The 72,089-nt window shown below is 43.5% G+C and overlaps 1 protein-coding gene across 3 annotated transcripts; it reads right to left on the bottom strand.

The window, feature by feature from the left end:
* Positions 1-16,540: 16,540 nt before the first annotated feature.
* Positions 16,541-67,609, bottom strand: ZCCHC2 (zinc finger CCHC-type containing 2). Of its 3 annotated transcripts, none has more exons than XR_010378197.1 (16): positions 66,638-67,609; positions 51,946-52,057; positions 49,287-49,363; positions 46,936-47,007; positions 42,735-42,847; positions 39,461-39,555; positions 37,809-37,892; positions 36,225-36,282; positions 35,688-35,823; positions 34,532-34,596; positions 34,125-34,219; positions 30,087-30,215; positions 24,924-26,411; positions 23,871-24,014; positions 19,755-19,867; positions 16,541-18,802 (listed from the first exon to the last, which is right to left on the bottom strand). XR_010378197.1 is itself a non-coding variant. In XM_031441797.2 (14 exons), exons 1-14 carry the CDS (start codon positions 67,592-67,594, stop codon positions 23,947-23,949), a joined length of 3,549 nt encoding a protein of 1,182 aa, XP_031297657.2. In that variant the 5' UTR covers positions 67,595-67,609; the 3' UTR covers positions 21,956-23,946. The 3 variants fall into 3 exon arrangements, 1 of the variants encoding a protein (XP_031297657.2); XR_010378198.1 differs by having other exon boundaries at positions 19,780-19,867; XM_031441797.2 differs by lacking the exons at positions 16,541-18,802; positions 19,755-19,867 and having other exon boundaries at positions 21,956-24,014.
* Between the last annotated feature and the right edge of the window lie 4,480 nt (positions 67,610-72,089).

Here is a 72,089-nt window from a genome sequence, read left to right as displayed (position 1 = left end):
AGGCTTTTGCTATGAATAGAGCCTAACTAGAGCAGACAGCATGGGCCCTACTGGACAAGGGAAAGATATATTCTGTGTGGGTAATAGGTGTCTCGTGATATAGCAACTGCCTGGAAATCAGGCTTTGGTATTATCATCAGAACACTGGAGTCCTGGTTTCTCAGCGTATCCAGTCCGAGTGCATTTTAATACCCTAGTGACTAAGACAACTGTTCCACTCCGGTGTTCCTTATTCTTGTCATCGTTACTAAGACGAAGGGCTGCTTTTTACTGTGGTTGCTGTATGAAGAGTTTTTACATTTTTCTCAGGTGAGGAGGAGGGTAGGAGGGGAGAGGGAGAAAGCAAATGGATTGTTTCCTTTCCAGAGAAAGAATCGAGCATGAAACAATGGCTGGATCTCACCAGCATCCAATGAAAAGACACAAAAAGCCGGGGACTCCTGGGGGACCTAGGGAATGAGGCACTTTTGGCCAGCAAGCTAATTCAAGGTTCTGCTAACTCCCCGGGGGTACCTGCTGCAAATCTTTGCAGAGGCCTCACAGCAGGCTCCCTTTGGCTAAAACCTGCTGCCTGGTAGGGGTTACTCACTTCTGCACCCAGTCCATCCCCAAGGAACTTTTCAGGTGTGGTCAGAGAAGATAATGAAACAGGAGAAGCTTCTTTGAGGTGAAGCTGGGGCCGTGGAGAAAAATGGACAGGGGGTGCCTGTCAGAACCTAATCAGGGAGCTTTCCTCTTGTCAGGGCCGGGGACCCTCACAAAACAGTCTCTCAGGAAGGAATCTGTTACTTTTACAGACCAGGGGCTACCGCTCCCTCCCTTTTCTCCGTGGGAATTTTGTTACTCCTGCTTCACCACTGTATGTCTGTGTGGGTGTCGGGTGGGAGGCAGGCAACTCATCTCCCTTAGTTCATGGGTCACCAGAACATAGGATCAGTACCTAGTCCTGAGGGAGGAGAATGTGGGACCCAGAGATCCTGGATGCAACTTTGGGTTGTCTCCCGAGAGAAGGAGACGAGACTATGCGCTGGGAGGAAGAAGAATGAGATGGTTAGGTGACCAAAAGGACGTACTGGGGCAGAAACAACACAATTGTCTTTCCTTCTGGGCGCACAGGAAGAGGATGTTCTCCAGTCTCCTTTGTAGTGGGTGGGGCTGTATTACAAGTTTAGGTTGATGTAATACAGGCAGACTGGTCCATAAAAAGTTACCCTTGTGTACTCCTCCCTTTTATCTCCTCCCTTGGTGACCTTGGAGGCCGCATGTTGAGGATGTCAGTGTCATAGTATGGATGCAGCCTAGGTCCCTGAGTGACATGACGTAGAGTCCCCAAATGACATATGGTCCCTCCATAACTCCTACCCTTCCCCCACTTCCTCCTCAGACCACCATGGACTTGAAGTAAGCGAGCAATGATTTTATTGTATTCAGACACTAGGGTTCTATGCTAGAGTAGTTAGTTTACCCTGACTTATACAGTAAGTGCTCAATAATTACGGTGACTAAATGTTCTAATTTCAGAGCCCAAGCTTTTAACCACTGCACTCTCTTGATTGTCTTTCTGTATGCTCTTTCCCCATTTCTTCATAAAATCAAATTCTTTTCTGATTTTAAAAGTAGTATGTGCTCAGAACTCAATACCAACAACAGAAACAAATAAGCTGATAAAAAATGGGCACAGAACTTGATTAGACATTTCTGCAAAGAAGATAGACAAATAGCCAACAAGCACGTGAAAAGATGCTCTCAACATCATTCATTAGGGAAATGCAAGTCAAAACCACGACGAGATACCATAGAACACCCATTAGGATGGCTACCGTCAAAGAAACAAGCATCAACTGTTGGCGAAGAAGTGGAGAAATTGGAAGACTCGTGCACTGCTGCTGGGAATGTAAAAGGATAGAGACGCTGCGGGAAACAGCATGGCAGTTCCTCAAAAAATTAAATAAAATTATCATATGACCCAGCAATTCTACTTCTGGATATGTACCCCAAAGAACTGAAAGCAGGATATCAAAGATATATCTATATACCCATGTTCACAGCAGCATTATTTATAATAACCAAAGGTTGGAAGCCACCCAAGTGTCCATTGACAGATGAATGGATAAACAAAATGTAGTTTTCCATACAATGGAATATTATTCAGGCAGAAAAAGGAGGGAAATTCTTTTTTCAATTGAAGTATAGTCGATTTGCAATGTTGTGTTAGTCTCTGGTGTACAGTATGGTAGTTTAGTTATACACACACATTTTTTTTTCATTATAGGTTACTGCAAGATATTGAATATTGTTCCCTGTGCTATATAATAGGACCTTGTTGTTTAAGGAAGGAAATTCTAACATGTGCTACAACATGAATTAATCTTGAAGACATTATGCTAAGTGAAGAAAACCCAGTCACTAGGACAAATACTGTATTACAGATTCCACTTACATAAGGTTTCAAGAGCAGTCAAATTCATGGAGACAGAAAGTAGGAATGATGGGTGCCAAGGACTGGAGGGAGAGGGGAATGGGGACTTGTTTACTGGCTACAGACTTTCAGTTTTGCAAGCTGAAAAGAGTTCTGGATACTGGTTGCACAACAATGTGAACTACTGAACTGTATGTATACTTAAAATACGGTTAAGATGGTAAATTTCATGTTATGTGTATTTTACTGCAATTAAGTTTTTTAAGTATTATGTGCTCTTTTAAAAAAATATATAAAGGAAGTTTTAAAAACATCATCCTCTATTACTCCAATAGAGATTATCACTGTTGAGAGAGTCTTTTTACGTAACCAGAGTGGAGTTGTTTTATAAAACATTGATTCAACACCGTAAAGCAAAACTCCAGTCCTGGTAGAGAAAGCCATCCTGTTATAGAGTGAGAATTAGCGCTCTTTTTGCTTCCAGGCAGACTGGAAGAACTCCAGTGTTTCTAAGTCTTCACATTTGAATTTGGTGAATATTGTCTTTGTAACCAGAAGTGCAGAGGCCTCAGGCATAGGCCAGCGTTTGGACAACTATAATTACTTTTGGATTCAGGACCATAAAGTTTGATGCCTGGGGCATTTCTTCCTTTCCTTCACACACAGTTCATTCATTGAATAAATATTTGTTGATTGTCAACACATGCCAGACACTGTGCTGGGGGCTCAGGAGACAGCAGTGAATAGGAGAGGACACTTACCTTCTAGTTGGAGAGACAAACAGTAAACAAGTAAACAAATTACAAACCGTGCAATGCCCGAGGAAAGGCACAGGATAATGCTATGGAAAGGAACGGGACAGGACATGACACCTGAGCTGAGACCTGGAGGCTGGGAAGGAGCTCCCACAGAAAGTGCTGGAGACACAAAAGAACATTAGGTCACTTATAGGAACAGATAAAGGAATCAGTGGTGATGGAGGTCAAAACAGTGCTTAGCTCTGGAGAGGGTGCCAACTGCAGGAGGCACGAGATGCTCCAGTGTGCTGGAAATAGTCTGCCTCTTGATCTGGGTGAATATTTGTGTAAAAGAATTATGTAAAAATTCACTGAGCTGCACATGTTGTTTGTGCACTTTATTATATGAATGTTACATCTCGATAAAAATAAGATAAAAAACCCTGTCCCCCCAAAAAAGGACACAAAAGGGGGGCTTTCCAGGTGGAGGGAATAATAAGCACAGAGGCCTGCAGGTGGACTGTCTCTAGTGACGAACAGCCAGAAACTGGCTGGGGGAGCGGGGCTGGGGGGATGAGGTTGGCCACACTTCAGATTAACAGTGGTTATCCCCAGGGAGACAGTGAAGATTAGGGCTCTGGGTCCAGGGATTTTAACCATTGTTTACACTTGGGGAAAAATAGTTTTTGAAAATATCTTCATGTTTTTACATGTATCATTTAAAAAATAAATAAGGCCATTTACTTTTGCTTTCCAAGTGTGGGTTTTGCCTTTCCTGTCTGCTCGTTCTAAAGAGGTTAATGGCTTTGAACGTCCTTATCTTGTCTCAAGGGGAAAAAAATCCAGGGTGTAAAGCCCTCGTAATTCCTCATCAGGGCTGCCATCTTAGAACGTCCACTCAGGGGCTACACACATCACTTTTCTAATATGTGGAAGAAAAAAGGGAACTGTGGCGGGTGGGGGCACGTTTCCTCACTTCATTCATTCACGTAACATTTACCGAGGGTTTGTTACCCACAGACACTGCTTGTTTTCCAGACTTTCCCAGGTCCAAATCTCTCTCTGCTCAACTTGGGGTGAAACCAAATGCTGTGAATCCAAACCTGAGGCAGATGGGATTAAGGATCAGGGGCCAGGTGGGGTGTGTGTGTATGTGTGTACGCGCAGAAAGGGAGAAGATACACAGGGAAAGTTTCAGGGCCTTATGGCTGAGGACCGGTTCCAGTTGAGGCGCTGGGAACCAGTTGAAGGGAACAGAGAAGCACTTTCTAGACCAACCCTGGGGAAACTGCCTTGAGCCTCTGGGAAAGGCCCCTTTCTCCCCATCTTCCAGACCTGCACGCACTGATGCTCTGAAGGGCAGGTGGTGCAGAGCTACGGCCAACCTCCCCACTCTTCCAGGGTTGGCGCTCAGGACACGGCGCGGGCGGGAGGGGTGGAAGAAACGCGGCCTCCACACTGACCCCTGTGGGTCAGAGGGTACGGCCCGTGGCGCCGAGACTCCCCAAGGCCCCGGGGTCCCGCATCCCCGAGGGACATCCCTGAAGGATGCGGACACGACCCCACCTGGCACCAGCGAGCTGCCCTCTCACCTGTCCCTGCGCCAGTACACGGGGCGGAGCCGGCCGGAGGGAGGGTCCTATCCCAGAGCAGCACTGAGGTCTCGACCCACACAAGTTTTTGTTGGATATTTTCAAAAATATATATTCGGGGAGGGGGCATTGGAGGGTGAACTTTGTCGCAGGACAGGCTGAGAGGACTCTGCAGCCAGAGCTGCGGAGGGTAGGAGACCCCTGGTATTTCTTGCCATCCTCTTGCCACCTCAGTTCCTTTTGTTCATCCTCCAAAGGCCCAGCTTCTAGGGAAGCCAAATTCCTTGCTGGATTGCATTTTGGAATCTGTAATGAGAACTGCCTTATTGTCAAAACAGATTCAGCAAGTGGCCTCATTCCCCTTTGCAGTTAAGTTAGTGGTCCCATTTAGTTACATTCTGAACACAAAACTGTATTTTGACAACTTTGGTTGTCTTTGTAATTCTATGCGTGTGATTTGATGTACTTAAAAACATCATTTTGAGAAAGGGTTGTGGCTTCCCTGGGCCACAAAGGGGTAAAGACCCCTGTTCACACTGAATAGATAGACCACTTGGGGTATGCTGAGTTCTGAGGAGCTGGGCTAGAAAGCAAAATTACCAATGTTCTCAGTTGGTCCAACTGAAGAAACAGGTATGTTCACCATTATTGTAACTGAACAGCACCCTATGGGGCCTTCCTGGGACAGACCCCCTCCCCCATATCCTGCTGTAGCCCCTCTCTGAAGTACCTAGATAATAGTATCTCATGCATATTTGCTGAGCTTTTCAGATGCCTAAAAACCACCACCAAATGGAAGAAATTAACTGCTTGATGATCCTGAGCACATGGCCCCAAGGCCCTCTGGTGCTTAAGGACTGATCACCATCAACCTATCAGAATTGTGCAACCTATCAGAATAGCTGATCACGGCCCTGGGATGCCCCGCCCTTAGCTGACACTTTAAAAAGGCTCAGCTGAAACCCTTCAGGGAGTTCAGGCTTTTTTTTGTTGGGGGTGGAGGGAGGGGCACGAGCTACACGCTCTCCTAGTCCAGCCATGCAATAAAACTTTCTCTGCTCCAGACTCCAAGGTTCAGTTTGGCCTCACAGGATCACGAACTTGCTCTCAAGAAGCCAGCCTACGAGTCTGTTCCTGTGGCAGGTCGACCCGGCCAGGGGCAGCCCCCTCCCTGGGTCCCAGCGGCTGCCCTAGCTGACTTAGCTCCGGAGAACTAGGAGGAACTCCCCCTGGGAGGCAAGGCCACACCAGCCCACGGCTGTTTGGAGCCAAGAAATGTCCGGAGCTGCAGTCCACACTCGGTGCTGCTTGGAGGTGAGTGGCTCCACCTTTTGCGCTGGCTGGGAACTCTCTCCACTCCATCTGGGCCCGTGTCTACTGGAGAAGGGAGCCTCTCTGGACTCACTGCGAGCCACTTTGGGTGCCTTCTCTTTCTAGAGCTGGGCCGGTCTGTTTGGAGGCCTCCGTTTGGGAGTGGAAGTGGAGTTTTTAGGCGACAGCTCCTCTGATTTTCTGTCTGTGTGACCATAACTTATTTGTGTATTTGTGTGTATCATTTTGGGGTGAGTCACTCTGGCTTGAGCAGGATAGAAAATTCTACCTGCTTCATCTGGGCTCACTTCCCTTTCAGGGAGTGAGCCATTGTGGGCTCATTGCGAGCCACTCTGGATCCATTCTTTTTTAGGAGCCAGGCTACTCTGGAGGCCTCCGTCTGGAAGTGGAATTTTGGGGCTACACCTTGTCTGATCTTTTGTTTGTGGGACCATGTTTGTTGCAGGTGTGTGTGTTTCTCAGTACTTGCATTGGCTGGCTGAGACACCTTCAGTGAGTAACGGGGACTCACAGTGACTACGTGAGTGTATACTCTGTTACATTGGCTTCACCTGTGGTGGTGCGTTGGCTGCAATTATCCCCTTTTGTACTGACGGAGTACTGGTTGGGAATCTCCGTTTCTGGGGCTAGGGAACAGATCCTGGGAGACCATTGTTCATTGCATTTATTTGCTTGACAACACTAGCCATGAATAATTATTATGGAGTATTCAGAGCTCTGTTCTACCTTAGAGTCTCCTGGGGTATTTTTGCAAAACTGGGAGACCTTTAGCTATGCTCTCATAAATGAAAAATATGATATTTTTATTGTGTGGCCTCAGTACTCCCTGAGATCTAGAGAACAATGGCCCCTGATGGCTCTGCTAGTATATCAAAGTGGGCCTTTTGCAGTTACCTTGGCTTTTATCTTGGGCGTGTGTGCATCTCAGTACCTGTGTCCAAATTCTGTTCTCACCTGGTTTTGCTGAAAGGGAGGCATGTGAATGTGAATGAAACATATATATATAATTGTTTATTACTGTTATTTCTTTAAACTGAAGTGGATATTTGGAAACTGGGGGAAAAAAATCTCTGAAAATAGCCAAGATGGCTGGGTTTTGTATAAGCAGTGAGAGGAGAAATTTGCATTTCTTTTCCTGTTCCTTTGAGATATAAATGATCTACCTGGGCTATCAAGGGAAAAGAGTTTTCTTTAAACTCATGCAGAAAAGCTGAGATCTCTGGTTCTGTCTTTACATAAAAAAATCAATATTAAATTAATATCTGGTATTAAAGTTAGCTTAATCTTGTTGTTATTATCAATACATTTTTTATTGTACTTGGGTTTACTGAAGGTCAGTACATTTATATTTCCATTGCAGAGTCTGCAGGGAAAAAATGAACTTGGTGTGAAACTCTTACAATTAAATGCAAATGAAGTAAGAGATTTTGGCTGAACTCCTTAGAAATAATTATGTTTTAGGAATGCCTACTTAAAAAATGATCTGCCCTGATACTTGGTAATGTGAAATTTTAGAGTGGTACTATATTAAGTTAAATGATGGAAGTTTATTGAATAGGTGATTCCCAAACAAAATAAGATACTGAAACATTATTTACTGACCATTGGCTTCCCTTTAAAGAGAAACTAAAGGTGTTTTGGACTACTATTAAATATGTTTGGTGCCACATTGAGAGATTTTCTATAAAAAGCACATGTTTTTGGAAATTTGTTATTGGTATTTGTTTGCCAGTCTACAGAATGCTAATGGGAAAGACAGGTCGTTGGGCACACGAACTTGTGTTAGGTAACATTATTAGTCACTCAACTATACCTTCTACTTACTTTTCTAATCATCAAAACCTAGATTCGTGGCATCGGAAGACCTGGATCCCCAGGCTCTGGCTTTTTTCTTTAATCTAGGTGAGACCTGGGCCTCTCCCTTCCCATCTCTGGGCCTCATTTCCCTCTTCCAGTTTGAACCAAAAGTTTGCTAGAGGAGCCTGAACTTCCTATGACTCCACCATTTATCTGCTCTACCTCTTTGCCTGAATACTCCTTTCCCTCTTTTCTTTCCTCCCTCTTCTCCCAAGTCACTGAGTAGGGCCTACCCAGTTTTCCCTCAGGTTTCTCCAGCCACAGAGTTGCAGGAGCCCCCTCCTTTCCCTAACCCTCAGGAGCCGTGAGTGAGTGGCTGCACCTGTCACTCAGCCCCTTCCTGATGGGATGATTGCTTGACAAATATCCTTCCCCTCCATCTGCACTTTTCTATGCAGACAAATAGGGCAGCAGACACTTGGGCCTGAAGAGACATTGTTTTTTATTAGAACTCCCTGCCAGCCTGGAACAAGAGATGCTGTGTTTGGACCAGCACTACTCAACAGAACTTTCTCCTATGATGAAAATGTTCTTATCCAGTATGTTAGCCACCAGCCACTGTAGCTCTTGAGCACTTGATGTATGACTAGTGTAACTGAGGAACTGAATTTTAAATTTTACTTAACCATTTAAAAAAAACCTAAGTTATTTTGAGAGATAAGATATCAGTAAACTGCACATAGAGTATAAAAATTGATGTTTGACATCTATACCCATGAAACGATCACCACAATCAAATGAATATACCTACCATGTCCAGAGCTTCCTCCTGCCCCTGTGTGATTGTCTGTCCTTGCCCCACCCCCACACTCAAGTAACCACTGTTCTGCTTTCTGCCGTGGGAGGTTAGTTTGCATTTCCAAGGGTATTATGTAAATGCAATCACGCAGTCTGTACTCTTCTTTTGGCAGTGGGGGTGGGGGGGTCAGGCTTCTTTCACTCTGCAAATTATTTTGAAATGCATCCATGTTGTGTGTCTCAGTTTCTTTTTATTGCTGAATAATCCATTGTTTGGAGCTACCATAGTTTTACCTGTTGATGGAGATTTGGGCTGTTTCCACTGTTTGGCTATGACCAAATAAATAAAGCTGCTGTGAACATTCTTCCACATATCTTTGTGTAGACATAGGCTTTCATTTCTCTTGGGTAAATTCCTAAAAGTAGAATGGCTAGATCATGGTAGGAGTATGTTTAACTTGGTAAGAAACTGGCAAACTTCTCCAAAGGGGTTGTACCGGTTTAAGTTCCTACCGTTTTACGTTCCTCTGCATCCTGGCCAGCACTTGGTATGTTGGGCATCTTTTCATAGGCTTATTTGATATTTTCTTTGATGAAGTGTTCCTATCTTTTGCTCATTTTTCATTATGTTTTCTTTTTGTTTATTGAAATATAGTTGATTTACAGTATTGTTAGTGTCTGGTGTACAGTATAGTGTGTTAAAAATACATATATTTTTCCATATTCTTTTTCATTATAGATTATTACAAGCTATTGAATACAGTTCCCCGTGCTCTACAGTAGGACCTTGTTATTTATCTATTCTGTATATAATAGTTCATATCTCCTAATCCTGAGCTGTTTTTCCTCCCCCACCCCCACCCTTTTCTTGAGTTCTTCTGTTTTTAGTTTTTGTGCCTATTGTATGGTTTTAATCTGTGGTTACTGTTTTTCAAGTATGTTAACCCATTACTATACTTGCTTTAGACTGGTACTTATGTAGGTTCAAACATATTCGAGAAAGAAAAATCTACATTTTCTTCCTCCCCTCCCCCATGTTTTTTGATGTCCTTTTACAGCTTCATGTTTATTCTGTTGCTGTTCGTTATAGTTATTGCATTTCCAATTGTGATTTTTCTCTTTTCTGTAGATTCTTGCCCCTTTTCTATTTAGAGAAGACCTGTTTATTTAGAGGATAAACCTACCTGTTTATTTTAGAGTAGATTTAGTATTGCTATATTCCTTTAGTTTTTGCTTGTCTGAGAAATTCTTTCTCTCTCCTTCTATTCTAAGTGATAATCTTTCTGAGTAGCTATCCTAGGCTTTAGGTTTTTCTCTTTCAGGACTTTGAATATACCTTGCCACTCCAACTATATGTCTTGGTGTAGGTTTTTTGAAATGCATCTTGTTTGGAACCCTTTTGTGCTTGCTGTACCTGGTTATCTATTTGCTTCTTTAGGTTTGGGAAGTTTTCAGCCATAATTTCTTCAAATATGTTTTCAATACCCTTTTTCTTCTTCTGGGACCCCTATTACGCATAGATTCGCACATCTTATATTAGCCCATGGGCCTGTTACAGTGCTCTCATTTTTTCATGTCTTCCTCTGCCTGCTGTTCTGATTGGGTGATTTCCATTATTCTGTCTTCCAGATCACTTATTCATTCCTCAGCATTATTTATTCTGCTATTTATTGCCTTTCAGCTAGGCTTTCGACTCTGCAATTGGGTTTTCTGATTTTTTAACTCCTCTTTATGGTTTTTAGTTCCTTTTTACAGTAACCTGCATTTCTATCAATAGCCTCTCTTAATTCTGCTTCAGTATTTTTATTATCTCCTTTTTGAACTCAAGTTCTGGTAGAATGGAGAGGTCTAGTTCATTGTTCTTTCAGGGGATTTCTCTTATTCTTTTAATTGGGAGTAGTTCCTCTTCTTCATTTGACTTATTTCTCTGACTCTGTGTATTTAGGAGTTATAGTTATCTACTGTGGTCTTGAAGGGCTGTTTCTGTGTGGGGAGCGATCCTTGTGAAGCCTGTGTGTCTTGTATTCTTTTTACGAGGGCTTTTTATTATGGATGCCTGCCTTATCTTTCCTCTACGTGTGCTGGCTGTTATCCCCTTGACGGGGTGTGATTGGTGTTGTGACAGGTGCCTGCACTGGAGGCTGAGCGGGGCCTCCTCTTTGCTCTGCAGTTGTCACAGCCCTGTCAGGGGCTGGGCCTGCTCCCCAGTTGCTGCAGCACGAACCCCGAGATCGTTCCTGAGCTGCTGTGTGTGGTAGGCGGGGCTGGAGCACTTCTGCTGGGAGAGGAGCTGCTGAGTACCTCTCGGGAGGTGTCCTCCAGGAAGTGCCGTCTGTGGTGTCGCCTGTCACCTGTTGTGTGGCACTGCCCTCTGCCCTGCCTCAGCCACGAGAATGAGCCCTTCGTGCACTGTGCTCACTGGCGCAGATCCACTGAAGTCGGGCACCAGGACCTGCTGGGGTCATGTGTGGTCACGCCCCTGGGTCCACTGTGGGCTTCAGGGTCAGCCTAGACCCCAGCCTTAATTTTTATATACGGTGCGAGGTAGGGATTGATGTTTTCACTTATGGATATCCAGTTGTTTCAGCGCCATTTGTTGAAAAGACTATCCTTTCTACACTGAGTCACCTCTGCACCTTTGTCACATCAGTTACCTGTGGGTCTGTATCTGGACTCTGTGCTCTTCCATAGATGGGCTGATTTAAATCTGAAAAACTGTGGCTACAAGGTTGGACCTCTCGGGCTTAGGCTCAGGAGGGGTACTGCTTGTGTCCTGAGAGAAAATGCTCTGCCTTCGTCTCCACACCAGTCATCACTCGAGCATTCCATTCTGACCATGCGGTTGTGAGGCAGTTAAACCTCCCCTGTTTCTCAGTATGTTGGCTTCACTTCTTCTGTCAGTTTATCATCAGGTCTTTAAGGGCTGGAGGCCCAAGAAGAGAGCTCCAGGCTCCAAGGTCCAGCATCAAATCCCAGCTTGTCAAGCGAGCAGTCAATTTGCTTAACCTGCCCTTGCCTCCGTTTCTTCATCTATAAAATGGGTATCAAAATGGGTATCATAATTAGACTGATTTTATAGGACTGTTTGAGGATTAATAATACACAAAGTGCTTAGAATAATGCCTGATAAATGACAAGGACTCAAAAAAAGCTAGCCATTATCGCTTCACGTGAAACAAAGCGAACACCGCAGCAGAGGAGGGAGACTGGCTACACTTCCTGAAACACACTTCCTTGTCTTCTGAGGACCTCTCGTGTTTCAGTGCATGTTTCAGACCCTTTAGCTTTGTATCTCTACAACCCATTTATTATTCCCATTTTGCAGATAATGAATTCATTTAAATATTCGTCCAAAGTCACATGGCTACTGGGTGACAGTCAAGATCTAAAGCCAGGCTTCTAAAGTTTGTGCTTTTAACATAATGATTTTCAAAATCGATATGCATCTGGATGGAGAGCCTGTGAAGGGCACAGTCTCCCGCCCTCTCCCAGGTGCTCTGTGCGAGGTGCGGCCAGGCTGCGCCCTGACACCTGCATTTCCCAGGCCTCCCCGGGCGGTCCCTGGGTGGCACTGGGAGAAGCACTGTGCTCCACTGATTTCCTTCCATGTGAAGGGCGTTTTCCAACTGTTCTCAATCAAGAATTATGATCATCTTTGCCAGACTAAACACACTTGCACTTCCTATTAGGTGGAAAGTCTGATTTAAGAGGAAACTGGGATTCAGAACCAGCCGGGTACAATTTCTTACTGCAGGGATCACAGGCACTCTAGGGCAGTTCATGTCCTCTTCATCAGGTTTTTCAATGTAGCCAGAAATATGCCTATTTTGATATTGAACTCCAGAGAAGATACTCAGCTATTCGGAAGCCCTGGGACATTGTCTCAATTTATCACGAGGTGGGTGGGATGGGAGGAGTGTTCTGGAGACCGGCAGGCAGAGCCCCTCCGTGGAGCAGCTGGGTCCACTCGGCGTGATGGTTTTCCCTCCCGGGGGAAGCTCTGTTGTCTTTTGTTCTGCCGAGACCCCACCCGGGTCTGTGTGTGTGGTCCAGAAAGGAGGCCCGGCCACCCTGAGGAGCACAGGCAACACCTGCAGCCCCGCTTGAAGCTGAGTGTGAAGCGGCTGACTTCTCTTGCTGTGCGTGTCTCTGTAAACACTCTTTGGAAGACCTCAGTCTTCTGTGTCCCAAATAAGGGTGAAGAAGTTACGTGGGGACATCACTGTAGGCCACAATTCTTGTCCTCTGGGCAAGTAAATAAAAGGGTCAGCAGGGGCCTAGCCCCGTAACAGCCTGCTGTTCCCTACACAGGAGGAGCTTGGAAGCCTCCAGGGTCCCACCCAGCTGCGATGTGAGCCCCAGCTCTGGGTTGAGGGCTTGGCAGCCACTGCACGCTGCTGCTGCTGCACAAGCACGTGCCCCTGAAGGCACCTGCTGCTGCATCTCATGGTAAAGCCGGAGTGGGACCCTCCAGTCTCTGACCCTTCGTGTTCCCACCTTCCCATTTCATTGCAATAAAAAGAACAAAGCATTAAAAGAATGAAAAGACAAGGAGAGGATATTTGCAAAACACCTACTTGACAAAGGACTGGTATATAAAACATACAAAGAAGTCTTAAAACTCAACAATAAGAAAACAACCCAATTTTAAAAATTAGCAAAAGATCTGAACAGACAGCTCACCAAAAAAGGTAACTGAATAGATTAAAAACATGCTCCACATCATATGTCACTAGGGAATTGCAAACTCACACAACCATGGATGCTGCTCCGTACTTACTGTAACGGCGAAAACCCAACACAGTGACAACACCAAATGCTGGTGAGGTGGTAGAGCAACACGAACTGCCCTTGACTGTGGATGAGGATGCAGAGTGGTGCAGCCACAGGAAGACAGGGTGGCAGTTTCTTACAAGGCTAAACATGCCTTACCATGTACTCCAGCAGTTGCACCCCTTGGCATTTACCCAAATGGGGTGAACAACTTATGTCTGCACAAAAACCTGCACACAGGTGTTTAGAGCAGCTGTAATCATAAATACCCAAACCTGTAAGCAACCAAGATGTCCTTCAGGAGGTGAATGAATAAACAAACCGGCACATCTGGACAGTGGATTATTCAGCAAAAAAAAGAAATGAACTGTCGAGCCATGAAAAGAGATGGAAGAAACTTAAATGCGTATCACTAAGTGAAAAGAGCCAATTTGGAAAGGCTACATACTGTGTGATTCCAACTATATGCCAGTCTGGGAAAGGCAAAACTACAGAGACAGTGAAATGATCAGTGGTTGCCAGGGGTGGGCGGGAGGGGTGAACAGGCGGAGCACAGGGGGTTTTTAGGGCAGTGAAGCTATTCTGTGTGATACCACAGTAGTAGATACATGTCATTATACACTTGTCAAAACCCACAGAATGTACAAGACCGAGAGTGGACCCTGATGTAAACCATGGACTTACATAGTAATGATTGATGAGCCAATATTGATACTTCATCAAAAAAAAAAAAAAAGAAAAAAGAAAATGCATGTATAGGATGATGGCAATTATGTAAAATAAAAATAGCAGCTGATACAAAGCACAGTCTAATCCAAAGAAGGGAGGCACTCCTAATTTTGACAAGAGCTAAAATAGGGAGGTGAGTTTTGAATTAGAAAATATTTTTAAAGGAAACATAACGTGTTTAGTGCTCTCGGTGCGCTGGGTGCCACGTTGGAACGTTTAAACCCTCACATAGCTCGAGGGTATCCTCGTAATCCTTGTTTACAGGTAAGGGAGCTTGCTCAGAGGCTCCAGCTCAGGTGACAGCCTCGGGATTCACACCACTGCATTACCCTGCCTTGAAAATAAGTAGCAACCAGAGCGAGGTTAGTCGTCTGCGGACCGCCTGAGAAACAGTACAATTATGCTATCACTTCTTTGTAACCGGTCCTTGGGGAAGTGCTTGTCCTGACGGTTTAAACATGGCCCCAGAAACTGAATTGTTCTCCTGGGTTTAGCAAACTGCCCTCCCTCCCCTCATCCCCGATGTAGCGAAAGGCAAGTTTCAGCGCTCACCTTGTCTCACTGGGTCCGACCCGGGCGGTTGTGCTGCTGGCCTCGGCTGCTGCCTGATGCGCTGTGTGGACCACTCCTCTGGTGGCCCCGGGGCTCTCTTCTGTCCGTGGCTTGCTGGGCGCCTGCAGGTTACCGGAGATCTAGCCGTGACTTGTGGATAAGGTTCAGGTCTCCTGGGACTTAACCTGGGACCCATACCCTGGAAGCTGGGGACAGAACCAAGAGCAGTGAAGCAAAAGCTGAGGAGTGTGGGAGGTGGGGTCCTGGGGACCCGGCCACAGCTGCTGCGGGGCTGCCAGGCTCCTCGTGGGAACTGAAGGCTGCTTGTGGGGAGAGAGATGGGAAAGGAGAAAGGAGAGCCTCAAAGAGGCAGCGACGTCCACACATGACCTCTGCAGCATCCCTCAGATCTCGGTCCCCCGTCGACCTGACCCTTCTCTATGCCCGGCTTCCCACGTCACCAGAGACAATCCCCAACCTGCGGGACTGGCTGCAGGGCCAGCGAATGGTCCCAACCTCAGGCGACCCTCCAGGAGGCTGGGTGTTAGACATTGTGCCCGGTGGCTCCCATTCCAGACCCGGTCACTCTCAAGCCCCAGCCTCTCGCAAACTCATGGAGAAGAGAGGCCAGAAGGTCACTTCTCCTGCCGTTCACAATATGCCAGCGCCATCCTCACATCCTCTATTCACCTGGTGTCTTCCTCTGGTTCTGCTCTCAACCCCTCTCCCCACTCCCCTCCAGTCTGCTATACCTGCCCTCTTAAAGTCACCAGTGACCTGTGATTGCCACACTCCCAGTTGTGACCCCTGATCTCTACTGGATATGGCAGTAAGGACCATTTCATTCTTGACATTTATCTTTGGTCTTCAGGACACACTGTCCAGTGTCTCAGAATTTTTCCCGACCTTCTTTGTTGGATCTGCTTTGACCTCCCCTGCCTTGCCTCTTGAACACCAAAGTCAAATTTGGGAACTTTCATTCTCTAGGTCTGTGTTCTTAGTTAACCCCTTCCTTCCCCTGGTTCTGCTGCAGGCGATCCAACTTGGAGACAAGCACTGGATGACCAGGTGCCACTCAAGCAGCACAAACTCAGCATGAGGGGAAGCACCCACATTTTCCTTTTCAAATCTGCTTCTCCTCCCGGCTCCCTCCCCGGCTCCCTCCCGGACACCTACCTGTCTGTGTCAGGCTGCCCCTCCCCACACGCCCTCCCCCGTCCACACCTCCCTGCTCTTCCTAGCACCTCGACCTGCCACCTTCTCTATCCAGCACAAGCCTCAGCAGTGCTTTTTGTGAAATCCATCTTCCATGATGTTTCCTTTGCCACCTTTCACCTCTTCACTATCTCACTTCTTTAGGGCCCAATGGAAGTGCTGGGGCCTTTGAAAAATCCTTCCTCAAGTCTCAGTAGGCAGTTCACCTCTCCACCCACTAGGATCCCTCGGCCTGTGACCGGCTTGTAGCTGGTTATGCCCCTCACCACATGCTAACCTCCCAGCCGAGAAATATCTGCTAAGTGGCTAGTTGAACATGTGCATGTTGTCCTCCAGCACCAGGTGTGGCTGCAGTGTGCTGAGGGACCCAGCACCAGGCAGGATAGGGCAGAGTCCTACACGCACACACGGGCCCTTAAAGACCCTGTAGAGCGTATCCTTATTTAGATAAAGTTGGTGCATGTCAGGGGTGGCAAGCTTTTTCCATCCAGGGACAGACAGCATTTCAGGCCTCGAGGGCCACATGGTCTCTGTTGTAACTGCTCCACTTGGCCGTTTCTGACGAAAGCAACCGTAACAAGACAGACAAGAGTGGCTGTGTTCTGATCAACTTTATTTATGGACACTGACATGTGAATTTCATATAACTTGTGTGTGTCATGAAAAATTACTTTTCAATCATTTAAAGATGTAAAAACCATTCTCAGCTGTGGGTCCTAGTGTGCTGATCCCTACTTTTTGCCTGCCTGTGAGCTATGGCTGACCACGTGTCTTTCAGCACAGGCCTCGGTATGTGAGCTTTATTTTTTGGCTGAAAGGCCCCCAAATGAAAACTTGATCAGTACAAGTAGAGAAGAGCCTAGAGACCTGATGTGAGAGCCCCTGCTTCTCAGGGGATGGACGGTCAGGACTCGGTGCTGCCACCTAGTGTCCGGCCGGCCCCACAGCCCAACATGCTCCAACAGGTGATAGTGATGTATGTTTAAAACCTGGGATGGGGTGGGGGGTGGGGGTGGGGTGTTCCCTATTCCTAAGGACCTGAAAACAGTTCCCCTCCCATCAGCATATGGTCTGGGTCTCTGTTCCCAACACACCCAAAAAAGACTTCAAATCAGTTAAACCAAATATGTGTTAAAGGTAAAGAAGAATAAAAACCTGATAAATCATTTCAAGTGAGAAAGCAAGCTTCAAGTCACAGGATTTTGAGGTCATTTATCTCTGGTTCTACCAGCTTTTCAGGGCCATTATTCAAGGCGACAGAGTGCAAGGCAGAGCCAGCCCAGGTCCCGCCACCCCGCCCAGCGCAGGGCTTGTGTAACATCCTGGGGCCAGGGGCTAAGAGCAGCGGGGTCCGATCCCAGCCCTGTCGCTCAATTGCTCTGGGTCCTCAGACACGTAGTCAGACTTTGTGCCTCAATTTCCCCAACTGTAAAATGGGGCGGAGTACCCATCTCACACAGTTGAGGCTGAACTGTGTCTGGCCTGTGAGTGGCATTAAGGTGTTTGCTGCCATCATGAATTTACTGAGCACCTACTATGTGTCAGACATAGTGCTTTATGGATTTTGGAAGATTTAATCCTTGTAACTCTTCTAACAAGGTGAATGTTGTCCCCGCTCTGTGAATTAACCTAGAGAGGTCACACGTCCTGTGGGTAGGTGCTGGGAACAAGGCTTTGTTGGTACCACATTGTACACAATTGAGTTACCATGTCACAAATATGACCCAACACTGACATGCTGGCAAGAATGGGCACTAAGTAACTACTAGGTGACCTGGTGGCATTCTGAGCACTCTGAAAGGCTTTTGGGGTGGGTGTGACTGTCACTGTTCCTGCTTGAAGGTGACTGTGCTGCTGTCATTCTTGGCTTTTGAGTGTCTTTGAGTAGCAGAGGCTGGGAGAGGGAGTGCCTGGGACAATCTGTATGCAAATGTCAGAGCTATAAAAATACTGGCAGTTAAGTGTCTTTTCTGCTGGTCCTGCTACTTCATTTCTTAAGTTCTGAAGTCTTAAAATTAATGGAATATTCACTAAATGCTCAATTTACCAAGACATCTGGGGATAATAAAAATCTTTGCAGAGCAAAACTTCGTGTTCTGGAATGTTTAAAACCTTGGGTGTAGGCGGAGTTGAGACAGGCAAATGCTCACAGCCTAGCTCTGGGAGTCCTGACGTTTCCCAGCTCTGCAGACTTTCCCTCACCTCGTGTTTTCAAATCCTTCGACGGATATACAATTCTGATCAACCGGGACCTGGCCCGGTCCTCCCTCAGGAATCCAGAGGCCCCGTGGCTGCTAAGACCATGGGTGCCTATCATTTTCTATAGGCTTTATAGGGTTTAAAAGGTCAGGGCCCTGGGTTCAGCAGAGAAGCACTTGGCGGGGCCGAAGTGCTGCGGGAGGTAAGCACTAACCTGAAGTTGGGGCCTGGCCTTCATCACTGGCACTGAACCCCTCTGAACCGCGAGTTACTAATCTGTAAAACAGGGAGGAGGAAGATCCCACACCCTTCACAGTCGTGCTGAGCAATGAGCACCGAGGAGAGTGCAAAGGAAACTGTAAAGTACCATCCGTTCATTTAAGATGTGTGTAACAAACTGAGATTGCAGTGGCTGAAAGAGGAGACTGCTCAAAGTACTTTTATGGCCAGATGCCTGCACTCTTTAAGGTTCTGGGCACAGGCTTACAATCTCAAATGTTTTCTGTCTTCTGTTCAGTTTTCTCTAAATTAGGTCAGTGGGCAGTAACATCTGCTTGCTTGCATTGCCCTCGTCCCCCACCAGGTGGCGGTGCTGCCCAATTAGCAATTTCTTTTGATGAGACGCTGGCTGAGCCCTTTTACAGTGATTCAAGTTGCAGCTGCAAGAGGGAAAAGAAAAACAATGAAGAACCACCCAGCCCCCCACCTCACCCCACCCCTACCCCCCAGTTTCAAGTAGCAGATCAAGATCTTAAGACTAAGAGAGGGTACATAGCTCAAGTGGCAGAGCATAAGCTTAACATGCACGAGGTCCTGGGTTCAATCCCCAGTACCGCCACTAAACATAATAATAAAATAAACCTAATTACCTACCTCTGCCAAATACAAAAATAAATAAGATCTTGGAATTAAGAGTGCTAAAGACTGGGGCCTGTTGTCACTGAAGACAAGGTGTGACAGCAGGAAGGGTTTTTGAAGCCCCCACCAGTGATGTACCCCACTTCCCAGAGCTAGAATGAGGGAGCCTAAAGCCCTTGTCCTTCCAGGATGGACAGACATTTGCACACATGCAGAGTCCAGGCTACGTGTACCTAGGCTCCAATGTAGGGGGCTCACAATTTTCAAGAGGACAGCACCTAAGAATTAGGTCATCTTCTCTTGAGATATGGCAAAGAAACGTATTTTTGCACATATGGGCACAATAGCTGTGATTCATAAGCAGTGATAAACTAAGAAAACTGATATGAGATGGACCTTAGGAATCCAAACTGTGCTGGCTGATGGGCGTGCTCTGGGAAAGGATGGTGCTGCCCTCTGCTGGCGATCTAGAGGACTGCAGTGAAAACATGCCCTTGCCTGAGGTTACACGTGCCTCTCAGCTTGGGACCCAAGCCCTTTGTTCTCACTATAGGCCCCAACTTCAGATCTTCTCCTACCCCCAGGAAAGGTCCAGAGTCAGTGCTATGTTTAAAGACCCTCTCTTCCTTCACCCCCCGGAACCTTAACTCATTTCTCTGGAAATGGCCCTTTCGGGGGGTGGGGGGGCATTTTTCTTTATTCCTTTGAGGTGATAGGTGGAAGGGTTACGGGTTAACTACTGGCCCAGCTTGCCTCCATTTGGTTTCACTGCCTTAACCTTAGAATGCTTTTGTAATCAGTATGTAGGATTGAAAAAGCTGTCTTCCAGGCTCAGGTGGATGGTGCTCCTAAGTGCTAGATGCTGCCTGTTTAAAAAAAAGAGAGAGAGAGAGATTTTACTTGGGGCTTTAATTTTTTTTGGAGCCCTCTCAGAAAAATTAGATGTTAGCATTAGCACTTACAAGGCAAATCCACATTTAATTTTTTATGTGATACCTCATTCGACTTCGGTACTGAGTCATCAGGACTGCACGGCTCCGACCACAGCTGCCATTAACCGGCAAGCTCTCCAACCAGCTTTGACTTTTGAGGATAAGAACTATTTTATGCCTTTCATCAGTGGATCGAGCTGAACCGAGTTTAACGTAATGAAAAACCACATTTTCTAGGCTCCTCAGCACCCAAAGAACCACTGCCTTCACCTCGACCTAACCCTCTCGCGTTTTCCTCGTCTCTGAAAACACTATCACAGTTCTCCTGTGCAGCCAAACTGAATTCAGCTAACACCTGAGTGGCTTCTCGGTACTGCGGCATGACTCTGGGCCGTGCCCAAGTAGCGTTTAGTCCTCATGGCCATAAACCTTCTCTCCGGGTCAGACGCAGCCCTTCGTGAGGGCCTGGCTTCCTTCCACTGGCCTCTGCCTTCCTGCTGCCTCCCCCTAATCGCTCTCTCAACTTCCAGGCCTTCCTTCAACCATCTGACAGTTTCAAAAGCTATTGTCAACTTCCACTTATTCATTCACTCAACTCCAAATTCTGTCATCTGGCTCGACTTGACGTATCGGCCCACAGATCTCCTCACTTTCGGGATGCTCCCTCAGCTGCAGCTGCCTGTGCGCCGCCCCCCAGCCCTGTCACCTCCAGTCCTGTGCCGGCACCAGCTGCCTCCAGCGCACCCCTTCCCGGCACGGGGACTGTCCAAACCCTGCCCACAGTCAGGCTCCTCCACACCCGCCTCCAGGTTACCCCTGTCCCTCGCCAGGCCTCCCAGGGCCCGGCCCTAGCTCCCGGGAAGGGGCTGGGAGGCGGACAGAGGGCCTGGCCTGCCCCTGCTGGCCTTAGTGTAAGCCGCGTGGGAAACGCCGTCCCACAGCCCAGCCTGGGCGCGTCCTGGAGAACAGAAGCACACACCAGGAGACTGGTATAAAAACGCTGCTGCTGTAACAGCGAGTAAGTAAAACCCACCCAATGTCTGCTGAGAGAACAGGTAAGTTGTGTGTGTTTCCTCCTCCAGCGCAGTGGCGCACTGTAGTTAGCGAACGTGAGTGAACTGCAGGAGTGTAGCATCAGGACCGCAGAGCCAGGGGAGGAGAGACGGTCCGGGAGAACTGGCTACAGGACACCCTTTCCATAAAGCCTCGAGAAGTGAAAACACATCGTATATTTGGGGAAGGAGGATGTGAAACGTGAGGGGAAAATGGAGTAAAAAATTTAGTGGTGACCCTGGGGTAGTCAGGGAAGGAGGGAGAAGGGACCCGGTGGCGAGGACCCTGGAGATGCGAGCTGCCTTGAGGTGGCTCATGCCTGGCGCCGGCGCGCTTGGGGGATGTGCCGTCTGAAGCGTCGGGCTGTGTGCTCATTTCACAGGCGCCGCCCGGCTGGCTACAGAGAAAGCGGTCATTAGGTGGTTCTGAACAATCATTCTGCCCCTCACTGGGACACTGGGGACAACAGGAGGGGCTGCGCTGAGCGACTGGACCTCAGAGGACGTGACTGACTAATCTGCGGCCACTTGGAAAGGGCCTCCGTGAAGTCGCTCACGCCTCACTGACTGGGTGGCAGCTGACCTGAGGCGGGGCTACAGACAGGAGAACCAGTGAGAGACACTGAGAGCCCTGAGGTCAGCTAGGACGAGGGAGGGCCTGAGCAGAGCCACAGCTCTGGGGTGACAAGGACCCTGTCCCAGCCTCCGGTGCACAGCGTGCACTCGGTCCGCACAGAGACGTAGTCCCTTCTGTCCGCAGTCGCCCGGGTGACCCACGTAGTAAAGGCTCCTTGGGGGAAAAGCTGAGGAACACCCGGATGGCAGGTAACTTTGGGATTTCACTGCCCACATTATAAGGAAATAATGGGTTGATTCTCTAAAAAGAGAAAAAAAAACCAAAACCCATCAGGTATGATGTCCTCTTATCTTCCATTTTTACAAAATTTGCAATAAAGCACAATTCTTAAGCTGTTTTTCATTTTTTTATTGCTGTTAATTCAAGGAAAAAAGGTTGCATAAAATCCAATCTGTTCTAGAAATATAAGTGGCCTTTCCAGTACATAACATTTCAAATATCAAAGTATATGGTAAACATACAAATAAGGAGAAGGTAACATACCTCCTATGTACAGTACAGTCTTTTAAATCATAAAATAAGCTCCATAAAGTACAACTGGCAAGTAACTCACAATGCGGCCCATACGTGGCTTATCAAAACCCTCGCTTGAACAACTTAACTGCAGCGTAACAATTAATCTAATAATGTGGTCCAAAAATACCCAGAGCAAATAAAATATATTTAATCAAAATAATTTCCTTTACTCAAGCTTCTTTTTCTTTTTAAATTAAAGCTTTCAATCTACCCCTTCACAGCCTCCCTTCCTTCCCCTCCCACCCCTGAAAGGAGGTTTTGAAATGTACATTGGTGCTATAAATATAAATGCTACCTAGGAAGCATTCCATGAAGCTTCTTTCTTCAAGTGTTTCCTTTCGTCTAGCAATCTGTTAGGCTTCTGAACCAAGACCAAATATTGAAGTTCCTCTGCTGCACACCAACGTTACCCCCGTAACAAACATCGGCCCTTTCTGCTCTTGGGGGGGGGGGAGGGGCATCGCCCCGGCCCCCACCCCCACCCGTAGCCTGTGACTCTGCAGTGCTAGGTGCTCGTGGCTGTCGAGAGCAGCAGTCCAAACACTACACCCCGTCTTCCAGATAACCTCAGTGCACTTTAGGAAATCAAAATTACCTGGAAGCAATTTAGTACATAGATTGGCTTTAAAAAAACTTTTTGTTTTAAACAGCAGCATTAAACTTTGACATGACACTGACATGATTAATACCATCTTCACACACCCAGAATTCAGTCTTTCACATTATAATCAAGCACAGTGGTAAACTGTTATAAAAGTGACTTTGCTACGAGAGGCAGGTCAGGGAACAAGCACCTGACTCGTAGAATCGCAGAGCTTCTGTTCAGAGAGAAATAAACCACACACATTGACACAACGTGACACCGTAACGGTGTAGGAGCAGGAACGACTCAAGTGTCTCTTACACGACACAGTGGTAGACTACAGGTAAAGGTGGCTGTTGACTTTCATTACAAACACAAACACACAGAAGAATCACACTCACACTAGTTTGTTCACTTTATGTCTCTCTGAAGCAACAGGCTAAAAAAGTATGATGGAGTAAAAAGTTTTTTTTTCTAAGAAAAAGCTCTTTGTCCACTTCATACGTCATATTTTCTCAGTTTCATATGGTTTTACTTCTTCCTCTCTCTCCCACTTGTTTTAATTTTTACTTGGACAACAAGCGCTGCACATGTGTATTTATGTGGTGCTGTTTATTACATATATACACACTGTTTTGGGCATCTGGCTTCTCCCTTGTGATTAAGGTGAAACATTTTACCCTCAATTTATATGCAGAGCAGTTTACAAAGTGTGGACAAGGCAGTGCCAACCACACCTGCAGCCGCTGGGAAGAGTGAGGGTGGGGGAGAAAAAGCAGGATTTAGGGAGAAAGTGAGAAAAGCTGGGGAAGAAGCCATTTGTTTTTTCCAAAACCATATGACTGTTACCAGTGTTATATATTAAAAAAAAAAAAAGGTCAAATACAGTTTTAAAGATTCAGTAAACATTGCACACAGCAAGTATTCAGTGTAAAAATAAAAAAGCACGCATGGACATTTTCCTTTTGATAGTTTGCCTGGATGTTTAAATTACACGTATCATACAGGTAAGCCTGTTGTTGAACCAGGAGACCAGAGGCTCAAAAGCAATGCACTCTCTTGTTTTGGACATCGGTACAAGGGAAAGGAAAAATCCCCACTGCATAGAAATCTAGGAAATGTAGATACAAAGAAACACAAACAAAATACCTTTCCTTTCCTCCCCTCCACACCCCACCAGGACTCCCCACACTTCAGTGTATTAAGGAGGCAAGCTTTGCTTGTTTCAGTCTGCAGAATCCAACGTATCACTAGGAGGGGGTAGGGGAGGTGCGTATCTCAGTCTGTAAGTGCCTAAAACGGGAAAGAGAACTGCTAAGTCACTGCGCACAATGCAAACATCACAAACCACTACAAGCTCTCAAACGGGCCGCTCCTCACAGGCGGCTTCTCCCACACTGCTGACCCCAAAGCGGTCGATAAAGTGACTTCTAAAAAAACAGTATGAAGTCTGTGCTTTAAATGTCAACCTGAGGCTACCAAACTCAATCTTTCTTTAAAAGTGCCAAGTACATGCTCTCAATTCAAGACTGTGTGTGAGGTTTGGTGAGATGACAGAAGCCTCAGGCAAGTGAGAGGCAACAGTCTGGGGTCTACACGGAATTTGGTGTCTTACTTGCACTTTTTAGAGAACGATTTCTTTATTCTGGTGGTAATAATATTAATCTTAGTTCAAACTGCCTTCCTCCCAAACCAGTGCATAAATATTTTGTTCCTTAAAATGCCACAGCATTAAAAAAAAAAGTCTGCTGGGAGGGGAAGGTGCTGCCCGGGGAAAGCACACGGGGCCAGCTGGCTGGACGCAGGTGCACCCAGGTAACAAAAAACCTCCCACCTCAGGGGATGGCATCACTTCCTAGTTTCTCAGTGTTTTAAAATTTCACTTACTCTATGAAACAGGATTGTAGCTTTTAAAAAAAAAAGTGCTGCTAGTAAGAGATATGCAAATTCCCATTATATTCCTTAAAAAGTGCCTTTACGGTTTCTTCCTTCATTGGAGACAACCGCTCTGACTTTCTTGTGCTGTGTGACCCGCGTCTACACTAGGTCTTGCCGCCTGCGTCTTACGGCCTGTCACTGAGAGCACAGCATCCATCAGTGAACACACACGGCTCTCTGTGCTACGGCAGGATGCCCATGATCAGTGAGGGAGGGAGGGACGGGCACACTCAAAACCAGTCCTCTGGGAGCTCTCGTGATTACCTTGTTGACTGGCCTCCATGGACGACTGCTTACACTCCTGCGCATAGTGTCCGCTCACACCACAGTTGTAACAGGAGACATTCCCGTTCTTCTTGGGCCCTGAACCGCTCGTGTTGGCAACTACACTGGCTGCTGGATACACAGGGTAGAATCTCCCAAAGCCTCCCATCTGCTGCATGCCGTAGTTGGCTTGGCTCCCCATGACTGGGTCATGCACCAGTCCGTTTGCATACGGAGTCTGAGGCAGAAAAAAAGGAAGTTGGTTTCCGTTGCTCTGATGTGCTTGGTTGAGGTAGCTGCCATTGCAGATGGACGGCAGGGTGAAGAAAGACGGGACCCGGTACATTGGTCCGGGCACCGGGCTGGGATAGTAGTAACTGTTTAGCTGAAGGTTTCCATTGGTCCCACAGCTGCACCTTCGCCCACAGGACCCGCAAGGACCCGAGCCCATCTGCTGTGGCGGCAGCACCGTCCCGCTGGCGCTCGTGTTCCCCACGGCACTGATGTAGGGCGTGCTGTCGCTCTGCGCTGTGCTGTGTGTCAGAGCGGGGCTGGGGCTCGGGGCGGGGCCGGGGGTGTGGGTGGGGACCGCAGGAGGGACGCTGGACTGGGCCTGGCTGATGCCCGCACCCGCCGACTGGGCAGATGTCGCTGCGGGGCTGAGCACGCCAGAGCTCTGGCTGGGGAGCACGCCGGCAGCGAGGGGGGAGCCTGGCAAGGTGTAGGGAGCTGGTGGCTGTGCGGTGGAGAGGCCGGCTGCTGGGAGAACGACCTTCACATTGGTAGGCTGAGGGACGGCCCCTGTGCTTCCCTCAATTTGAGGCACCATTTGATTGAGTCCTACCACTTGGGATGCGGGTTTTGTGATGGGGTCCGTGGTAGCGACAGGAGATCCTGGAAAACTAGCCGGGCTGTGGACGGGAATAAAGGCAGTGTTTGGTGATCCGATGCTCAGGTTCCCGGCTGGTTGCTGTGGGATGTTAACTGTGCAACTCTCGGAAGATCCCTGCTGCGGCGGCAACTTGAGCCTCTGAATTGTGAGGTGCAAAGCAGGAGCGCTGCTGTGTGGGAGGAACGTTGACGGAAGAGGTAACGGGGAAGCCAGCAGCTCAAGGTGTTTTTCTGATTCTCCAGTAGAAGCTGCTGTCCCGAGTATTCCGACAGGGGTTGAATTTGCGGACTCCTTCACTGCAGAGAAAGGGCTGGGAACAAGCATCCCTATAGTTTTGCCGTCAGCAGATTTGGGAGGAGGAACGACCACCTCAGACTTCTGGGCACCGTTTTGCATGACATACTGTAAAGCTGGCAGAAGGGAAATTGGCTGATACTTGGGCGAGTTTAAGGGATCTTCTAAAAGGTTTGCGCTGTCATTTCCTAGCGAAGCAATATGAACAGGTGGCTTGACAGTGACAGCCTGGTTGACAGAACCATAACCTGTAAACCTGGTTGCTGATGGATTCCCAGAGTCCTCAGAATTGCTGTCTGTGTCTGAGGAGAACAAATACACACAGATGTTAACACAAGCATAACCTCCCATCTTTCTGGCTAGAAACAAATTTTAAGCCTATCTAAAATAAACTCTGCAGTTTGCAACTGATGAACACATCCCGCCGCCTCCTGACGACCAGGCTGACCTTCTTTCAATTTTTGGCTCTCTAAGGACTTTATTCTAAAAATATGGAGATTCTGGAATAGGCGAGACTATGGAGACAGTGCAGACAATAAAAGGCTCAGTAGTTGCCAGGGGTGGGGGTTGAGGGGAGAGATGAGCAGGCAGAGCACAGGTGGTTTTCAGGGCAGTGAAAATACTGTGTGTGATGCTATAATAATGGATACGTGTCGTGAGACATCTGTCCAAAGCCACTGAAGGTACAACACCAAGAGTGAACCCTTAGAAAACTATGGACTTTGGGTGGTAATGATGTGTCAGAGTAGGTTCATCCTTGGTAACAAATGTGCCATCCTAGTGAGCGATGCCGACAGTGGGGGAGGCTGTACATGTGGGGTAGCAGGGGGTTTATGGGGACTCTCTGGGCTGTCCTCTCACTTGTGTGCTGTAAACCTAAAACTACTCTAAAAAATTAAATCTTAAAAAAAAAATCCATGGAGAGAGAAGAAACAAAAAGTTAGTATAAAATATAGACCTTTATTTCAAATCACCTTATTATAGAGAAAGGAATTAGATATAGTTAACCTTAATCAATTTTAGGCAATTTGCTTGATTTATACTCTGCGCTGCCAGCCCCAAGGTCTTGACATAAATGATACAATTTAAAGAAGTTTAATCAAAACTATGTTGAACTCAAATATCTAGAGGCAAGGAATGAAAGAGTTTTCTTAGAATGGGGATAAATACTCATATTTTTAAATATTTCACTTGGGGAAAGAAAACTGAAGGTACATTAGTCATAAAACATGTTTTTATGAAGCAGGGCAAACATGAGAGCACCAACATTCCTCCAAAACAAAACAGCAGAGTGGCAGGTAAGAAAGACTAAACAGAACCTATTTAGTGACACAGGATGTCAACAATGTTACTAGTTCAACTATTATAATTTGAATCTCTAATATAAATTATGAGTAAATGGTTCTAGCATAAACTTGCCTTAATAACTGAGGTGTTTCTTACTAAACTTTGCAAAACAAAAGGTATCAAAAAATTAAGAACTTATTTAAGGCATTATTATATCTATGTCTGTATGATCATATGAGTAGAGTTAGAAATAAAAGTTTAGGTTCAAAAGCAGCGGTAATATTTTTTAGATGATCAATTAAATTTCTATATGAATTGGGCTTTGTTTAAATCTTAAGTCACAGCAAATGGCCCCATGATTTTAATGGTCCCAAATGGTTTTCTGAGCATTATAAGGACTCATCTGGCTACTTAAGAGCTAGGTCTCTTCCTTTTTAGCACTGACTTTGAACAGTATAAAGTCTCAAAATGAAACCCCTTTATGGCCAGTAAGAACAGAACTACATGCTTTTTAAAGCAACCTTTTCATGCACACAAAATTCCAAAAATGATCAACACTTTTATCACGGGATTTTTATTTTTTACCCCTGGTTGGTTTCAGAGAGCCCTCAATGATTCTTCATTTGGGGAAGGTTCGTTTAGTCACTTGGTACCTGAGCCTGTCTGGAAAAGGGCAAGTTCCTCTGCACAGGCTCACCGACAGCTCACCATATCTGTGGACAGGAAAGGACTGCTACAAAGTAACCTGGCATACAGATGCACTTAGCTCTGGCTAGGAGGCCAAATCTGCACCGTTAGCTGAAGAGCCAGATTACTGGTACCGCCTACAGAATCTAGCATAACATGTAAAATGAAACATACTGAAAGCTTGTCTATTTGGGGTAAGGCATGAAAATTCTCTCATTTAACCTTCATAACAGCTCTGAGCAGTTACTTTCATTTTTATTCTCATGAGGAAACTGCTCATCAGAAGTGCAGTGCTGCCTCTGATTAGAACTGATGGCAGTCACTGCATGTTACATTTGGGATGACTTCAAAATAACTTCGAAGCAAAGACTGGCCTTAATGACATGTGATACAGCAGCATTATTGCCGTCGCTCCCTAAGACATGAGCTGATACTCTAACAGAGGCTAAGGTCCCCAAGTTGTGGACTGCACAGGAAGAAGCCACCCATGTCTGAAATGCTGTGATCTAAGGATCTTTAGAGATCTTTCAGTTGCCCAAGAGAAATCATTTAATACTGCCCACTGGCATGGGCACAGCTTATAACCAAGATAGTGCTACTCAGATGTTTATAACTGAGATGCTGTGAGTCAGATGTCATTACCATGGGTAAAGCATGACATCCTTAATTCAGCATACCCATTTTTGGTATCTCACTTCTGGAATGGCAGAGTAAAGACCTCTGATACTGCACTCCCCCACAAAAGCAGCAAGAATCCTGGCAAAAACTGTCAAAATCAACTTTTTCATCAGAATTCTGGGAATCAACTAAAGGCTTGCAGCAATCTGAGGAATGTTTATTAAAGAAAAACAGCGGAATCTCTCAAGAATAGCAAGCACTGTGGTGTTCTACCTTGCCCTAATTCCATCTCACTTCTCCAGCTCTGAAATAGCCTTGTAAACTAATCGTCTTGCAACTACAGTGGCTACGAAAGCCAGCAGCCTAGTAGTCACCCTAAGAAACATGGATGTGGAGCTCTCTAAAAGCACCTTCCCAGAGAACTGTCACTATTTGACTGGCAGCTTGAGTTCACTCTGGTCAACAGCCGCTTACCCACAGGGCAATCAAGTCTGTGGCAACTGTTTAACAATTTGGCTGCCTCAGGCAGCATTACCAGTTGAAGCTTACAAGAGACTGACCAAAATATTTAAAAGGTAAAACTAAAGAATGAGATGTCCCCAGGGAGCTTTGAAAAGCTTTGATATATTCCTGGTAATCCAGAAGGCCATGCTCATACCTAGGGCTGTATGTATGCCCAGGGAAGACCTAAGAAGGCTCTAAACTCTTCCGGCTGACTCTAAGCCTCTATTTAAGAAGGAATTAAAGACACAGTGCACACAGAAAACAAAAAACAATGGCAGATGTAAATTCCACCTTATCAGTAATTACAGTAAATTCACATAGATTACAAGCACGCCAATCAAATGGCAGAGATGGGCGGAATGGCTAAAAAACCCATAACCCAATATAAGGTGTCTATAAGAGACAACACTTTAGATTCAAAGACATAAATAGGTTTAAAGTAAAACGATGGAAAAAGAGGTACCCTGCAAACACCCAAAAGAGAGCTAAAGTGGCTATGTTACTATCAGATAAAAAAATCTAAAGTCAAAAACTGGTTAGAGACAAAGAAGGATATTTATAATGTTAAGGGTCAATCAATCAGAAAGGCATAAAAATTATAAATACATGTGCATCTAACAATATGCAATTTTCAATCTTTCTATACCAACTCTACATTTTGTTATGACTCTGTCTTCTTTTTCTTTAATTTCACATGCAGTGAATTAAGTTTAAAAAACCAACATTGTAGGAACTAAGTCAATGGTCTGTGAGACACCCTTTATACCAATTAAATTTAAAATCAATAATGACATTTGTAGTACCATAAAATTACTTGTGTGACTGACTGAGAAAGCACATATTTTCCTTTGCTACCCTTATGTCCCCTCCAAAGAGCAAACCTCTGTCTTTTTCTTCTTCACTTTCAAAACTTTCTCTTCCATCATGTCGTGGGCTAGACGGAGAACTGTAACTCTCTGAGGATGTTTCTCCACATGTGTCATGTCCAGACCCAATGTCCAAATTCACATCTAAAAATAACGTGATTTAAAAAAATAGAATTGTTTAAATAAATTTCTGAATTGAACCATTAGAAATTAGTTGACAGCTGTGAAAGTTTTTTTTGTTTCAGTTTTTCTATAATTACCTAAAAGGTAATTTACCCTTGACCTAGGTAAAAATTCATTATTGAATCACAATTTTAATTGAAAAGAATTGACAAATACATTCTTAAAACAAAGGGAGAGGAGTAAGTCAACCTTACTGACGTCACACAATCAGAATTAAGGCTGTTTGTGGGGTCTGTGCTGTTAGCACACTGGGTCACTTTTTGAGTCTATTTATTTTAACTCCTCAGAGCAGGTTGTAAAATTTCATGCTTTAAAGAACTCAAGAACAGAACTGACTGCCCAAAATGCCTGTTTAGTTAAAATTACTATGCTTGAGTATTTAAAAAGAGGAAGACGCTTCCCATCTAGTGGACCAAGGAGCCCCTTGAGTTCTGCCCAGAAGCCACGTGGACGCGGAGTGCGGGGTTGGGGTCACGTGCAGAACTGTCAGGATCAATCAGCTACGCTGTTTTGTGCACAGAGGCACGACTACTGGTCACCTTAAGTACTGCACATTCCTGCAGCTGACCCAAACATAGGGAACTGTCCTATTAATTTCTATAAACCCAGTAGCTAGCACGGTTCCTGCCTTGCAGCAAGCATCTGACACGTGTGTAGTGTATAAATGCCCACATAAGGCAGTCCAGAGAGATCTTAAGAGCTATGGATGAGTGAATTATTTCCATGGCAACCTGGCAGAACCAGTAAAAGGCAATAAATGTTAGTAATTTGGACAAACTATTAGAGAAAAGACATGGTCTCTGTAATCTGCACATCAGGTGACTAGCCCACATCTTCTGAAGGGAGTAATCTCTAACAGTATTAAGACTGTTGGAGGCGGCCTGGCCTAGCCCACCTTCTAAAATGGGAGGTGAATACTGGCGAAGAATAAAGTCCTTAAGAATGCGGATGTTGACAATTCCTTCTGGGTAATAAAATGCCAAACTGTCAGAGGAAAACTGCACAAACCCTCATGATGCTATGAGGAAAGCGGCAGAGGAGTCACGTGAGCAAGTAACAGTTTCACAGAAGTAATCTGGAATAGACTGCACACAGTAGGTTCTGAATTACCAGTCACAACACGTCCGAGCAAAGGGATGCAAGTCGCCCCTAGTGGCTCTCCGAAGACAATCTCATGTGCCAAGGTAGCCAAACAAGCTGGCATTAGACTGGACTAATGAAAATTAAACCCATAAACCTGGCACACACCGAAACTGGGCATACACCAGCATCTAACAAAATGAACAATTCAAGGATTATGAGGATCAACGATTCAATATCAGAGTCTCAAACCAGAAATGATGGACTGAAAAAAAGAACCACTGGGGTAGAGTGAGCCAAGATCTGCTCACCAAAACACAACAAAACCTTTAAAACTTCGAAGAGTAAGTTTCAGAATTTTTTTTTAAAGGAGCTATTTCTCAAAATAACAATTTATTCATTGATTTTCTCTAGATTATATACCTAGTAAATATTCTAATCACCAAATTGTCATATATTAATCTGCAATTTTCAAGGAACTAAATACATAAAGCTAAATCTATACTAAACATAATTCTCTTTCTGATGATCCAGGTGCTTCAGAATTGTGTAGCTTTTGGAATTCTTATAATCAAAAAATATGTGACCCTAGAGTCAGAAGGTGTGGAAGGTGAGGATGAAATAATTATGCTGAAGGCTATTCTGCAAATTGCCTTCTTTAAACAGGTACAAACTTTGTTGTGTCTCAAAAGATAAAAAGTCATGCACAGCAGTAACATAACAAAGCGACAAAGAGAAAAAAACTTACATTAGCCACTATTCTAACAATAAAAATCTGACTGCTAGTATTCTATGAACAAACAGAACTAGACAGACTTAAGAACCATTCAGATGTATTAGATGACAGAATCACAAGAGTTATTAAATTGAAGGAAGCTGAAGCCTTTAAGTCAATGTAATCTGTTAAAAGGGAGCAGGTGAACCACCTCATTCCCTGCAAACTCTCTCGTGTCACAGTCATCAGCGTACGAGTGGTGTGGAAGAGACACGGGTGACGCACTGACGTGAGGGAGGTGACGCATGCATCTCTTTAGCAGAGAGATTTAAAGCCTGGGATTTTAAAGCAAATACACTGCAAAAATACAGACGACGAACAGCACTGATGCCTTTGGGAGGAGACAACACGGAGGGAGGCAGTGAGGGATTTTCGTTCCCTTTCATACTTTCAGAAGTTTGAACTACGTAAATGTGTTTTACTCAAAATAGAGGTTAAAATTTAAATTAAAAATACTCACCTTAAACTGAGTTATTTATTTAAAAACCCAGACAATCCCTGAATCAGAAGGACCCAACATTTTCAGCTTCAATATGATAATCTACATTTCATGATATGCATGACTGCTTCATTAAAAATACCTTAAATATATCTTAAGCTTACTGAATGCTTAAAGGTAAACCTTCTTAAAGGTAATTCCTTAATATTTCAGAGGGAAATTAATAAACAGAGGGTTTTTTTTAAGTTGGAGTCAGCAAACATCTAAGCCACATTTGACAATGAGTTGGCCCCATGATTTTAGAGTCAAAATGTAACTATGTTTCCTTATCAATATTAAATCTCTGTAAACAAATACCTAGTTTAAAAATATACTCCATTGAAAAAGGGGCCACACTGTTGGTGAGAGTATTCATAAATTGTTGCAGCCATTATGGAAAACAGTATGGAGAGTCCCCAAAAAACTAAAAATAGAGTTGTCGTAAGATCCAGCAATCCCACTCCTGGGCAGATACCCAGAAAAAAATATAATTCAAAAAGATACCTGCACCCCAATGTTCACAGCAGCACTATTTATAAGAGCTAAGACATGGACGCAACCTAAATGTCCATCGACACATGACTAGATAAAGATATGGTATATTAATACCATGGACTGCTACTCAGCCATAAAAAGAATGAAATAATGCCATCTGCAGCGACATGGATGGACCTAGAGGTTATACTAAGTGAAGTAAGTCAGAAAGAGAAAGAAACACCATATGGTCTCACTCACATGTGGAATCTAAAATATGACACAAATGAACTTATTTATGAAACAGAAACAGACTCACAGACATAGAAAACAAACTTATGGTTATCAAAGGGGAAGGGGATTGGGGAGGGATAAATTAGGAGTTTGCGATTAGCAGATACAAACTACTATATACAAAACAGATTAAACATCAAGGTCCTACTGTGTAGCGCAAGGATACTCAATAATAAACCTGTAATAAACCAAAATGGAAAATAGGAAAAATACATGAATATATACGTATAAGTGAATCACTCTGCTGTACCCAGAAACTAACACAATACTGTAAATCAATTACACATCAATAAAAAACAGAAGACAAAAAAATACACTCACAACCACACAAATCTAGTACAACAAGGTCTGAATTCCCCTAAAGTCCCATAAAACTCTATAAAGGACAGTCATTACAACATGAATAAGTCACCAAGATTTTCAAAACTGCCTTTACACAGGAACGAGGGTGGAAAGATCCAGTGGGCCCGCGGGCCTCTGCTCTGGAGTGGGGACTGGCTGGGGACGGGTGAGGAGACCGCTGCCAGTGGGGCAAGGGAAAGGCGGGCAAGTGTTAACTGTAGCAACGGGGACGTCTACCTCCACGGCTGACTCAGATTTCCTGCATGAAACAACTCTGAAGTATTAACAGAGTTAATTCAGAAATCACTGTTCACATCAAAGCAGGGTAAGAGCAAGTGAGGATGTGACACAGCAGCTCAACACCTGCTCTAACAGGTACCGCGCTTGGGATGCTAAGTGATGGGTATTTGAAAGAAAACTCCCTTACCTTTCACAGAACCACCGTGGGCGTGCTGGGGGGTGGGGAGCCGGATACCATTTATTCTACTGTTTAATCTGCTGTCAGTTTTCTTAATTTTCTCCCTAAGCCAAAAGTACACATGTTATCAACATTTTTTATCAGGTTCTCTGGAGAACACAGTAAGTACAGTATTAATAAAACTTCCCTCAAAATTTCTTTATAATTAAAAAAATGTTTAGTAAAGTATAATTGTAAAGACAGAATTTGCCCTCATATATTGATTTGTTTAGAACTAAAAAAATAAAGTCCAGATAAAAATATAAAGAAAACTAATGGAAAAATACTGTTTATACTACAAAAACTAAATATGTCCATAATCAAATGTTGCCTTTTCTTACCAATTTCTATTACTGGAAACATTAAATTGAACCTACTTTTCTATTTGTGGCTTCCCTTTCTTCTTATTTATTGAAGATAAGCTTCGTTTTTCAGTTGAATGCTAAAAAAGAACAGAAATCAGACTAAAGTGACACCATACTCAAGTAGGTATCCTTTTATTCTGATACCAAACATGAAAATGTCGCATTCCCAGCTGTGTGTTCTAATAAATTTTTATTCCCAGCCTCTTTTTTGAAGTTACCTGTCTCTGCATATTCTCTGAAAAATACTTAATATTAATCATGAGAAAAATATCTATTTTTTATTTTGCTTTTAAAGTGGACCTATATTTTTTCTTATCACAAAAAAAACAATCAAGTAGCGTATCTGCTGCAGGCTTACTAGTTTTCTGTCTAGAGATGGGCTGGTAAACTGCCGCACACAGCGTGTTGGCTCTAAGAAGCAGCGGAGGGAGCAGAAGCACAAGCAGACGGACCTGAAAACAGGCCGTAACTAAGTATGACTAAGATAACGCACACCTTCTCAAAGTCTGTTTTAATGCTTTAGTTCGTAAAAACGCACTGCAGTAAACGTTAACGTGGATCCGAGGGTTGGCCAGAAATAAAACCTATTTTCTAGAGAGAAGGTGGCTCTCTGCACAGCTGCACAGCTAAGCACACCTCCCCGGTCCCATATCTGTGGTGCCATGTGACCTAAACACACTGGAGAGCATTCTGCTCACGGATTAGAGCAACTCCTAAGAAAGCAAATAGTTCCTTGTTACAATCAGGAGTGCTGGTAAGCTGGCCCAACCGCTCATGAGAGATCAGTTTCAAAATTCGCATCACCAACAGCAAGGCAGTGACTGAAATGTGATATGAATAATTCTTTCAAAAGCAAAAAATTTGGCATAACAATGTATCCCTCAGACTAAACATTTTAGGCACCACACTAAAATGTACTAGTTTTTTGAGCAATAAAAATGTAGGTCCACTTTAAAAGCAAAATACAAAATAATTTAAATCTAAACTCTTTCAGGTCTCAGAAGCGCTTAGACCACATATACCAATTAAGTTTAAAGTCTAACACTGAAACATTCCTTCATTTCTTACTAGATACACTATCTGACCTAATAACACTCACAGAGCTCGGCTCTCACAGAGTTAACGGTGCTTGAACAGTATGGCAAGAAGACAAAACAAAGCCCAGTACCTGGTCGGCCAAGGCCACGCAGTGCTCCGGGTGCTGAACGGTGGTGCAGGTCTGCTTCCTCCAATCTACGATTCCATTCTGTTCAGAATACTGCATGGTGAGCCCATCCAACGGAGAACAACTTGTACCAACAGTGCTATCAAAAGAAAAGTTCATGCAAGTATGAGAAGCTGCAGTTTACAAGTTGGGAGGAGATAAGTGAAGCTACAGTGATCCAAAGTCTTCACGTGGGAAATGGTACAAGCACAATTAACATCAGAACTTCATAAGTCGAAGTTGCAGAATATAACCTCCAGGTAGCCTGGAGCAGACTCAAAAAACAATGTACATATAACTATCAAGGCTAGTAGAAGAAAAAAACAGAATAAAAAACTACCCAAAAGCAAGAAAGAAGAGAAAGGGAAACAGAAAAGGTGAGACAAACAACAAGCAGATAGTAAAAAATGGCAGAATTATAGCCAAATATACCAGTGAGTAAATGTGATGCTGATTTAAAAACACAGAAAGACGTTCATGTTTTAGGAACTAGATACCTACTTTACAATGGGACTTTTCCCGGTGTGTTTCTTGTGGACTATGGTGTGCTGTAACACATCTAGAGTAGAGGAAAAACACAATTTATTACATCAAATGCTTCTGCAAAATCCAGAAGGAAGATGCAACTAATTTATGTGATCATAACAATACAACAGACCATGTAGAGCACTTCTGAGCATTTTTCATAGAAAATTCCTTAAAGAAGCAAGTTTTTAAAAGACACAGTACATGACTGAATGTCCTTAAATATTCTCTCAAATGTGTTCCACCTAATAGCAAAATCAATTTTGTCCAAAACTATGAAAGCTGATTATAAACATGCCACCGCAAAACAACAACGTTCAATTTCAGGCTCTTTTTTAACCATTAAAAAAGTGAACTGTCTCAAATATCAAAAAAACCATGTATTAATAAAACCAACACCCATGTACCCACCTCCCAAGTATCTCTATATCTGCCTCTTTTTATTGAGAAATGAAATATCCGAGAAACAATTGAAGGCCTCCCTTTGTTCAATTGCCTCCCTCTACAGAAGTTAACCAGTTGAAATAATCCAGCGCATTTTTTAAAATTTTAACTACCCTCATGTGTATTCACAAACACAACAGTGGTGCTACATATCTGAATACACTATAATATCCCTTAATTGCCACCTAGCATGAATATGCCACAATCTGTTCATAACTTGATTAACACTTACAACGTTCGGCCAACATCCAGGCACTTGCTATTACACGCGTGCTCCCAAGAGACCCCGAGTCCCTGTCCCCTGAGCACATGGACAACGATTTTCATAGAAGCTGAACTCCGGGATAGCAGCATTAACCTCCTCCAACTTCACCACACAGTGTCAAACTTCTGTCCGAAACAGTTGTACCAATTTGAATTCCCATCAGCAGTGGATGAGAGTTCCCATTACTTCACAGCCTTGACAATGTCAGGCTGGAAAATGTTTTGCCAATCAGATGAGTGTGAAATAACCTCTCATTGTTCTAAATTTGCACTTCCCAGACTACTCGTGGGCTGAACACTGTTTAGTGGCCATTCAAGTTTCTTCTTCTATGAATTGCCTGTCTTTATCTTTTACCATGTTGTTAACTGGACTGATTTTCAGAAGAATCTTTCTACAGTAGTCTTTACCTGTAAATATCCTGCACATGTCTTCTGTCTAGTTTCTTGTCACATGTTAAGTTCTAATTTAGATTAGAAAGATCACCATGGTCATGCTCTGTCTTGTGAAGAAAGCATTCTCGTCCCAGATTATTAACATTAAAAAAGTTAAGTTTTACATTTTACATATTACATTAAGTTTATATGTTACATATAATTTGTTATTCACTTGAAATTTTTTGTGCATGACAGAAGTAAGGATCTAATTATGTAATTTTTTCTTCCAATTAAAAAGCCAGCCAACACCGTTTACCAAATAGTCTATTCTTTCCCCACTTCTCTGTAATGCCACCTGTCACATTCCAAGTTCCCATATGTCTGTTTCTCGGCTCCTTCATCTGTTCTAACGGCCTGTTTGCCTAGTCCTGTGACAATGTCAGGCAGTATGACTTATTCCAATGAATCAACATTTACCTTCATCTTGACTTGAAGCTTCTGAGCTGTCTTCTTTTAAGTGTTCTAATATCTTAGAAGTCTTCAGAGAGGATTGTAAGTTATCTATGGGAAGTATTAAATACTGTTAACTTTTAGGGAAAATTGCAATAGAAAAACAAATAGAATGATTACTTTTCTTCCAAGGAAATCAGAGTGGAGAGTTAATGGCAAAGAGAACATTTCTAGTAGTCAGGACTTTGAAGGAAGCACCATGACAGTACAAAACCCTGGACTGGGAGAGGGGTCCCCAAACCACAGAGCCTGCTCTCCCCATAAAAGCCACAGGACTGGAGCAAGCTGCTTCACACCTGCCAGGCCCCTGGTGCTCTGGGGCAGAATGAGGAGATGGAGCAGACTAGACTAGTGCTTCTCAAACATATGTGTGCTATAAAGTTTTTAAAAATACCTAATTCATGTGGATGGCTCCTTTTAGGAAAAACAATAATAATGTGACAAGGTCAGACTTCTACAAACGGCCCAGGGTCTACTGCCACTCTTCAGACATAAGTTTAAACATGGAGTTAACTGTTCATCTTGTCTTAGTCAACTGGTTGTAAAGAGTCATTAATTCTAGTTGCTACTTTTCTGTTTAAAATGTTTAAGGCATACACACACACACAAACGATTAGAATAACTAAACGTTAACCCGTTTGTTATAAGCACACGTCAATGTTACTGGCAAAATATTTGTTTTAAAAAGGCAGCTGAGATAGATGTGTATACAAAACTAAATGTAAGGCAGACGGTGATGAACGTGGAAACGTGAGGGCAAAACCAAACCGCAGGAATGTAAGAGAAAACTGGGAAATCTTCATGAGGTGATACTATAGGCGGGGCCTGAAGCAGGTGTGATTTTAACAGACTGCGACAGAAGAAAGGGTGCAAACGAGCCAGGACCCTGGGACAGCAAACGGCAGGGGGCACTGAGTGGCTGCCAAGCCTGTGAGTGAGTCTGAGGGAGGAGGAAGGGGCTGACGGCAGGGCTTGAACTTCACACCAGATGTTTAAAGTTCTGAATAGAGGATTGACAGACTGATCCCCGAGATCATCCCCAGATAGGTTAGAGCACACTGAGGAACTAGGAGCTGAGACGAGAGGCTTTGCAAGTCTATATGTGAAAAAAAAAAAAAAAGGCCTAACTACCAACAGGATTGGTGAGGAGGGGTGAAAAGGAAGGTGTTCCTTGTCTGGGGTGGCTTGGCCTTTAAATGACTGAATGCGAAGAGGAAAAGCGAAAAGAATAAGGCCAGAGTTTCGAGCCACGGAAGCCGGGGAGGTCACTTGGAACAGGGTCAGACTGTAAGAGGTTTACCCATTATGCAAACAGCACTGAGGCATCTCTACAACCTGTGGGCCAGGTCTGTCAAGGAACGTGAGCATCCAGTATGCCCACAAGCTTGAGATGCCTGGGCCTTTGCCTTTGAATCAGCCTGTTTTGTGATATTAGCTTTTCTAATTTATTTTCTTTAAAATTGCAGTATAAAATTCACTAAAAACTACAAATGCTTCTAAATCGTATGCCACTATTCCTTGACTTTAACTAAAATGACAATCCCATTCAAGGTGACATGGTGAAGCAAGAAATCCAAGCGAGGAAAATGCTAGATTCCTACAGAGGAGCAGACACTTACTGAGGCTGTGCAGAGGGTCTGACGATATGGACTGAAAAAAGCTGTGTACTTTCTGACTCTGTAGAAAAGCTTGTGATGAAGTTGAAAATAGCTGCCTGCATATCAAAAGCAATGAGATTTGTTAATTACATGTAATAGAAATCCACAAGAGACTCAGTTTAGATTGTAAACAAACTCAAGTGGCTGTTTAACAAACTGTTTTCCTAAGGGAAAAAAATATTATTTTGTAACGTATTTCCCATAGGAGGAAGTGAATAAAAGTGAAAACGTTATTTGCAAGAATCTAATACACAGGCTTACTTTTAACTTTACACAATCTAGTAGTAAGGTTTCAATTCTGGCAAAAAATGTTATTACTTCAGCCTTTTACCCAAGTGGTTCAACTGTTGTCTTTCTGCTCAGAAAAACAACTGCAGTTTCTTTACCCTTCTTCATAGGTGACACTTTTCATCTTTTGGCTGTACCATGAAGGAACCTTCCCATCCTCGGATCATAAGAGGTTGGGAAGTTCGGGAAGCTAGGAGTCCTGGAAACCACAGGACACAGTGGTCAGGTTAGTTGCAAGTATTCCTACCGCCTAAGGCATGACTGACTGATGATTCACCGCAATACGCATCGTACCATGATTCTAAGCTGTTATCTTTAAAAACCAGCTAGCCTCATATTTTATTAATGTAACTGGAAGATTTCAACTGGAGGTCTTCCCTACAAAAGAGACCCTGATAAAAGAGATACAGTTACGGCACAGTCGAATGCAAAGTTTACTCAGGATCTGAATACCAGCTCAACTACTTAAAAGCTGAAATCACCCTGAACAACTTAGCTGGCCTTTCACCTTCAATTTTCCTCATAGGGAAGGAACACTGACATTCTTCAAGGTTATAGCACTCAAACAGTATACACAAATTAAACTGTCACCCTGCTCAGCATACAAATCCCCTTCTATTCTTCTGAACACTTTAAATGCTCATGTAAAATTTTCATTCTTAATTTCTCCCCAAGGTTTTGGACCTGTCATTCAGATTCAGTTATAGAATCATCAAATACCATACCACAAGATGACCCTTATAGACCAAAGCTGCCTTGTCCATTAGACAAAATTGCTTCTTGGTCCTCAAATGTGGAAGTAAATATTCAATAGGAACATAAAAGGGGGGAATGAAGAGATGGAAGAAAAACTGAGATACAAAGTAAAGGAGCTAATCTAAATTTTCAGGTCTGAACACGTTAGCTAAGGCTGGTGATTAAAATCCAAAGGCATCTATCACCCAGTTACATTTACAAACCAAGTGGTTAAAAGTACAGGCAGGCACATCTTCAATTCAAGATTTAAGTCCCAAGAAACAGCGTAGATACCATGTACAAACTCCAAATACTAAATGCATATCCAGTATAGGAAATCTACACCTGAGATAAAGGCACGGACTTGAAATCACCATACAGACTCAAGTCAAGGTTCACAGTATGGCAACTGCACCTAACTAGAACAAAGTGGCCATAAACTACTTAAGCAATTAAATAAGAAAAACAAGATTACATTTCTGATACAACAGAAATCATCCAACCCCAAATGTACATTTCAGTGCCGTATTTTCATTTTCCTAATTTACAGTGTACTTGGAAGTAAATGCAGTATGTCCATTACCAACCTAATCTCAACTTCACTTATAAACTCATTTCCTATTTCTCACTTTTCCCCCATCCTTTATAATTGCTCCATTTCTTACGTGACATGATGATGACACTAATCTAAAATTCAGAAAAAGATTAAGTGTCCTAACATCCTATTAATGGTGTTGAGACCATAGGCCAGCCGTACAAAAGAATCAAAGATTTTTTAAAAAAGAATGTTCTCTGTGACCACTCCCAAGACCCAGCCACCCCCCCCTCCATTTCTCCTCCTTTCTCTGAACCCTTCCACTGTGCCCTCTGAGACACCCTGCAATGAAGGGAGCCTGTACCTCCTTACTCTAAAACCTTGCCAGCCCCTGGGTCGGCTTTCCTCAGACATAAGGAATGCATTTCCCCTCCTGTCGTGTGTGGGCTGCAGGGAAGGGGGGTCCCTGAAGCCATATTCAGGCTCTCCACCCCTCAACCTCACCACATCACACACTAGCCTCCGGGTCCCTCTTCCACGCTTACATGCAGCTTCGGCCCCCACCTCACTGTCTTCACTCCACGTCTTCCATGGTGTGTGCAGGGGAACTTCAAAGTCTGAAAACTCCAGCTCTCTGCATGGCTGCCTTCTCTCCTGACTTCCTCCATTTCCTATCTAATTTCAGTCATTTGCTTCCAAATCACACCCTAAATCTTGTCATACAGTGAACACTCTCCCTCCCAGATTTCTGTTTTTCTCCAAGAGGAGCAAACATTCGTCCCTCCTTTCTCAGCCCCACCCTGTCCCGAGGACACCCAGGGGGCCCTCCCTTGGGAGCAAGAGGGTCACTAAATGATACACACCTCTGCTCTTTCTCCCTATGCCTCAGCAAGTCTCATTCCCAAACTGGGCCATCTTTGCCTCAGAAGACAGATGGTAAGTCTCACTTAAGCCCTGACTCTAAGCCACATATGCTCCAACACTGCTATTACTTATTTTACTTATTAATAAATCCAAGTTTCCAGTGAAACAGCATTGTTTCCTTGGCCATTATTCCTTAGTTTATTCCTCCTAACAGGGAGCCCTGGGAGAGCAGTGAGTGCAACAATTACCAAAACCACACTGCAAACCTCTAACATCACAACCAACTGTTTCACCTCAAAATCTAGTGCACTAGCCTGGAGAGCTGACACTCTAATCTCAACCTGATTCCTTCTGCTTAGTTACTTCATCACACGTGACGCTCGCTCTCCTCTGTCACTCACCTGTGTTCACTCTAACTGCACCTCAACCACCCGCGCTGTTTCCTTTCGCTTTCCCACCCATTAGCCTCATCTTCTTACCTGGTAACTCAAATCCAAAACCATCTCCAAAGTCAAGCTGTTGGACATGGCCTTTTTCAATAAATGATGAAAATAAAGAGGTTTCACTAAATATTTGCATATCTTAGAAGAAATTACTTACAATAACAGATGGCTGAAAAGTACAATGATACGAGAAATTACTTTGGTGTCTCTTAATAGCCTAGAGGACTTTAATTAACACAAGGATGAAAAAGTCCATTCTAAAAAGTACTCCAGAGAAAGAATCTCTGTGTTTCCCCCTTAAAACTCCATCCTCAGTCCTCAGGAGGGCCTGAGACCCAGCACTGCTGGGACAGCCCAGGTGAACTGTTACCTCAGGATGGGCTCCAGGTCAGGGTGTCGTCGTTCCTCCCTCTTCAATGATCCCTGATTCAGGGCTCTCAAGATGGTCTTGTCAAAAGTCTCTGAGGACAATTCCTTTGGAAGCTAGGAAAGAAAAACCACATGGCCGACGTTAAGTTTCTCACTTAGTGGTAAATATGTTACAAACCAGAGGCATAAAAGGAAGATAAATGCCTCCTCCTCAGAAATTGTCCAGGAGCAGTTCCTTTTCTAAGTCTTCCCAACACAGGGCCCCAGGCTGGAGCAGCACGGAGGGGCCAAGGCGCCCTCACCGCCGTGCACCGCCGTGCACACGTGCCCTGCACTCACCTTCCACCTCCCACGTGCTGCACCCCAAGCACTCCCACACCAAGGCGCTTCAGTTAAGTGGGACATTGCACAGAGCACAGGTAGTATTTTTATCTTCAAGAAGTATTCTGAAAAATGTGATCCCTGCCTTTATAGTTACCACTTTTGTGCCTCCTCTTTTACACGAGAACCTCAGGCAACGGCAGGCTGCTGGTGCTACACACCCAATAAAGAACCGGCTGTGAAAGATGGGGTGAAAACTCTACATCTCACATAAAAACACTAACTGAAGTTTTAGTAACCTTTTCCTCAATGTGATGGAGGTGGCCTCAGAGTCATGTACAACACACACACACATACACAAATCAAGTAAACTGATTTTTCTTGGCCAAAAAAATTTAAATGACTTATAATTTTGTTTTTATTAACTAGTTTACTTATTAAATTCCTAATAAATTGATTTTTTATAAAACTAACTTTCTAAGTCTTTCAAGAATTCAAAGCTTTAAATTTGACTTTTAATAACTAGTCTTTGCAATTAACTCTTGAATTGTGGGCACTTTCACTAAAATTAAGAGTAGAATCATTAACACATTATCTAATGAGCCACATGAATGTAAATTCTATACAAATTTGCCAGTTTTCATATTAACTTTTAATTGGAGAACCCAAGGTAAGTAACCATTTTGAATCAAGAATTCAGATATGGAAAATTTAACAAAGGTTGCCTAACGTACTACTATTTTAGGCACATTGAGACTATGGAATCAAGATGTTATAACAGAATGAAGCGCTTCTGGTTCTTTTGTTAGCCTGCTAAGGTTGAACGCTCTGCTGGCATTCCACACACCCAACTGTGTAAATCATTTCCTTGGACTACTAATACGAAGAAACAAGTTCTGGATCTACACATTTTCCAAATAAAGAAATGACTATTCATTTCAATATTTACACTTTGATGTTATTTTAATAGAGATTTAAGACAACAAACACTTATCGTATTACCCATTTTAAACTCGGTTGCTCCTGAATATATGACATAGCCCAAACCAGCTTCAATGGAAAAGTCTATTTCAACTACCGAGTGGCTGATGGCTCTTCTAAACACAGGAAAGGGGGCAGACACACATTTTCACCTGGTCAGTGACTGCTCAAGACTGGGCAGCATTTGCAAACTGATTTACTTTCAACTGGCTTTCATCTTCAATTTCCGAGGACTATTTCCAGTCTGAGAGGAAGGCATATTCACTTATTATACAGCTTGAAATCACCTCTCTTCTATTCCAGTCGCTCTTGAACTTTCTCACCTGCCTGATCTCTGTTCCAGCATACCCAGCCCCCATCTCCAAAGCCCCCACTCAGCTCAGCACAAGCTCAGTCTGCTGGAAGAATTTATATCTCATTACAATTTAGTTTTTGTAACTCTTCCCATTCATTCAGTCAACTTATATTCAAACTCCGACCCTGTCCTAAGTACTGTTTTAGGCACCGTGGACACAGCAATGAAGAAGAAACAAAAACCCTGTCTCCATGGAGCTTCCTTTCTGGTAGAGAACAACAGCCAGGTGCCAGATGCAGCTGCCCAGCAGCAGCAGGGCAAGGGGTCTAGGATGTGGAGGACAGGCTGCCGTTTATATGTAAGAAAGGGATTTGAAAGCGCTGATCTCACACTCACCCTTCACCATAGCAACTGCCAGTGCAGGGAAACAGCCTCCACAAAAGGTAAAGACTGTTGACCATGTGCAGCTTGTTCTGTGGACAGTTTTTGCTCTCAACCTTTGTAGATGATTTTAAAAGGAAGGTAAACAGGAAAAAAGACACATGGTAAACCTGAAAGGATGCTTTATAATCAGCAACTCATTTCTAGAAGTACACTATGTTGCCGATTAATTTCATATAACTTGATAAGGCACTGGTCCTATTGAAAAAATACTATATTCAAACACTGGCTAAGCAGGGGCATCATTAATTACTGTGATTCTTCTAAGTGCTTTATTTACTTGGAGCTGAATTTTGTTTTGTTTTTTTGTTTGTTTTTCTCTTTGGGGTGGGGGGGTGAATTTTTTTAAAGCACCCAAGCTTTTAGAAAAACTGTGTGACTGAGAAATGAAATCTGTCAAGACAAACAGCAGCCAAAGCTTAGGGAAATCCAGTAGGAGAGACCATCGGGTGCCCGGCCCCAGGCTAGGGGTCGATCACGTGCTCTTAGCACGAGGGACAGCAGGCAACATCCTGACCCAAACGTGTGAAGTAACTGGCTGTGGCAGGTGGTGGCCGTGGGCCCCGCCACGCCCAGCTCTCCACCACTGCGAGATATCCCAGCCTGCGCTGGGCATGCCCTCAGCTTACCCTCCCACATTAGAATGCTGTCGGGGAAAAAGCAAAAGGAGAAAGGCAAACAAAGCATGTTGCTGTCTAACACAAATGACCCTGTTCAGGATTATCTGCCCTTAAGTGTGATAAATTTATTCAATCAAGAGGCAGAAAAGTCAGAGAAGTAGAAGAGATTTTAACACACTGACCACCATGTCACCCAAATCAGGGTGACAGCTGTGTTTCCTCAGGCACACCTACCTGGTCCACAGCGAGCAATCAGCCTGTTAAAAGCACATGTGTGGGGTGGGGTGAAGTGGGCAGCCCTGCCTAGTTCCTTCAACAGGCCTAGCGGGGCCCGGGGCCCAGAGCCGGCTGCTCCTCTGGGCGCAGATGGCCCCACCCTGGACGCGCACGGGTCCTTCCTCACCACGCTGTCTGAAGCTGACAGATCATCTGCAGATGACCTTTGGTGACTGGAACTTAGTGACCACCCCCATCTCCACATGTAGTTAGGTCACTAGTTTGAAGTGGATGATGGAGTTCTCAGCCCTTAACTGAGAAAGCCTAGTTTAAGTGACAGAAAAATTGAAATATTCAAGTCATCGCTGGGTGTTTTTACCCAGCAGAACTAACACCGACACACCCAACTATGTGTCCCTCAGAGCCCACGTCTCCTGTGCTGCTCAAAGCGCTGCAAGCTGGTGACAAAGTCTCTCTGAGCATTAAGAATGAACAGAGACACATGAGATCTAAAAAGAATCTATTTATGGTGATGTCAAAGCTGACAACTCAAAAACCAACACTGTCCTGACAACTGCAGACGCTATGGTTCAATAACTGTGTCACACCTCTACCCACAAGCTGGTAACTGAGTTGGGAATGTTGTCTGTTTCTGGACGTTCTGCTTTATGTCCCTCTTAAATTTTAAAATAATTTGCTTATTGAGAAATTGTAATTTATTGGTTATTAACCATTTAAACTTATTCTCTCCTTTTAATACTTATCTCTACCCACAAAATTTTCAATAAAATAAAATTAGCATAGAAGAAATAAGCAAGAGTCTGAACAAAATAATCTAAGATACCTTTCACCTCTGCATGTTCAATAAGATATTTCCACTATCCCTTATTTCTCAATACTTTGGGATTCTATCATTGGGAGGAGTAAGGGGAGGAGCTGGAACTCAAGGAACAAATGGAGACATATTCAAGGAAGGCCACAGAAGGAGTAGAATGACCACTACTGAATGCAAACAAGCCCTATCCTATTTTGCAGATGACCCTCTCACAGGAAGTCCTCTTGCACACAGCCACCAGCAATACACATCTCAGCAAGGAACCAGGAATAAGGGTCCCGTTTTTTTTTTTATGTGGAAAACCATCATTTCCTTATACTGGTAATGCAAGGCAACAAAAAACTGACATCTTCTATAGCTAATGTTCACAGAGAGTTCAAAGCCAACCTCTATATATCTGCTTTAATTTTCCTGGTGTTTGTTTTGGTACTAAGGTTTTTGGATTACGTATATTATGTAAAAATCATTTTAACAACAAAATCTATACTTTTACCTTCAGCAGAAATTCCTGAAGTTCTTGGTGGGTTTTTGTTACTGTTGTGACTGAAAGATCAGACCAATTTACCTGATTGAAAAAACCAAAAAACAAAAAAACACACATATTATATAGTTATTTCTTAGGCAGGCACCAACTAGAACAAAGTTATGTGTAAAACAAAGGGCCTTACTTAAACTTTGTCAAGATTAACAATTAGAAATATAATGTTTATTGTCATAATTTACTCAAAATTATTAAAATTAACTGTAGATTGACATACTGTTCCTTAAAAATTTTTTTTAATAACTCCTTTAAAATCTTTTTTCAAAACAAGCAGTCTTAAAAAATGTGACTGTATTTTAGTAATTTTTCAGAAAGGGAAATGTCTTACATTCCTCTTTGTGAAGCTGTAGGACTCTTAAAATTTAGACACTTTGACAGTATAGATCTATGACCCAAGAAAGCTAAGAATTCTATCTCCTGGAACATATTAAATATACATTCATAAAGAGAAATAATGAGTTTATTGCCCCTCTTTGGTAGTACCATACTATATTTTTATGGAGATTTATGGTTTATGAAGAGATTTCATCTGATTTACCTCAATGTTTTAAAACCCTATTAAGGTAGATGGGGCAGATATGACTATCTCCATTTTCAGATGGAGAAACTAAAACTCAAAAAGCTTAACTTACTTAGATTCAACCCTAAGTAAGCAGAAAGAGCCAGAACTGAAATCCATTTCTGCCTACTTCTTGGATACTTTTAATTCAGTGGACTCGATGGTGGCCCACTAGTAATTTCTACTCTACAGTTATCTGAGCTGAGTAAATACTTGACTATGCTAATCTAAGCCTTACCAACTAATCACACCGTAATTAACCAGACACTTAAAAATACATACAAAATTTTATCTAGCCACTCTCAGAGCAAATATCCTTATTAACCAGCACATCTTTTAAATGATTTTAAATTACTCAAATGTTCATTAAGCAGCTACTTGCATCAGACACTGTTCTTAGTGAAAAGGATACAGGAGTGGACAAGAGAGCTGCAGTTTCCACTGGCTGAGATCAGAGTCTAGGGCGGGAGACAGATGAGAGCAAATGAACACGCAAGGAACTCCATCAGTGATCAGTCCTCCAAAGAAAATGAACCATGCACAGTGCAGGAGGTGGGAGAAGCACACTAGACGGGAGGCCAAGAAAGACCCCGGAGGAGGGAGCATTTGAGCTGGTCTTTAGGTGGAAGGGACGTCAGCTGTGCTATGGTCTGGGGGGAGATCATTCCAGAGCCAGAGGTCAATGAAGGCCTTGAGGAAGGAACAAGCTAAGAGCTGCAAGTGACAAAAGGAGAGCTGGTGTAACTGAATGAAGAGAGCAGAGTGTGCTTGTGCCATGTGTTACAAAACGTAAGTGAAACGTGGAAATAAGGACTTGAAATGTACAGACTGAGGCTATTTCTCCCACAAGGCAGAAGCTAGAGTCCTGAAACTCATTCAACAAATGTACTAAGCAAATCAGATATGGTGAAATGTAGAGGATGAAGATTCTGCTCTGAGTTGATAACCTTCTGAAAAGAAAAAAACAAGTAAAAGAATCTGGGAAAGGTATGAAGGTAGTATACCTTGGATGAATGGAGAAACATTCTGTTGGAGGATCAGAAATGACTTCAGGAGAAAAGTACAGCTGAAGTTTGGCAAGCAACACCTTTGGGGAGGAAGTGAAGTGAGGATGCGCAGAAACACAGCATCCTTCCATAAGGCTTCAAGGCGTGTGCAGTCCCACCTTAGAGTGGGAGTGACCCTGAAGCCTGAGCAGGGAGGAAGGAAGACGTGGACGCGGAATCCACATCACAATCAACAGGCAAAAAGGAGAACTAGAACCAGTGCTGGGCCTCTCGGGTAATCGGACAGCTGTGTGAAGGACAGAATGACAGCAGAGCAATCAGAAATAAGAAGGCAAGGCAATGAAGGCCAGGGAATAAAAGCCTCGGAGAAAGGAGAAAAGTATCAGGGAAAACAATGCCAGGAAAAGACAATGCCTGTGATCTTGACTTTAAAAATACTGATGAATGTTTACTTTTCAAAGATATAGCTTACACGTTAAATCTAAGGCACTTACTTCTTTTTAATAAAACTGTCAGAGTAATTTTAATGTGATATAATTTTTAAAACTTGGCAAACCATGCACTATACTGAAAATGGTACATTCCCTTAATTAAGACAGACATATATGTGTATATATATGTATAGCTTTTCTTAAATTAGCAAACCTGCCGTAAGTTTTTCCAAAGATCAATTTTCACTCCTTCCAAAAGATCATTTAACATAGTACGAGATATCTTTTTGGGCGAGAGTAGCTTACTTTGAAGGTGTACTCCCAATTTTTGTCAGCCCTTTTTCTCTGGACTCCTTTCAACATTATCTTCTCAATGTGTACAGCTGAAAGAAAGAAAACATGCTGACTTGTTCTACAGAGACTAGACACACATTTCAGTTACCCAATTTGACAAAGCTAAATGATTAAGCTATTTATCTTCATCTTCACTACTAGCCTTAAGTCATGAAATAAAGCAAAAAAAAAAACCCCAGAAGCACAGCAATGTGCTGTCCATCCATGAAGTAATTTTTTTCTTTAGCCATTCAGGATGCTGAGTGCCTAAAGTTGTTTCAAGCACTCTGCTAAGCACCAAAGATAAATAATAAAAGGTGCATGCAGTGAAGATTTATTTTTCTAGATGATCATCTTCCAAACTGTTTAATTCAGATCATCACAAACAACACTTCAGAGTCATTCAATTATTTATGCATAGTAGGTGTAAACAAAAAAAAATTTTTTTTCAAATTAGAAAAAAACCTTTCAAAAGTAATATATAATAACTGATAAAAATTTCTTTCCAATTGAGAATTTTAAAATTGTTTTTCTCAAACGTGACCCTTAACATCATATAATGGTAATACAAATTTAACATTATAATGAACTATGAAGATTCACTGTAGCAAAATTTTCCACAATTATCATACAGATAAAATAGTGATCATAAATTACATCAGTGGCTTAAGAACAATCACTCTGAATAGAACTAGATAAGATGGTCAGCTTATTCATGAGGTAAGCAAATGTGCAAATCCCCGAACTACACGTATCCTTCAATAAATGTTATTACCTTAGGAAGTAAATCTATTTACAAATTGAAAGAGCCTGTCTACTAAGCATGATATAAGGACTTAAGGGAAAAAAAAAAAGATTGTTGCTCAGAATATAAGAAGAAACAGTAATGAAGATGATAAAGGTCACAGGAAAGAAGTTAGAAAAGTGACTCAACAGATCAGGGTCACTGCTGGATTCAGGGGACAGGAGATGGGGAAGAAAAGGGAAGGACTCATTTTCCCTTAGAGGAAGAAGTTAAAGTAGGTGAAGCAGAATATACAGAGTAACAAAAGTACACAGGAAGAATTAAGATTGCTATAGATCACAGAAGGTGGGCAATGAGAAAGCAGGAAACGTAAGATTACAGAAATTTGCTGGTAAACAGACATTCATAATAAACTAAGGGGATACCACTACCAGTATTTTGTGCCAACTTTCCAAATATGCAGTGTTTGGTGGCTGCAACTGGGCCAATTCCCCCTGGTGGGTGAGAAATGTTAAGGATGGAGACAAAAGAAAATCTCAAAAGCCAGGTGAGAAGCCTGGAACTGTTCTAAACTGCTGCAGTATGATAAAGGCCACAGTGGGGAAGGGAGGGCCTGCTGTTTCCAAAAACCGTTCTAGTAAATTATGTAAAGGATGATGCTATTAAATAAAAACCATCTGAACTAATCAACGTTCAGAAATACGAAGCAGCGCTACTTCTGAAAATCAATGGGCTGAGGATAGGGACCACAGGGGCAGTCCGGGTATGGGAACACGGCTATGGTTTCAGTCTTGACTTCAAGTTATTCCTGCTGTGATCTATCAGAATCAAGATGAGAAAGACAAAGTATGTGGTGGGGAATGGCTGACAACAAGAGATATTCCAACCTTCATAAATTAAAACGGCAAAGCATGAACTATGTACATTTGTTTAAAAATTAAGAATTTAAGAAAAACCATCTGAAGTACCACCTTACAGTTAGTTCAGTTACCATTTTGATAAGATCTTTATTTTTTTTTAGTATCTTTTTTTTTTTTTTAAGGACCTTCATTATAAAACCAAATCTGCTTTAGGTTACTGGTATGTTAGTAGCTTCATTGAAGTCATCTATGATTCAAATAGTTTTAATAGTCTTTAAATAGAAGTGGTAATTATGTAAACTTTTTTTTAAACATTAAACATTCACACCTATTTTTCCTCTGTGAAGAAAAATATGTTACACAAAAAGGATTATTACTGGAACTAAAAGGAGACAAAGTGACACCAATTCAAAGCAGTTATAATTGAGTGTGATGCTTACCACGCATCCTCCACCATTCCAAGGCTGCCCAGGCTGCAGTCTACATTTTCCATCTGAATTTTCCCCTCAACACAGGTTAGTGGACTCCCCAGATGTGAAGAGAAGGGAATACCTGAACTCACTTCTTTTCAGGTAGCAATGTCGTTTAACTCCCCCCATCCCACACCCAGTCCTCCTGAAAACTGCGCTAATGCAGAAAGCATGGACTTGTAAGAAATTTCTTCACTCTCTTGCAGTGAACTTCTGTAAAATTATTTTCCTCAGTAGACACTGAGCATATCCTAAGATAAAAGCACTATACTAATAATACTTTGGGAGTAGGTAAAGGTCTCTGCCCTCCAGAAGTGTGCAACCAGATTTAGGACAAGTGACCACAAGGTGGAACCACATAAGCATGGGCTGGGACAGGCCAGGTACCGTGGAGCCAGGGCCCAGAGTGGGAGGACCAGCATTTGAGTCAAACCTAGGACCAGCAGAATTTCTCTACTCCGAAAAAGGAGAAAAAGGAGTGAGGTAACCAATGTTCATAGTACTCTGCAATCTTTCGTGTACAGATGCTTTAAAATTTAGAAAAAAGCACAGCATACCTTCTCGCTGGGTTCTATGAGGTGCCACAGTGAGTCCGTCATGAGGTATTGGGGCTTGTTCTATTAAACTGGCCTCGTTACTTTGCATAAAATCACCATGAGTAGAGTTATTCTAGATGAGAAAGAGAGGCACATGTTAATTTATACCATAGACTAAGAGTAGTGAATGCCACAAAAACAAACTAGATTAAAGTCATACTTTTACTAGCAGTTACTTTAATAGCAATTTTTAGAGATCAAATAGGTGGTGACACATTAAGAGCAGAAAGGTGCAGTGTCAGAGCAGCAAGGAAAGTTGTGTTAATATTTATCTTTATTTAATGGTAATATATCATCAATTATTTTCTGTCCCAGTTTTCTTGGGACATACAGCAAACTGCTATGCAGAACTGCCAATGATGTCAAACTCTGTAACAGTGAACCAGGAACAGAGAAACGCACATAAAGAAGATGGTACCCTTTATGCCATTCCCCATACGTAAGGGCATTTGTATTTTTAATATTATGATGCAGTTTTTACTCATTACTTGGTTTCAGTGGCAGTCTAACAAAGATATTTTGTTAGGAAAAAGTTTTTTAAAAGGTATCATCATTAATACATGCTAAATCTTTCTAGACAAGAATGTGTGTGGACTGGGTACTCTAAATTGGAGTTTGCTCAGCCAATCATTACCATTAGTAAACGAGTAAGTTTTACCCCTAGAACTGCTGTTTCCAGTAATGACGAGTAATCTCACACACACCTCTCGGAATTCAAGCACTGTCATGTATGTATCGTTACCATAACCCACAGGGTAAGTCGAAAAATAAAACAACCTTCACCTTATCCCCCTTCATGTTCAGAATCTCAAAACACTACTTAGACCAAAATTATCTCAACTTCAGGAACCAACGACAATTTTATAAATTGCAATAGATAATACACATTTTTAAATTGTATAAAGAAATGAAGTAAACAGAAGACCCTAAACTTTCCAAGAATCCTAAATTTACAATATTTTGTTCTGTAGTTTAACATGCATCCTGGCCTAACAGTGAGTACGGGCCGCCAGTTGATGGCTCTATTTCTGGGAATAAGGTATCGTATTAGATAGATACTCTTGGGAACTAAGCTTCAGCCTTCTAGTGTGTCTTCTTCTAGAAACCCAAGGAAGTAAAGACTGTCTACACAGAAATACTTAACAAGAAGGAGAGTACTGACCTCTGAAGTCAACATTTTGAATGGCATTCACCAATTTTCAGTATTACTGATTTTAAACAGGTGGACATAGGAATTCTTCTAACAATAACAGAATCATGTATTTCCTATGCAAATCAAAACTACAATGAGGTATCACCTCACACCAGTCAGAATGGCCGTCATTCAAAAATCCACAAATGACAAATGCTGGAGAGGCTGTGGAAAAAGGGGAACCCTCCTACACTGCTGGTGGGAATGCAGTTTGGTGCAGCCACTATGGAAAACAGTGTGGAGATTCCTCAAAAGACTAGAAATAGACTTACCATATGACCCAGGAATCCCACTCCTGGGCTTGTATCCAGAAGGAAATCTACTTCAGGATGACACCTGCACCCCAATGTTCATAGCAGCACTATTTACAATAGCCAAAACATGGAAACAGCCTAAATGTCCATCAACAGGTGACTGGATAAAGAAGATGTGGTATATTTATACAATGGAATACTACTCAGCCATAAAAACTGACAACATAATGCCATTTGCAGCAACATGGATGCTCCTGGAGAATGTCATTCTAAGTGAAGTAAGCCAGAAAGAGAAAGAAAAATACCATATGAGATCGCTCATATGTGGAATCTAAAAAACAAACAAACAAAAACAAAGCGTAAATACAGGACAGAAATAGACTCACGGACAGAGAATACAGACTTGTGGTTACCGGGGGGTGGAGGGTGGGAAGGGATAGCCTGGGATTTCAAAATTGTAGAACAGATAAACAAGATTACACTGTATAGCACAGGGAAATATACACAAAATGTTATGGTAACTCACAGAGAAAAAAATGTGACAATGAGTGTGTATATGTCCATGAATGACTGAAAAATTGTGCTGAACACTGGAATTTGACGCATTGTAAAATGATTATAAATCAAAAAAAAAAAAAAAAAAGAATCATGTATTTCCTAACCTGGACCATATAATCATTTACTGCAAGGTAATACAACCACATTGGCCTAAAACTGTTGTTTAAGTACTCCAAAAATCAATATAAATAAAGCACTTGTAATCCTCTCAAATATCTGTGTTAATTGGAAGTGTAGTTGAATAAGTCAACCATTTCTTACAGAATATTTTCCACATCGTTCATATGCGGTTCATAAATTAAAAGTAACACACAGCTTCAAATATAAATGAATGCAAAACACATAAATAAACAAGTTTTCATTAGAGAAATGAAATCAAAACTACAATGAGATACCACTTCACACCCATTAGGATGGCTATTTTTCAAAAAAACCGACAGCGAATACTGGTGAGGATGTGGAGAACCTGGAACCCCTGTGCATTGTTGGTGGGAATGTAAAACACTGGAGCCACCGTGGAAGACAGTCCTTAAAAAAATAAAATCATTACATGATCCAGCAATTCTATTCCTAGGTATAAACCCAGAAGAATTGAAAGCAGGGACTCAAACAGATAATCAGTACTCCAGTGTTCATAGCAGCATTATTCACAATAGCCAAAAAGTGGAAACAAGTCAAATGTCCGCTGATGGACAGATAAATAAAATGTGGTAGATATATAACTGAGTATTATTCAGCCTTAAAAAGGAATAAAATTGACACATGCATGAATCTTGAGGGCATTATGCTAAGTGAAATAAACCAGGCACAAAAGGACAAATACTGTATGATTACACTTACATGAGGTCCTAGAGCAGGCACATTGATAGACAGCAGAATGGTGGCTACCAGGGGCTGGACAGATGGGGGAATGAGGAGTAGCTGCTTAACACGTTAATCGCTACATCACCCAAATCTGGGTGACAGTTGTGTTTCCTCAGGGGCCCCGTCACCCACATATGGGTGTTCTGGTCTATGGGCTTCCTTCATCCAATTATGCAGAATTTATTCTGAATTTATTGTACAGAATGATATTCCAAGAAGAAATAAAGCTGTAAAGAGGTTGAAAACTGAAAATAAGAAATTAAAAAAAAATCCACTTATACTGGAAAAACTGAATTATAAGCACATATATCATTAGTGTGTTGCACTGTGGTGAAGTGTGAGTTTGGGCCCCGCAGAAAACACACCTGATCCACATGGGTGATCAACGTGTTAATGGATACACAGGTTCAGTTTGGGATGAAAGAAAAGTTCTGGAGATGGATGGTGGTACAACAATGTGAATGTACTTAACGCCACTAAACTGCTCAAAAAAGGTTAAAATGGCAAATTTTGTTACATATATTTTATCACAATAAAAAATAAAGAAAAATAATCTTATCATGCTGTCTCCATAAAATTACATTGAAGCAACTGTGAGAAAGTTGTTTGTTTTCCAATCAAAATCACATTTTTAATGTCTGAGGTGGGAGGGTATCGCTCAAGTGGTAGAGCACACGCTTAGCATGCACAAGGTCCTGGGTTCAATCCCCCAGTACCTCCTCTAAAAATAAATAAATAAAACTTGATTACTCCCCCCTCAAAAAAAAAAAGAAAAAAAAGTTTTAAGAACACAATTTAACTGTCAAGTAAAAAGCCTCCTGGTTTAATATTGTAGGCAGAAAAATGTAATTTAAGTTTCTATTCAAGGACCTACGTTCATTAACCCATGAAATAACTACTACTTAAGTTTTCTCCCCATGTATCAATGTGCTAAAATCATTTAAGTTTAGAAACTATAAAATTTTTAATTTATTAATTTAACAAAAATTTAACCTAATGCCTACTGAACTTTCAATCAGGATCACAGTGTTTACCAGTCCCAACAGTGAACGGCTGTCAGCCCGGTCATCTCCCGCTACCTGTCGCGTGTGCTTTGTGTAGGGGAACGTGCCATAAAATCTGAAAAGTGGTTTAACGGAATCGTACAGGAAGGAATTATGCCCACTTGCTCTATTAAGTTCAGATTTCCATGCAAATGCGATACAGATGACATGCCGGAATTGGTATTTTACAAAGGCTAGTTAGATGAAAGTGTGAAGACTAAATGAAAAGTGGCACTTCTCTGCTTGGATTAAGAAGATGAAGTTTAAAAATTCTAAGCCTGCAAAAATGTGCACAGGAACAAAAAACATTAGTATGTGTGCGCCCTTCTCCTTTCGGTAACTCACGTGAGTACATCAAGCCTTTTCTGACCTATGGCATGCTCCTGGTTAGCTCAGATCCATGTGTCATGTAACATACCTCATTCATTCTAGAGACTGCTCAGACTTTCCTTTGACATATGTAGATCTCTTAAATGTGGGGAAAGTTCATGAAATAGTCAAGTGACTGGACAATCCGAAAAAGACTCTTCTCTGAAAACATATCATGAGAACAAATATCACACTGGCTTCATTTTACTTTAACAAGGGTCAACTTGTAGATGGAGTTTATTTTAGCTCATCTACCAATGTTCTACATGTTTCCTCTAGTCCTTTGAGGCAGATTGTAAATTTTAAAATACCAAGACATTCCCTCTTAAAAAAAAAAGTGAAAATTAAGAGTTATAGGGTTTTTTTTTTTAACTAAATTTATTAACTTCCTCAGGAGTTTTTACACTCATCAAATGAGACTTACAATTCAACATTAGAATATAACAACAACATCCTATTAAGATTTTGCGTTAAAGATAGCCAAAATACTGCAATGAAAGGTGGATCTAATCCCCCAACCCATGGATCTGGGCTGGCTTTAGAGACTTGCCTGACCAGAAGAATGGGATGGAAGGGATGTTCTGGGACTGCTGCAGGGTAGGTCATAAGAAACCCTGGAGTTCTGAGCCAGCAGGAAAGTGCAATCCCCTAAGGCTGCTGAGAGAGAGAGACCATACAAAGAGAGGAAGGGGGAGAGAGGGGGCCTCCAGTCCCCAGCCACGCCTCCAGACATACTGGAGCAGAGACAAGTCGCCCTCACTGTTAGTTACCCACCCATCTAAATTCCTTGCCCACAGAACTATGAGAAAGAACAATAAAATGGTTGCTGCTTTAAGCTACTAAATTTGGGGGTAATTTATTACAGTTAAAGATTTTAAATTATCTTCTTTAAATAACCAGGGTTGCACCTAAGGCATACTATTTAAGAAAGATTCATAGAAAGTCTTGCTTTTGAATGTCAGAAAACGATTCATTATTAGAAACATTACTGAGATGTCAAATTTCATCTATTTTGGTGGAAGAGGAGGGAAGAAGCTGAGAGCTTAAGAATTAACTGTCTCTTTGAGAGGATGTGGTAGAAAGGCAGGCATTTATCTCATCTTTACTCAATGAAAAGCATAACCTAACTGAAAGCAAAAGCCTTGAATCTACCTATAGCATCTGATTAAGGCAAGTTCTAGTGTGAGAAGAAACATAGATGGTAAATGTATTAAAGTTATGCTGTAAACAACAAAACTGACCCAACAGTGCACATCAGCAGCTCAGAAACAGCATGCTGTGGATTTCTGCTCTGACCGGGATGAACTCACTTCCTGTGTAATTTACTGCTTAGTTTAACTAGAAATGTGTACCGTATAAGGTGATTCGGTAAGGCGAGTGGGGAAAATCCTATCTTAAAAGCGTTGGTAAATGCACTCTAGCTATTGAATGGGGTTGGGGGGCTAAACAATTTACTGAATCCGTGTACACACTCTGCCATCCCAGCCCACAGACCAGACCTGGCTCTGCAAGTTCCTCTTAACATGACATCTGTGAACTGTGGTTACCTGTGCAGAGCAGGGGTAGGCTGGAACTGGGCAGACAGGACAAGATGGGAGTCGAAGACTTGATTGACTATAATGTTTTGTGTATTTTAGGGAACTCTGGATTTATTACAAATAAAAAAATTAAAATTGTTGATGTCATTGGATGCACAATCAGGGAAGACCTAGCAGAAGAATGCTGAAATGAAAGCCTACTGGGACGAGGGGACGAGGGGATGGGGTGGGGGGGTAGCGGGGAGGTAGAGGATGAAAGAGAAGTGAGGGCAGCAGTTTTCACCCAAGAACTGGACGGGATGTTTTTTTCCCCATGAAACTCCCTTTGTGTTTCTGCTCTTTGAACCTCAGTAGCGCCATGTGTAGTTGACAGATGGACTGGTAAAAAATATAAGTGTACTGGAGCACAAAACTACAGTATAGAATGTGGGGAGAGGGAGTGTTAATGGCCTCTCAGACTAGACCAAAGCTGGGGCCCCCCTCCTTAGCACCAGCATCTGTGTTTCCATTATGAACCTTCGGCTCTCCTCTCATAGAAGGGAAAAGATCTCTTCTCTTACCCTGACTGCTGCATCCCTGGGCCAGCAGCCTCTAGATTTTTAAATTCCCACTTTGCCAGAATGTTTCTGGGTGAGGGGAGAACACACCCATGAGCATGAATACAGGAGGATCTAGCGAGGTGGTGTCTCTCTCCCTCAGCCCACATATGACCGAACTGCCCTCTCCTACACAGCCCACCCCACAGGAGATGAGAGCAGAGGACGCCAAAGGTCTTGGTCACAGGTGAGCCCGACAGCCAACGGCACTGCAGGGACTTCTGGCCCCTGCAGCAGACCCACAGCCTTCACCCCCAGCGCAGAAATGTTCTAGAACCACGTAGAAACTGTAGCTTCTGAAGGATCCTTGACAGCAAGTGATTTATAGGTTGGTATGTATTAGTGCTGGGAAACATTGCATTAGGACTTGTGTTTAATGTCATCTAGTAGAAAAGGCACCTTCCCCAAACTAACAAGACCACTCAACATCACCCTCCCATCGGGCAGCCTCTCTGTAAGGAACTCTTTCTTGAGGAAGTCTTCTCCAAACACCACAGCATTTTGGTTCACATGAGACCATGTTGTTCCTTCCAGGAACACTAGTGAATTTCAATCATCTGATATCCAAAACAAAAATCAATTGTACTGCAGGAACATTACGTTTCTTAACTATCCCAATTTAGACATTCCAAACAAGAAACATAAAAACTCTGCAACTCTTTTAGATTATAAACTGCTCATTTCAGTGACCAAAGTTTTTAACTTTCTGACCCTAAGCTAAGCAAGGTACCGTCTCAGTTGTGCACCTGACTCCTGCCACCCCTCAAGCAAATCACAGACTGGAGATCTACACTAGACAACAATAACTACAACTACCCAAACAAAATAAGGCAGTTTGTGGTTTGTGACTTTTCCATCCCATCAAAACATCACCCATAGGTTTGCAGCAATGTGTACCCCGACACACACCAAAGCTTAATTTACGGAGTAGAGTACACACGGTCTGATTTTGAAAGAAAAATTAGTAAGCATAACCAGTCATCATTCACTCATTGAGGCTTCAGTTCAAATCCATACCGTTCCATGCTTTTTACCTAGAGAAACAACTCTTTCTATTATTTCCACATGGCTGCAAATATTCTTATAAAGTAGCTGATAATTCATACAAGACCAAAAAAAAAAAAAAATCACTGCCTGATGTACTTTGCCTTACAGCAGCTCATCAAAATGGTATTTTTCAGAGCTATATTTGAAATACCCTAAGCATAGGAAATTTTGACTGAGTAATTATGATATATGCAATGCTGACAAAAAAAAAATGAGACATGATCCCTGAGCCTTTGGGGAACTTAAAATCCAGGAGAGAAGGTCAACTGTATAAGTTAAAAACAATTCAAAATAAAATTAAAAAAAAAAAACAAAAACAGAAAAAAGAATTATAGGTTAAGTACCAAAACTGTTACACAGAATATACACACTACTTGAATGCAGAGGCAGCAAAGAATCTTGGGAGAAGACAACCACAGGGACAATTTCAAAGAAAATCATGCAAGAGGTGAGGGCATGAGCCAGCCATGAATGAATGACGGGACGTGAGAAGACAGACCAGAGGAAAGAGAGTAAGTCTAAAGACCTATTAGAGACGAGCTTCCATCAGTCACTGCAAGAAAAGATGATTGATAAAACTAAGTACTGCTTTAGGAAGATGTATCTGGCAGTGGTGTCCAAGGGAGGGCTTAAAGCACGGCAATTAGGAATCAAGTCCCAGAAGAGAATGGTGTCAGCAAGGATGAGGAAAGGTGAATTTAGGATATGAGGGGAGGAGAGGATTAAGGTTATCAAGCAAATCAGAGTGACTAGAAATGTAATGGTACCACTGAGAGAACTGGATGAGTCTGGAAGATTTTGTGTGTGTGTGATCAGTGATACATTCTTTTCAGATATTAATTTTAATGACAGTGAACATGACAGGAAGACCATACACAAAGTTTCACTGGTTCCCACAGCAATCTGTCTGCAACCTGTTTCTTTCATCTGACCTTCAAGACCCTCTGCAACCCAACCCCTATTATCTCTTCAGACTTCTGTATTTCTCTTCATCCACTGCAACCGAATTGTGCTATCCATCCATTCCTGGATCAACAGACAGAGCGGTTGACCTACCTCACTTATGTTTACCAAGCATTTTCACGTACATGATCAGGTTCATCTTCACAGCAGTTCTGTGTAATAAATGGTGATGACATCCTTATTCTACACTGAGCAGTCTGATACTTGAAAAGACGAAGTGACCTGCCAAAGTGACCTCTTCAAAACCTACATCTGACCTCAAATAAATTATTTCTTGAATGAGCATTAAACACGTCTAATGAGCTAAGACACTGAGAAGAGAATTAAAGCCAAATGTTCTCTGGAGCAAAGGAACAGAAGGAAACGGACTACTAAGCGCCCAGCAGCTCTGTCACCTGTAACGTAAACACCCGATTAGGCACTTCCCTTCCAGAGTGGCTGTTTACGCAGACTGGATGAAGGAGGCCACGTGACAAAGCATTCTCCGTGAGGAAAAGGAGCCCTGTTACGACACGGTCCTCCATAATGCAAAGTAGAGTTGATACAAGTGAAGCTCAGTCGGCTTAGAGGGTAGTGCAGGCTTTTTATTTTGCTTCTCTTATTAAAAAAATTTTTTAAGCGTAATATTTCTCAAGGAAGAACAAAAATATTAAGTAAGCTTCAAAGTCAGCCAATTTAAAAGCTTCTATAAAAAGGTATAAAAATGTTTTAATTATCCACGGATTCCAGTCTGTGCGCTGAACTAATGAAAAACTACATAACTTAACAAAACTGCAAAATATCTTTAAATTACAGACTAGTTTCCTAGCTAAATGTGAAGATTTTAAGTACATTATGGTTGCGTGGGAGTTCAGGATAACCAAAATTCGAAATATTTTCTCCATTCCCATTCCCAAATCCAATATAGGAAAATACATATTTTAATGATATATAACCCAGAGAAATGCTTTCTTTGGGCTTATTTTATCTGTAGCATATCAGATCTTTACAGTGCAAGAACAAAAAAATTGCCCCAAATAAATGTGTCTCAAACATCAGCTTAATTATCTGTCCTTCCTAAACACCAATCAATTTACAAGTATGGCAGTAGAGAACAATATAGAAAATACTATATACCATATGGACTTTTATTAAGTTAAAAAAGAAAACCTACTCTTGAAAACAACTGATCTAACAATGTGAATGGTTGCATCTTAGTGGAGAATAAAAATGCACTGAACACTCTCAACAGAGAATTTGTGCTCAAAACACTATATAAATTATTTTGCATCTTATCTCATTAACTAAATCACCATTACCTTAAAAAGAAGTTATCCCCATTTTACAGATAAGACTGAGGCTGAGGGATTTAAGTGGCCTGGTTAATATCACAAAGCAAGTGGCAGAGCTGGAATTTAAGCCTTCAAGTCTAGTGCTCTGCTAAATTCTTCAAAGTCTTTGAAAGCCTTTATAGCACAGTTCCTGTCCCCTATCCCACAAAACAACCACAAAAAGTAATTTTTTTTAAAAGGGGATACATATTACATTAGTTAATTTGCAGAAAAGTAGTTAATAGTATATTAGCTTATGGTATAAGTGAGACTCCCCCTGAGTTCTTACCTGAGAAAACCACTGCACAGAAAAAAATGTAAGTAACTGGGGGATGATGCCCAATAGCTCCCATTGCTACTAAAATAATCACTGCTTAACTGTGATCTTCTAAAAGCCTCTTCTAAAAGGCATTTATTAACTGAACTGCTTTTATTTTTGCTGTAGCCAAACCAACTTAAAATTTCCCATAAAGGTCACGGCTAGTTCTGCTCCCTGCTTTCAATTTGTGAGACGCTATACCCACTACTCTACCACCTTTCAAACAAGGCTTCACCTGTATGGAAAACTGCTAACATTTATCGAAGATCATGTATCAGACATCGTTCTACAAGTACTCATTCATTTAATCCTCACAACCTAACATAAGTACTGTTATTATTCCTCCAGTAGGAATGAGGAAAGCCTCAGACAGAGCCCACTGCTCCAGGGATACTATTAACTATAAAATCTCCCAGCAGTGGACAACAAATTAAATAAAGATATTTATTACTGTGAGTATTACAGTTGTTCTTTTTAAAAGTCATTTTAAGAAAGCATCTTTTTAGTGCCTAATACACTAACAACTGAAATCCTGATCACTAACCTCCTCTCTCATTTTCAAGTCACAGCTCTCACTAGGATTCCAGTTGCCACATACACATTATCTTACAATAAGAGCATTTATGCTAAGACTTCTGAAAAGAGTTTGCTTCTTTAGGCCCCAACACTACTAATACATGATCTGTTTTATTAAAATGAGTTGAGATACTTGGTCTGTCAAACACAATATAGCTAATTAACCTATGCTATGAGAAAGTAACAATTTTGCAAAGTTGTCTTCTTTAGTACCTTCATTTTTTTTTAAGTAAAGGGCCCATGGTCACTTAATTTTTGTGAGTCCAAATAACACTAAATAAGTACTATCTACTATACTAATACTATCAAAACTTCCCAGTTGCTGTTTTTAATTCAAACATTAGTACTATTTGCCAAGCAACTAAGTTTTGAGGATACTGAAAACAATCTCCAAAGTGGCCATACCAACGACATTAACCACTAACCACTATTACCACAGGACATCCGTTTTATGCCTTTTTTTACCTTTGTGTTGCTAACTAGGGGCTAAATCTCCAAAACAAGAATATCTATTTTCATAAAGTGTCTCTAAGCATGCAAAGATAGGAAGCTCAGCTGTCTTTTTCATCTTTTCAATGTAACAGCCACAAAACTAGCATCTTTTAAAAACAGTAAATCATTAAATATTTAACTGAAAACTAATACATTAGTTTTTTGTTGCTACTGTTAATACATCATTCACAGTTTGTATTCCTAATAACATGGGGCCCCCATTTTTAAAACCATTTTTTTTCCAGCTATGATATATACGCAGTCCACAACTTTATTAACACAAAATCACAAAGGTCCTAGGACACTGTCAATGTGTATTTTCACTACTGCCCACTGGGCTGTTTGCTGAATTTTGCCCAGGTGACCGGCAGTCCACTGCAGCTGTGAAGCACATGAACTTTATGCACAAGTCTAAAAGCAATGCCGACATTTCAGCTGTAATTCAATGTAACATTTACTCTAAGATCATTCAAATCATGTAGGAAAACTAAAAGAATGCCACTTTTAAAATCGTCTCCATTTTTCTAAAATGACCTAGTTACTATACTCAAGCGGTAAATCCGAGGACTTGTCACTTCAACTATTAACACTGTAACCACGCTGTCTGTAAACAGTTGCTGGGCCTAGGCAGCTTGAAAGCTTACAATCGGTATAAAATTCACTTTAAAGCACAAGTTCTTCCTGTAAACTTTGTTAGTTTTAAAAAATTTTTGTTTACAGAGAAGCTGCTTCATATTATGTATTGGGTACAAGTCTTGAAAAAGCCAGAAACACTATTCTGGGTTAGTATTAATATACTTTCACCGTAAGAGTAAATTAAAACACAATTACTAGTTCTGCTCCATCCACTTAGACAGCAGTTAAGAAACAGAAGTATTTTCAAGCAATTAAAGTTACATGTATGTGTCTAAAAGGTCACTTCCGGTGCAATAAAAGGCTGCCACACGAATTGCCTTTTGCCATCCCCAGAGTACGCCGCCCGCAAGGCTCTCCACGCGGGTGCCGCGCGCCCGCCTCGCCCAGAGGCCGAGGGAACCCCCAGCGCGGCGCGGCCGGAACTCAGACCGCCCTCCCGGGGGCGGGACCAACGCGCCAGTCACGTGGGCAGCGCGCCGCCGCCATCTTGCGGGGCGGGGGAGGGGAGGAGCCCCGCAGGCCGGGCTCCCAAATCGCCGTCTGCCGGTCTGCCGGTCTGCGCGGTGTGGGTCCGCCGCGGCGCGTCACCGCTGGGCCCTCCGACGCGCTCCGGCGCCTCCCTGTAGACTCCGAGGTGGGCGCTCCCTCGCGGGACAGTTGCGCTGGAGTGCAGCGAACTGGGATTAAAATCAATCCAGTCCACCAGTCGCCTCGAGAGTGACAGCCTGGGAGCAACAAGATCCGCGGAAACGTCGTCAAGGCCAGAACAAGTCACAGCTGAGGGCCTTGGATTCCACGCTAAGAAGCAGAAAGTGCGGGGTACTAACAGTTCAATGAGACGTAAATGATGTGTTACGGTAACCCCAAAGAACTCCTGGAGAAAAAAGTTCATCACACCACAAGTGTCTAGAAATAGCCTTCAGCATTCCCAGTAGTACGTGTATCCCCTAAGATTTACTCTCCCACTTCAACTGATGGCCACAGCACAGGGCACTGCCTGAGAAGTAATGATGTGCTGAAATTAATGGCAGGATGCCCAGTCTCACTCTGTCCACTCTTCTCAGCACTCACCGGCTGCCAGACAAGGCCACACATTGCGGTCAAGATAAAAATCTCATTACTGTGGTATGCATGCACCTCTCCCCTTCGTCTAGTCACCTTCCAACACTCGCATTATAAGCAAAATTTAAAGGGAAAAAAAAAAAGACTCCTAGCAGTTAAAATCAGAAATCGGTTATCCCTGTAGGAATAGGTATTCCAACCTATTAATTAATAATAGAAATTACATAAACTGCTCCACTGTGGAATATTTTCACCTACAATCTAAGGTTATCTTAACAATATATACAAGAAATTAAAAAGAAATACGTATTTCTCCCGAGTTCAGGCTTTCTTCTCTAATAGCAGTGGCACATCAGGTTTTTTGGAATTATTTTAGTGAGTAGGCTGAAGAGTGGCAAAGGCTTTTACCATAAGTATATACAGTTGCATGCTAGTAGTAAATAGATACTGGAAGATAATATTTCAAACTCACGAAGAAAACTCTAGGTACTAGCCTTACTACATGTGAGTTTGATAAAATATGTCCTAAAACGTGAGTTAGTCATTTCACCGAAGATTCATTTTCAGAAGGAGGAGCTCAGCCTAGATTATCCCTAAATCCCTTCCAGCCCCCAAAGTCCTTTGATTCTATGGGTACTGAGTCCACACCACCATTAGAGAAATACAATGCCCAGTTTCAGTTCCAAGGTATTGAATGATAGAAGTTATATAAGATGAATTAACTCTCAGGCAAGGAGTGAAAAAAAATCCCGCTTTCCAATATATCATGGTGAAGATCACCTAAATTGAAAAAGCATAGCATTCAAATTAATACCTCTTAAGTAATCGTGAGCCACGAAAAAACTGTAGTTTTAACTCTAAATGAAAGCTACTACTCCATTAAACCATCACACTCAAAGACTTTATATTGGGCCTCGGTTATTATCAAATTGCTTTCGTGGCTATATAAAATTTTTCTTTAATGCTTGCGACAAGTTACTCATCTGAATTCTCGTCTACATTTTGGTGCTTAATTTTTTAGAAAACATTTATGCTTACAGTAGTGGCCCAACAAACATCTCTGGACCCAAATCTGTAGGCACGACTCAAGCCCATAGAAAGCAGGACATGTCAGAGGTGAAGGGCATACCCAACCGGCCCTAGGAGAGCTTTCTTTACCCAGACAACCTGCGCTACTACTTTTCTAGTGAGTCATTTCGCGGCTCTCCACATCTGATTTTTTTCTGAGAACATGAAGTTCTCTAAGCAGGAATCAGAAAACTCTACGACCCCTTTTAACTCAGGCATACACTGAGCAAAAAGCGTCCCTTTGTGTCAAAGACAGGACAACATGCCGGGAGCGCACCTTTAGGACATCTCACCCGGGGTAACGCAGAGCTTTAAAACGTGTGACCAGCGCGCCAGACGGCAAGACAGGGAGGGTTCAGCCCGGGGCCAACACACAGGCTCCCCCAGCGCTTAGCCTCTCCCAGCATCTACAGAGATGCTCAAAGCCAAAAAGGTCCCGAGATCCTTCATCCGAGAGGGGAACCGGGCTGAGAGCTCCATGTTTTCCGTGGCAACTTCGGCACGGAAGAGACTTCTAGAGCATTCTGTTATGGCGGGTGTCTGTGTGTGCATATTGGGGGGGGGGGGTAGTGGAGGGGGAAGAGGTGAGAGGAACTGGGCGACCCAGCAAAACGAAGATCCGTACTACCGGGCTGGGAGCCTGAAGTGAGGATCCCGAGCCACCTGCGCCGGGGTGAGGCTCGGACAGGGGGTTCCGAAAGCCAGGCCTGGGAGGCCGCCGGGGCGGTGACCGCACCGCGGACGCAGGGAGGCTGGCGCGCCTTACCTGGGCCCGGGGGCCAGCAAAGTTGCACGGCTCCGCCTCCACCTCCGCGTCCTCGGGGCCCCCGCGGAGCGCCGCGCGGAGCCTCTCCAGGTGCTCCCTCAGGGTGACCCGCTGGTGGAAGGAGAAGGCCGGGTGCAGCGAAGCCATGGTGAAGAGCAGCAGCAGTTCCTCCTGGGCCCTGAAGCCCAGCCCGCCGCCGGGCCACGGCTCGGCGCCACTACCTTCCGGGCCGGAGCCGTCCTTCTCGGCGTCCTCCTCGCCTTCGCCGTCTTGGCCGCGCTCGCCGGGCTCGTCCTCCGCGCCGCCCCGCGAGCCTTCGCCCCGGGCCGCGCGCAGGCTCTTGAGCACCGAGTCCACCTGGGGCAGGAGGCGGTGCAGGCGGCTGGCGGCCTCACGGTTCTCCGAGCCCAGCAACGCCAGGTAAACGATGAGGCGCGAGCGCACGGCAGGCTCTCGGAAGTCGGCAAGTGGCCCTGGGTCCGAGAGGCCGTTGGCCTTGGCCTCCGAGTCGCGCAGATAGTGGTAGTCCTTGCGCGCCAGGTCCTCCAGGCACGAGCCGAGGAAGCGCAGCTCCAGTGGGTTGCACAGGTCCAGCAGCCCGCACATGAACTCCAGGCGCTGCGCCGAGCCCAGCACCAGCCCGAACCACTCGTACACCCGCTCCTGCTCACGCAGCGCCGCCGCGGGCCCGCCGCCGCCTCCGCCGCCGCCCGGCATGCTCGCCCCCGCCGCCGCTCCGCCAGCAACAGGCGGCCCGAGCCCCCGGGGCGGCGGCGGCGGCGGCGGGGGACCTCGCGGCTGGCCCGAGAGCGGCGGCGGTGGCGGCGGGGGGCGGCAGTCGCGGCGGCGGCGCGGCGGCGCCTTCGCGCCCGGCCGCGCGTCCGCCTCGGGCTCCTCCGCCTCGGGCGGCGGCTCCGCGGGGTGCGTCGGCTTCAGCGGCAGCTTCATCCTCAGCATCCTCGGCTAAGGCGGCGCGGACATGCGAGCGGGGGCGGGCGGGCGGGAGGGGCCGGGAGGAGGGGCCGGGGTCGAAGCGGCGGCGCGGCCGTCAGGAGCAAGGCCCCTCCATGCCGCTGGGGGAGGGCCGGGGCCAGGGGCGGGTCTCGGCCGGCGAAGGGGGCGGCGGCCGGTCGGCGGGGTAGCTGGCGTCGTCTTCCCGGGCCGGAGGCGGGGCGTGCCCGCGGCGGCTCCTCCCCCTGGGCTCAGCGCCGGCTCTGGTAGCCCAGGTGCTGGTGGGGGCAAGCGACCAAGCGTGTCCTCCTTCCACCTCCCTCTCTCCTGTCGTCCGCGCTGGGTTGAGGCGGCTGCGTCTGAGCGGTTCCCCCGCGAGCCGGTGCGGACCGAGCGACTAGGAGAAGAGGAGAAGCGGCCGGGCCGGGCGGAGACGCTTGCGGGCTCCAAGCAGACACTTCAGCCAATCAGCAGCCCCAGCCGATGATTGCGTAGAGCTCCCCGCCCCCGGGACCCGCCTCTCTCCAAGAAGCCACGCCCAACTGCTATCTAGCTGCCTTCCCTCTCTGCGGCTTCCGCGCGGTCCTAATGTGTGGTGGTCCCTTGAGGGTTGGGGCGGTGGGGTGGAGGACTTGGTGGGACTGTGCGGCGGAGGCTAGGTGCACCAGAGCGCGGCGAGGAGCGTGCGAGACCCGCGTATGAGGAGGGAAGTGGGGAACTGAACCTTTCCCAAGGGCCCGAGCCCGGCTTTTGACAACTCCTCGCGTGGGCCGTCGCCCCACCGCGCCGCCAGGTTCCCTTCGCGGCCGCATGGTGCGCGTTCCAGGAACGGGGCTTCCTCTGGAGGGAGGGCGCTCACCCGAGCTCCTTCATTCCACAGCGCAGTCGGCTATCTGGGAAGTCAGCAACAGGATAATTCCCACCACAACCTTACTGGGATCAGTTGTGTCGATTCTCTGTGCTGGGCATCCGCGAGCTGGGTCGGGAGGCTGGGATGTGGCTGTGGTTAGGGGGCCCGGACGCCTCGATCCTGGACGAGTGCCCACACGGAGTGCGGGCTGCACCGTGCGCCCCCGGGGCGCGGAGGCGACCCGATCCTCGGGGGTTTCACGGCCTCTGGGCCGAGTGGGGACGCGCTGGTGTGGACGTCCTTGGCCCAACGGTTTCCTCTGGTCTGTAACGCTCTTTGGAAATTATTTCCACGACGGTTAGCAAAAGCCCCCCAAAGCCAGCATCTTTGGGGAATTATTTTATTTGCTACGTAACACTTCTGTGCCAATCGCTAACATTTTGAATTCCTGTGCCGGTGCGAATTTTCTGCGGCTCCAGGAACTGAAGCTGCTACCTTGACAGGCTTTCAACTATTTAAAGAAAGTTTTGTTACATTGTTAAGGTTTGAAGACCTCCAAAATATCTCTCTCACTGTTGCTTTTTTTTTTTTAAGCAGTATAGTCCAAAATTTAAAAACCCAGCTGGATCTTTTGAGGGTTAATTTTTTTAAAAGGTACGTTTAAAAAAAATCCTTGATGTTTTAAATTAGGAAGTCCTATTACAGCTATGTAGTGGATTTAAGTAAAAACAAACAAACGCTCGTTCCAAAACTCATATTGAAAGTATTTGGACATCTGTTGGGAGAGTGTATGCTGAGCCCTCTTTACCTCACAACTTCATGCCCTAAGAAGCTAATTTGTAATTCAGTAAAAGGCTGAACTGAAGCCTAAATCAGTTTCAGGAGTAAATCGAGGAGACAGACAATTGTTTTCAACACGCTTGAGACTGGCAAAATATATGAAAGCCATTCTTTTGTGTAATTTGCTATTTCCTTGCATTCTTTGGGTGCAATGTAGAAATCACTACAATCAGGAGAAAACCTCGTAAGGACTTTTATTATTACAGTCCTTGCCCCTTTTTGCTGTCAGCCTCAACTGCCCTGGAATCTTCTACCCTATGTCACCCATTCCCACATTTCTGAAGTGTAAGGTGAAATACTTTAGGCAATCAATAGTAATATTAATCTTGCTAGATATTCACAGGCCCATAATGAGTCTAATGTCTAGATTAGGATATCGTGTGTTCCTTCCAGGTGATTTTTCCATGTGATCCAGGCAACTTGATCTTTATATTTTGCTTGGCAATGAGAAGCTATTTAGTATCAACTTGCCACAATACTTGATCCATAAGTTTTAGTTCAGAATTCAGATTTGTAATCAGTGATGATTATTTTTGTCCTTCTGTCTTTGGCTCATGTTAGAAAATGCAGTGATCAGAGCATTAGGGGGCCCGGACACCTCAATCCCAGACGAGTGCCCACGCAGAGTGCAGGCTGCACCATGCGCCCCTGGGGTGTCGAGGTGACCTGATCCTCGGGGGTTCCACACATATATGACATACATGGTGATTTAATGACTGGTTATTTTCCATCAGCTGGACGATTTGCTATTTATGCTGTAGTGTATTGTTTCAGAGCCCTCTTTTTCCTTAGTGCAACTCACTAGACCATCCTCAGTGTTTTTTCCACCCTATCGTAAGTGAGAGAGAGAACGCCTTCAGTAAGAGTGATATACAACAGGAAAGGGCCCAGATGGAAATCCCAGGATGAGATATAGGTTTGTTTATTGGGAAAACTACCCAGATGCTTCCAATAAGACGTTTAATAAGAGAAAGTATTCCTCCCTCCAGCTCCACCTTTTGGGAACACCTGCTCTAGATTCCCTGGTATTTATATATTCCCTGTATAATCAGATGGGCCAAATAGTATTACTGTGGCAATCGTAGGTGTGTGTTTGTATCCAGATCTTTCAGATGGATATATCTTGTAAAAGGCATCTTTAAGGACACAAAGTGCTATTGTATCTTGTCCCTAGATGATAGATAATGCATATTCAATATACTTCATTTTATTTGCCTCTTTACAATGCAAGACGGTATTACTGACATTATTGTCCAAATATTTATGTGGACCAATCAGACTGGTTTAAAATTAAGGTTATACTTTGGATTAAGACACCAGCCAGTGGTTGAGGATTGAGGAGACTTTGCAACCCTTTTGCAATTCAGTTAAGTGCAAGAAATTTCACTAAAACCACAGTTAATTGGATGGTTCAGGGCAGGTTGATAATGATATCAAGTCCACATAAAGGATGCCCAGATACAACCACTTCTCCCTCAGATGATATCCTGCAGCAGCTAACCTGGTCCTTACCAAGAATTTGTTGTTCCAGTTTTTGTGAATCTTGACACATTTGCTCCCTCTCTCATTACACCTCCCTGTTTCCTCTGTTGGAATATAAATATCTTAACATCAATGACCATGTCTTATTCAATTTTATGTTTTTACATCTGGGACACAGTAGATGTTACTGAATGTTTGTTGAATAAACGAATGAATAATGCTCCAGGAACCAGGAACCAAAAGTAACAGCCAGCAGCTCCTGGGGTCACCTGAATCCTTTTCCCGTTTAGCAGGGAAGAGAGAACATAGGCATCCCATTACTGGCAGGCTAGTCCTGACATTTATTCTAACTGAATTGGCTTAGATCGCATGCCCATCTCTGATCAATCTTAGAGCCAAAGAGGTGGAATCAGAACCAAGTGGATCCCCTCAAAGAAACCTGGGGCTGTTGGAAAGGAGGCAGGATATTGGGAAAGAAGCCAACATGTGTCCAGTGTCACTGTACTTACAATCTATAGTTTTGATTACTTAAATTGTCATGAGTTTAAGGTACCTCAGAAAAAAGTTATGTTTAGTTAGATCACGTATTTTCCTTTAGTTAGATCATGCATTTAAGAGAAATTAAATATTAAATTGTCTTTAGAGATTATAGTAAAAGCTGGTCTAAAGGTCTTGTAAACACAGGTAAATTATTCATTGATAAACAACTTAAGGAAAAAATAATTGCATGTTTAAAATTAAAAGAATAAATTTTTGTAAGGTTTACAAAAACACCCAATATGACAAATTTGAGATAAAAAGAAATCCTCAGTATTGACACTGTGACAGTATGCTCATTGGTCAGCAGGAAATCCATGCCCAACTCTAGTGTTTGGCACCTTTTCTGGAAGCCTAGCATTGGGTAAAATTCCCAGTCTCCCTAGAGTTGTGGTTCACTTATTAGAAAGGTTCTTAGGGACTTAGATTGACCAGGCTGCCCAAGTTCTCCCACTTGTGTATCAAAACTTTTGGAGAAACCCTGAAATTCACCAATCTTTGAAGCCTGTCCAGAAATTAACTTGATTCTAAAGTGATTTGGTTTGGAAAATCCTCAGGCTACTGGTTTGTGTTAGAAATTAAGGAACTGGATGACCTGGGGCACTTGTGTGGTTCTTTGGTACCTCTGGAAATAGACCTTTTGCCCCACTGCTCAAAAAGGCAAGGGCTATCTCCCCCAAAAGACAACACTGCCTTCTAGGACCTGTGGAAGGTTGGCTTGCTAGATGGAAAAATTACCACTGCTCCAGCAGTGTTCTCTGCAATGGAATTTGCTGAATTCATGTACTTCTT

This window comes from Camelus dromedarius, chromosome 28 (genome assembly GCF_036321535.1).
Source record: "Camelus dromedarius isolate mCamDro1 chromosome 28, mCamDro1.pat, whole genome shotgun sequence".
In the NCBI taxonomy this organism is placed as follows: domain Eukaryota; kingdom Metazoa; phylum Chordata; class Mammalia; order Artiodactyla; family Camelidae; genus Camelus; species Camelus dromedarius.
This window is presented reverse-complemented; position numbering and strand designations above follow the sequence as displayed.

Bases quoted from the DNA above. Each gene is read 5' to 3' on its own strand.
- ZCCHC2 (XM_031441797.2), bottom strand. From the start codon at position 67,594: ATGCTGAGGATGAAGCTGCCGCTGAAGCCGACGCACCCCGCGGAGCCG. The intron at 39,556-42,734 runs GTAACAGTTCAC...TTTGATATGCAG, and splicing joins GACCTGGAGCCCATCCTGAG to GCAGCTATTTTCAACTTCAT. The intron at 30,216-34,124 runs GTAAGGGAGTTT...CGTTATTTTTAG, and splicing joins CCACGGTGGTTCTGTGAAAG to ATGTGAATTTGGACATTGGG.